The 71,740-nt window shown below is 43.5% G+C and overlaps 2 protein-coding genes across 3 annotated transcripts in view; both read left to right on the forward strand.

Annotated features, from left to right (window-relative positions):
- Positions 1 to 11,619: 11,619 nt before the first annotated feature.
- PGM2 (phosphoglucomutase 2) lies at positions 11,620 to 43,074 on the forward strand. 2 transcript variants are annotated; one of them, XM_032400173.1, is made up of 14 exons: positions 11,620 to 11,757; positions 17,019 to 17,186; positions 21,939 to 22,045; positions 26,107 to 26,191; positions 28,247 to 28,330; positions 28,455 to 28,648; positions 30,400 to 30,589; positions 31,326 to 31,423; positions 32,658 to 32,838; positions 32,927 to 33,020; positions 34,722 to 34,851; positions 35,715 to 35,904; positions 36,332 to 36,465; positions 42,132 to 43,074. In XM_032400173.1, exons 1-14 carry the CDS (start codon positions 11,668 to 11,670, stop codon positions 42,232 to 42,234), a joined length of 1,848 nt encoding a protein of 615 aa, XP_032256064.1. In that variant the 5' UTR covers positions 11,620 to 11,667; the 3' UTR covers positions 42,235 to 43,074. The 2 variants fall into 2 exon arrangements, with proteins under 2 accessions (XP_032256064.1, XP_032256065.1); XM_032400174.1 differs by lacking the exon at positions 11,620 to 11,757 and adding an exon at positions 17,791 to 18,014 and having other exon boundaries at positions 17,107 to 17,186.
- A 26,176-nt stretch (positions 43,075 to 69,250) lies between these two features.
- TBC1D1 (TBC1 domain family member 1) overlaps positions 69,251 to 71,740 on the forward strand; it is a 225,756-nt gene continuing 223,266 nt past the window's right edge. The window contains exon 1 of the mRNA XM_032400177.1: positions 69,251 to 69,335. The gene's annotated coding sequence lies outside the window, so the exon portion shown is untranslated. The remainder of the gene's footprint in view (positions 69,336 to 71,740) is intronic.

The raw sequence follows: 71,740 nt of genomic DNA on the forward strand, positions 1-71,740 counted from the left end.
AACTTCTGAACTTTCCTTCTTTCCTCGCAGCTGCATTTCAGCGTTTCCCCACCTGAAACTCTTCCCTCACTCACCTTCATGGACGGCGCGCGCCCTGGCGTTCCAGCTGCATCTTCTGAGGATTGGGGAGCCCAGAGCTTACTCCTCAAAAGAAAACCAAGTGGGCCAAATTCACACACAGCCTGTTTGGTTTCACCTCAAAGCCTCTTCTCTGATGCGGATTTTTTGGTTTATTTAATATTTTTCATTTATTTTTTTAAGTAGGCTCCATGCCTCACGACCCTGAGATCAAGAGTTGCATGCTCTGCCAGGTGCCACCAGTATATTTTTTAAAGTTTATTTATTTATTTATTATTTATTTATTTATTTATTTATGGAGCTGGAGGGGGAGGGAGGGACAGAGGGAGAGGGAGCGAATCCTCAAGCAGACTCCCTGCTAAGCACAGAGCTCCATCCCAGGACCCTGAGATCACGACCTGAGCCGAAATCAAGAGTGAGGCGCCCAACCGCTTGAACCACCCAGGCACCTTAGTGCCCCCAGTATTTTTTATCAACGTTACATAGGCCTATAGTTTAAAGACTTGTCCATAATTCTAAAAGGCATGTTAGGAAAAACAGCAGTCTCTACAACCACCACCATTTCCAAAATGCAACTTTATCTAACTCTTTAACCAGTTGTTTTGTATTTTCCTCCATAATTCTATATAACGCGCTAATCTAAATACACCTTGGTGTTTTTTGGGGGGTTTTTTGGGGTTTTTTTTTTTTACTTTAAACATTACTTACTGATTTTTCCACATAGGAGATGAAGATTTTACATTTTCGGCCACACAGGCACACTGCTCTCAGTATCTCACCCTCCCAGTGTGTTGTAAGTTCCGTTAAATCAATGTCAGTTTCCATTTTATGGTCGTGTAAAATGTAAACGCTGTTTACAGCTAATTCATGTTATTAATTTTTCTTTCCTGCCCAACTTATCTCTCGAGAGTTTTAAGTGTTTTTTTAACATTTGTTTAAATTTTTAATACCACAAATTTATCCCTAATCACTCCTCCCGTTGAGTAAATCTCTCGACACTTCCAAATATATCAGGTACTTTATCACTTCCCATTTTTTTTACTTTAGTTTTTTAGAGCAGTTTTAGGTTTTAGGTTTACAACAACATGGGGGGGGGCAGTACAGGGATTTCCCATATACCCCCGGCCCCATATATTTGCATCCTTTGGAAGCCATCTCTCTTGCCGCATTCTGACCTGCTCTAGATTGTATGGATTGACATCTAGACCAGCTGCACGGACATTCAGACAGTTCCCTTCAACATCACCTCGGAGACACCTTTCATCTTATTCTTATAGATACCTTTTTCTCAGATCTCATGTCTTCCTTTCATTTTGGTTCACTCCCCGACTTGGGCAGAGTGTTCTGAAATTTCACTATCCTGTGTCTCAATGTGGGTCTTTCTAGATGTACTTTATCAGGCATTCAGTGGGCCCTTCAGTCTGGAACCTCATTTTTGGGAAATTTTCTTGAGTTATTTCTTTGATGATTTCCTTCCCTCCATTTTCTCTACTCTCCTTTTCTGGAATTCCTAAAATACTCTAATTTCTTACTTTACATTTTTCCCCTTCTCTTTGTTCTACCTTTTGGAAGATTTCCTTAACTTTTCTTCCAATATTTTTGTGGATTTTTTACTTCTACTATTATGTTTTTAATTTCCATGATCTGTTTTCTAGTCCCTAAATCCTTTTATTTTTAATCATTCTGTTATTATTTAATCATTCTGCTATCTTCTCATTCTTAAAAGTAGAGCACAGCGGCACCTGGCTGGCTTAGTCAGTGGGATGTGCAACTCTTGATCTTGGGGTTGTGAATTCAAGCAGCATGTTGGCTATAGAGATTACTTAAAAATAAAATCTTAAAAAATAAAATAATAATAATATTTTTAAAAAAGAGTAGAACACAAAAGTATTGATTAGAAGTCTGATGTGCTACATGGCTTCAGTGTAAGGTAACTTACCCGCCCATTCCATTGGGCTTCTTTCTTCTTGGGCTGGTTATACTCTCTAGACAAGGCTCCACCCCATGCTGGGAAGATAGATAGGCAAGAAGCCTGGGGTGGTATCAACATTCAGCATATAAAGTTTTACTTATTCCTCCTATCGTCACTTTGGTAACCTGATCTTAACCCATATCTGGGGTTCCTCAGTCATGATTCCCTCATTTTAAACACCAGAATATAAACCTGCAGTCCCCTGCTGGTGTGTTCAGCTAAGGAGCAATCGTCATTGGCCTGGAAGGCAAGAAGTCTAGAGATCTGCCTTTTTTAAAATTTTTTTTTAAAGTAGTCCTCACACCCAGCCCAATGCGGGGCTTGAACTCATGACCCTGAGATCAACACCTGAGCTGAGATAAAGAATCAGACTTTTAACTGACTGAACCACCCAGGTGTCCCAATCTAACTACTACTTTTTTTTTTTTTTTAAGATTTTATTTATTTATTTGACAGAGAGAGACAGAGCACAAGCAGGGACAGCGGCAGGCAGAGGGAGAAGCAGGCTCCTGGCCTAGCAGGGAGCCCAATGTGAGGCTCGATCCCAGGACCCTGGGATCATGACGTGAGCCAGAGGCAGATGCTTCACTAACTGAACCACCCAGGCGCCCCTCTAACTGCTTCTTAAACAGACTTTCTTTCTTTTTTTTTTTTTAAGATTTTATTTATTTATTTGAGAGAGAGAGAGAATGAGAGAGAGAGAGAGCATGAAGGGGGGAGGGTCAGAGGGAGAAGCAGACTCCTTGCTGAGCAAGGAGCCCGACGCGGGACTCGATCCCGGGACTCCAGGATCATGACCTGAGCCGAAGGCAGTCGCCCAACCAACTGAGCCACCCAGGCGCCCTTAAACAGACTTTCGACCAATCTTTCTGATCTTACTTTTACTTCCAGAAGTATCTAGGTCTACCAGTTCCCAAGTTTTGGGGAGGGGGGGGGGATCTGCCTTTGAACCGCATTGTTCCTGGTTTTCTCCACCCGTTTAGGATTCAATGCTCTCAAGGTTGCTATGTCAGTTACATTCTTCCAGTTGCTTCCCAGCCTCCAAAACTTGCTGCTGTCTCCCACCTCTTCCCATTCTCTTTGTTCACGTGGATTTATGTCTTCCTAAAATGTCCCTTCATTTCCCTCCTACTGTGGTTTTAGAAGAAGCAAAAGCAAATATATGTGGCCAACCTGCTATTTTTGGTGTAAAGTCTCAATGCAGGTCTTGCCATTAATAAAACTAATATTTTAATGTTTATCAGATTGATTCTGTGGTTTGAGGTTGTTTATTTACCATTATGAGCCTTTATTTTAAATCCTGTTTTTCTTGTTCACCATAATAGCTCCTGCATCTAGTCTTCCGTGTAGTAGATATCTGTCATCAATGTCACATAAAAATTAAACCACTCAATGTTTTAGCACATTCTTGTGAAAAATAGTAACATTTTTAAATGTAATTTTAAAGTTGAGCATGGAACTTTTCCTCCATTACTAAAACAAAACATTATACACACATCCATACATACATAAAATGTAAGTGAATATTAAGACATAAAGCTAAGCAATGGGCCTTGGACATTCAGAAAAGATAAAATTCACTGAAAACCTTTAACTATTTAGATGTCCAACTATATAATTATCTAAGCCTTTAATTTGAGAAGGAGCCTGTTTAGAGCAAATTACAGTTGTCAAACCACACTTTAATAAGATTTCATCAAGTCAAACTATGACACAGTATTTTTCAGAATGTGATAATTACCAGTATTCAAGAACTGTGGAAAATTTTCATTTGTGCTTTTTGCAGAAGTCTCTCTGTATGCTAGTCAGAGGCCATTTGGAAAAGCAAAACATGAAAAATTTAACAGTAAAAACTTTTCAATTATTTAAGATACATGGTGCCTGGAGTTGGTTGAGAAACAATTGGGTTTTGTTTTTTTTATTATTGCGTTTTTTTGTTTGTTTCTGCCATTGAGAGGAGGCTGAAATCCCTGACTGTCCCTCATCAAGCAGGTGACCCAGAGGGAAAGGTCAAATATGATCTGGAAACTTGTACTGAATTCTTTTATCTTCATATGCTATGGGAAAACTTAGAAGGGCTGACTTTTAAAATCCAACATTCCTTTATTCCATCAGGTAAAGGCCATTCCAGGATAGGTCAATCAGGTTTGCTGCAATCACGAACGATCCCATAAACCCTCGTGTTTTATGATAGCAAATATGTCTCTCTTGACCCCATTAAATGGCTGTGGCTCTGGGTCGAAGGCAGACAACTCACTGCTTGTGACTTCTCATGCCCAGATGGAAGCTGAAGGAGAAGCACCATCTGGGACGTGTTGTTCGGTGACAGAGGCAAGAAGCCCCTGAAAATGTGGAGCCTCTTCAAATTTCTGTTCACATGTGACCCTTGTCTCATGTCCTCACATTCCACTGAGCAAAGCAGGTCACACAGCCAAAGCCAGCACTGATGGGGAGGGGAAGTTTCTCCTCCAACAGGAAGTCCCTGTGTGTTGCCTGGAAAAGGGTAGATGTATAATCCTCTAATAAGGAAGGGGATGATGGAAGAGTCATCGAAAACGATAATATAATCTCTACAGGTAGAAAGGGCAAAGGGGGGGGGGCCTTAAATCATTTAAGAAAGAAAATGGGGGGGCACCTGGGTGGCTCAGATGGTTAAGCGTCTGCTTTCAGCTCAAGTCCTGATCCCAGGGTCCTGGGATCAAGCCCCACATCAGGCTCCTGGCTCAGCGAGAAGCCTGCTTCTCCCTCTCCCTCTGCCTCTCCCTCTGCTCATGCTCTCTCTCTCTCTCTCTCTCTCTCTCTCTGTATCTCTGTGTCTCAAATGAATAAATAAAATCTTTAGAAAAAAAAAAGAAAGTAAGAAAATGGGATTTGAGAAAAGTTGAATAGTGATGAGTATGGGAAAGTTTATAGGTTTAAAATGTTTTTTCTTGAGTTAAACACAATGGTACTTTAAAGAATTTAAGCCTGGATTATCCACCTTAAATAATGATTTGTCAGTTATCCTTGCAACGTAATTTTATTGGAGACCAGTATTTCTTTTAGCAGTATGCTTTTGGACTCCTTTCTAATACTGTTCACTTCAAGAAGTACCAACTAAATTCCACTTTAATGCAGGTAGGGTTAACAGACTGAGTTGAGAAGATAGTAGATCAAAATAGTTTGGATGAAAACGCAAAATGCAACCAGTTTCATCTAGAGCATAATCATTTACCTAGTGGCTACCCAAACAAGAAACTGTAGGTCCTCTGGGTTCTGGCTTAAAAAGTAAGGCTCATTATTCATTTGACAAAACAGTGATGTCTCAGAAACACCAAGAATTATGTGGTGCTCAGAAAAAAAGAAAAAAAATTCCTTTCCTCCTAAGTTTCTTAAATTCAACCCTGTGTAGGAATGCATTTTTTAGTGTAAGGCCTAGTCCTCAGCTGAGATGAGTATACTAACGCTTTAGTGTTCATGTTTAAAGGGTGTTGAGTTTTCAAACATGAACCTCCTAGAGAGTATTACCCTCACATACTCTGACAATTGATCAGGGCATATCTTTATCTGACCAAAGCAGAAACCAAGATGCACAGCAGTTCAGAGAATGAATGACTCTTTCCCTGAGATCTATCTAGTTGTGACAGGTTGGGGGTGATGTGTAGGGGAAGGTGTGCTAGACTGGGCACCATGAGAAGGAAAAAGAGATGTGGAAATTTTAAAAGCAGGAGCCGGGGTAAGGGACCATAAACCAGGCCTGGTGTTAAATTTCTAATGATCAGAAGGCCTAGTAGGAATTCAAACTCAAAGAATTATTAAAATAAGAAATGAGAGAAAACTAAGCAATTTCATGAATTTACTTAATGAAAATAGGCATAAATAATAGATATTTAAATCTTTTCACAGAGAAAGACCATCAAACTCCAGCCGGTCTGCAGAAACGATTGTTGTTGGTGTACTTTGGGTTTATGGCCAGTAATGAATATACTGATAAAGTCTACCGACACTTTTTTTTTTTTTTTTTAAGATCTTATTTGACAGAGAGCAAGAAAGCACAAGCAGGGGAACCGCAGAGGGAGAAGGAGAAACAGGTTTCCTGCTGAGCAGGGACCCAGATGCAGGGCTGGATCCCAGGACCCTGGGATCATGACCTGAGCTGAAGGCAGATGCTTAACTGACTGAGCCACCCTATTACTCATTCTTTCATCGACCTTGAAGTTGGGGCACTAGAGAATAGTGACAAGCATTTCATTTTTCTTGGTTAAATTCAGAAGCGCTAGCTTACTTTAGAGAAAAGGTTTGTATAGGTGTATCTTATATTATTATTATATTCCACCTTTCTTTTTTCTTCATGAATATAAAGAGACCTAGTGATTCATTTTTCAAGAAATATTTATTGGACATTTACTATGAACCAAGCACTGTTCTAGGTGCTGGGGACTCGACAAAAAAGGATTTACATTATAGCAGGGTAGACAGACAATATTAAAATCCAATTTATAATATCATGGCAGGTACTGATAAACACTTTGAAGAAAAATCAAGTAGGGTAAGAGGGTGGTGGTGAAGTTCCCATTTAAGGAGAGGCGATGGTGTGTTGGTGACAGCTCACGCCACTTTCATCAGAGCTGGCCACTACATTTTTAGGAATTTTGCTAGTCAGATATTAAACAGCCATTATTATAAATTAAATTATATAACCTAACGAGTAAACATTATAATAAAAGCAAAGGTAATAAACATGCAAAACATGTCACCATTTATATTTATTTTTCTACTTGTTACTACCATCTCTGCTTTTTATTTACATCTATTATATCTGCATGTTGAAAATTTCACATAACGGTGTACTGCCATGTCTTCCCGACTCCATGTTGAATGAGGTCACGTTGATAGCTTGCAATCAGCCATGGTGGTTGTATTTACACCATAGAAATTGGCAAATAATGCAAACCAGGTTTTTGTTTTTGTTTTGTTTTTTATTTTATTCCAGAGAGCTCATTAATCATTTACCAGCACTTTCTAGAGAAGAGTCTTTCTGATGAGGAGATACTTGAGCAGAGGCCTGAAGTAGATGTGGGCATTGTCATCAGGATATCTGGGGGAAAACAATACAAACACAGGCCTCAGACCAGCCCCTGCTTGACATGGTCGAGGATCAGCCCAGAGAACAGAATGGCTGTTGATTGCAGTCAGTGAAACGCGGCAGGAAATCAGGGCAAGGGGCAGATTCAGTAGAACTTTGAAGCCCATGGTAAAAGTTATTTTTTTTATAAGTACCTTGTGAAGTCATGGAAGGATTGAAAACAGGAGAGGGTCATGATCTGATCTCTATCACAAAGCATCACTCTATCGCACGGAGGAAAATAGATTGTTCCATCAAGTGATTTGTTCTAAATTTCAACTGAGTGGTATCTAAGAATTACCCCTTGCTTGTTGGAAATGTACCAGAAGTGCTGACATGTGCGATCATCCTGACAGTGAATCCCAGGCAACACAGGGTTGCCTATCCACTTCTCTTCTCCTTCCTGGGCACCTGGGTGGTCTACACTTCCCAACATTCCTGGAATTACTTGGGTTCATGTGATGAGTTTTAGCTAATGAAATGTGAGTGGGAGTGACATGGGCCACGACCAGGCAGAAGCATTTAAAAGCCACTGGGTAACCTCTATACTTTCCTCTTGTCTTCCATGGCGACTGCAGAGGCCACATATTAAGATGGAAGAACCACAGATGAAAGCCTCCTGGTCCCCGAGTGACTGTGTGGAGTATACCAGTCACATACTTACCCTGGACATGTAACACGAGCAAGGGAAAAAAAAACAACAACTTTGTTTCACTAAGTCCTGAGATTTCAGGATTAATTTCTTACTTCAGCTTGACCTAGCCTATCATGACTAATACAGAATTTCAAGCTAGCAGTATTTTCATAACAACAGCTAACATTTATTGAGTGCTTTTCCTAGGCTGGGCCCTACGCCAAGCATTTTACACATATTTCCTCATTTAAGACCCACATCACCCCAGTGAGGTGGACACTATTATTGCTTCATTTTAGAAATGACGAGCGAGGCTAAGAGGGGCTAAGTGGCTTGTCCAGGGTCCCCCACAGAACAAAGGGTAGAAGCAAGATCCAGTCCTGACTCTAGTACCTTCCCTTTTCCTAATCAAGAAAGAACACACAGCCTCCTGACTTCATTCATTCCTTCACCTGTTTATCAGGCACTTACAGTGGTAGGCTCTTGGTAGGCAAAGATACATAAAACACCTCAAGGAGCTCACACAGTCAGGTGAGGGAGAGATTGTGGAGAGTCGATTATAGGGAAATGAATTTACAGGAAATACAGCAGACAGAGGAACTGCACAGAGACTCCAGTCAGCAAAAGCCAGATTGTAGGAAATCCAACAGGACAGATAACCTGGTTTCTTCCACAAATAAATTGCAAGGAAGTTGAGGCAGAACCTAGAGATTAAGAGAGATATAAAAGACTTATCAACCAATGGTAAGATATTCTGGCTCCTGGTTCAAGCAAACTGTGAACAAACAAACAAACAAAAAATGAAGACTCTTACTAGATATTTGAAAATTTGAACACTAAGTAGACATTTAATGATATTAAGAAATTTTTAACTTTAAAAAGTTTGGATGAGATAATGGTTTTGAAGTTATTTTGAATGTGTCCTTACCTTTCAGAGATATATGCTAAAATATTTATAGATGAAAGGACATGATGTCTGGAACCTTCTTCAATGTATACAGGAGGCAGAAGTGGATAGACGGAACAAGACAGGCCAAGGATGATCATTGTTGGCCTGGGTGATAGTTCCATGGGGATCAATTTTAGTAAATATTCAGAACTTCCCAAAATAAAAAGTTTTAGAATAACTATTCCTGGGCTGGATACAAAGGAACTGGTAGAATCGCTGACAAGTTGTTTGGGGAAGTTGGGAAACCTTCCAAGGAAAATGGGACCTCCGTGTGAGAAACAGTTCTTAAGCAGCAAAGGAGCACGCACAAATGAAATTATTTTGAGCATCACTCAACATTATCGACATCAGAGATGGTTAATATTTGTTTTTCAACCACAGCTGGCTGCTATCACATGGAAACAGGTTACCAGAGTTCATGAAGCTTCCTTCTATGGGCATGCGTAGAAATGGGCTGAGAGAACAGGAGACTGAACATTGGATTAGAAAGTCAGGAGACCAGGCAGGAGAAGCCTGGTTCCGTCACTGACCAGCTGTGTGTCTTGGAGAAGGACTCTTAATTTTGTGTTGCAGTTCCCTCATCTGCAAAACAAGGAGGTCCGAAACTGTTCCCGAAGAACCCTTCCTGCTCCCATTATTCTACAAAGGCTTCCACAGACATGAGATGTGATTTGGGGTCATGTGTGGGAATCAGCAGCTTCAGATCACTATAGCATCATTATCAGAACCAGAGAGACGCCCAGGGCAGGCATCTTCGTTACAAGAGACCCTGGGAAAATTCCCCGCACAGAGAGACCCCCCCAATGCAACCTTGGACTGTTTTTTACTTCACATGGGAAGCAGATGGGAGTATTGCCATGAGAGTCTTGTTCATCATCTTCAGCACAGTACCCCAGGCCTTGGTGCCCTTTGCAGGTGAAGGGAGGAGAATTTACTTACAATTTGGCTACTTCCTTGTTAAAAATTCCTCTCAGCTTAAAAATCCGATTGCTTTCTTTCCTTGAATGTTGAATATTGAGAAACCTGCCCCCTTGGTGTCCCAAATAGAGGTTAAAATAGCACTGACTGAATCATACGATGGACCTGTAATTCCGTGCTGAGGAAAATAACGAGAAGTGTCAATGAATCCCCTGACCACCCCGCTCCCCGCACCTTCTGAACTGCAACAGAGACTCACCTGCAGTCATTATCATGGAGGAAGTGATAGGACCTGGGGTCCAGAACCCTGCCACCTTCCCATCCCATCCACCCCTACCTGGCAGGAGCTGGAAGCCACACAGACTGGTCTGGGAGAGTGCTGGCATGTGAGAGGGAAACAAAGGGCAAGCGAGACCTGCCTGGTCTCTGACTTTATGGGTCCTGCAATTTCTGTCCTAGTATGATTGCAAAGAAAGTTGGTCTGGTTGACAGAACGAGACAGCCCCAAGTGGGGCTGATCTGCAGACAACCTGACAGAACAGTTCCCTCACCCCCAAAATTCCCTTGAATCCTTTGTAATCAATCCCTCACTCCCAAAATTCCCTTGAATCCTTTGTAATCAGAACAGCTCCCTCACCCCCCAAACTCCCTTGAATCCTTTGTAATCAATCCATCTCCCCATCCCCAGGTCTTGGGACCCACTGATCTGTTTTCCTTCCCTATAATTTTACCTATTGTAGAATGTCATATGTATGGAATGGTCCAATATTTGGGGTGTAGGGGGGTGGGAGAGTTTGGCTTCTTTCACTCAATCTAATGTTTGTAAGATTTATCAATGATGTGTATAACAATCATTTTCATTGCTATATGAATATACCATAATTTATTTACCTCATTGTATGAACATACCACAGTATTAGCCATTGTATTGTTGATGGACATAAAGTTGTTTCCAATTTGGGGCTCTTACAGACAGTGCTGCTAGAAATATTCTTGCACACACCCTTTTATGCTCACTGCATGCATCTTCTTTATGGTTTAACGATCCCAAGGTCATCAAGACGTACTCCTACCTTAGTTTCTAGAATTTTCATTCTACCTTTCACACTTGATCTGCAATTGACCTGGAATGTTTATTTGTATGTGATATGAGGTGGGGGCTCAAGTTTCTTTCCCCTTTTTGCTACTTGGATATCCAGTTGACCCACCACCATTAATCCAAAAAAAAAGTCCTTTCAACCTGCTCTACAGTGTCTCCTCTGAAATAAGCTGTCCATACACCTATAATTGTTTCCAGGATCTCCATTCTATTCCACCGTGTATTTATCTTAATCCTCCCATTTTGTTCTTTTTCAAGATTTTTCTCAGTTATTCATGACCCTCAGGATTTCTACATAGAGTGCCTGGGTGGCTCAGTTGTTAAGCGTCTGCCTTGGGCTCAGGTCATGATCCCAGGGTCCTGGGATCGAGCCCCGCATCGGGCTCCTTGCTCCTCAGGAAGCCTGCTTCTCCCTCTCCCACTCCCCCTGCCTGTGTTCCCTCTCTTGCTGTGTCTCTCTCTGTCAAATAAACAAATAAAATTAAAAAAATAATTTCTACATAATTTTCAGGCTCCTACCTGAGTTTACTCATCATTGGCCCCAGCACTGACAAGGTGCCTGGCACAATGAATAGCTGTTGTGTAGGTGGATGTGACCTGGGACCTTTCAGAGATGATGGTAAGGACTTTCTCAGCAACAACCTCCCCACCTCCACTACCCCGGCCCGCCTCCCGCCCCGGCTCCCCTGCCCCGTCCCCTTCCCCCTTCCCCCTTCCCCTCCACTGACCCAGGCCTCGGTCCCCCGAGAGGCGTTCGGGTGAACTGCAAGGAGGCGGAGCTTTCCTCCGGGACGCGGCCTTCCGCGTGGCCGGTTCTCCCCGCCCCCGCCTCTCCATGCCCCGCCCCCCCCTCCCGGCCCGGCCGGAAGGGCAGTCCCCGGGCCTCCCCAGCTTGGCTGCAGGCAGCGCGGGGATGGCAGCGGCGGCGACCGCGGCTCCGGGAGCCCCAGGCATGGACACCCGGCTGGACCAGGAGACGGCGCGATGGCTGCGATGGGACAGGGTGAGGGGCGCCAGGGGGTGGGAGCGTCCGGGGGAGGCGTGGGATCCTCTGCACCCCGCGGGCGCCCCCCTGACTTTCCTGCGGGGAGTGCGGGTGCCTGCGCTTCCTTCCCTCCCGCCGCTCGCAGCCGCCGGCCGCACGGCCCGAGGAATACCGGAGCTGCTGTACTGAATTTACGAATATGCAGATTACGAGCTGCTGGATGGGGAGACGCAAGCCGCCCCCGCGAGGCCACAGCTCGCGCCCTCAGCAGCCGGGCTCCCGCTGTGGGGAAGTGGGACCCACCCGGGCAGTTTGATGCTAGGCGCGGTCTCAGCGCATCCACACGGAGGAAGTAGAGTCACAAGCTGTATTACGGATCCAAGAGTGGGGAGTGGGTGCAGAGAGCCGGGGCAAGGTCAGCCCTCCGTCCCAGGTCACCGGGGAGCCGCAGAGAGAGCCGGGTAGCAAGCACCCGGAGTAAGGTGGTTGGGGCGCGGTCGCTAACTTTTTCTCCGGGCTGAGCTTTAAGTGGTTATTTAAAAGGTGCCCCGGGGAAAGCAAAGCGAGAGCTTAGGGCGGGAATCCCTCTGGATGTGAGCAGGGTTGTAAGATTGTAAAGTGGCTTGGGAGCAACTCAGAAAAACAAAGTTGTTTTTCTCATCAAACTCGGGAAGGCGGCGGAGGAGGAAGCAGGGGCGGCCAGGCCTCCTTGCACTTGGCCCTGCCTGTGGCAGATCCGAAGTTTGCCCGGGGAAAAGGTGTCCCGGGACAAAACCAGGCATCTGGCCGTCTGGGGCTGCAAGTGGGGGAGTGGGAGAGCGAGCCGGAGCTGATCTCGACTTGGCCGGGCCCAAGGGTCATGTCCAGTTGGGGCGTGCGCGCGTTCGTGTCACTCAGACCGCTGGCTCAGCCGTCCTTCCGCAGGCCGCCGTGCGTCCCCAGAGACCCAGAATCCTTCCGTCCATCCTGTGCCTTTTGCTCCTGGGAACTTTGCAGAGCAGTATTCCCATCCACCTCTCCCAGGTGCTCGGTTGTGAACACGGGTACTCCTGATGGGGCCCGCCTGGCTTCAGGCATCTTCCTCCCGTCTCTGGCTTTGCTGGAAAGATAGAAGGGGACTCCTTCACAGCACCGCTAGCTTTTCCCCTGTTCACTCTCTTAGGTGCTAGAGCAGAGAGAGAGAATCAGGGACCCAACTCCAGACAGTACCCCCTCTCTTGTCTGACTCTCCTACTTGCTCCTTGCGCATGCACTTTGTTTTCCCAGAATGTTCCTTGGCTCCTCTGCTGAACTTGTTGCTCGTGCTGTCATTCCTGTTTTAGGTCTGCACTTAAACGTGTTTTATGTAGACAGGCCTTCCCTGACAACCAGTGGTAAATTATGTCTCCCTAATACTATCTCTAGATTGGTCAAAAAACAAAACAAAACAGAACAGAACAGAACAGAACAGAACAAAACCTTGTTTGTAGGTGTATTTGTTTAATGTCTGGCCCCAGGGCTGACTTGAAAGGCAGGACTCGTGTTGGTAGCACAGCCCCTGTTCCAGGAGGGCCCAGTACTTGGTTTAATCCTTGGCTGTCCTGTCTTGAAATTCTTAAAACGTGTCAAACAAGGAGTCCCACGCTGTCATTTTGCCCTGGGCCCCGACAAGTTAAACAGCAGTTCCTGTCCACTTGCTCATTAATTTCCATGGTCACTAGGGCCTGATATGGTGCATGGCTCATACTTGCAGGGTGAAGGAAGGGAGGTGCGAGCTCTGGCGCCGGGGGCCAGGTCTTCCTCTTCACTTCCTGCCCCTGAATGAGAAATGAGAGCACATCCCCCACAGGATGCTATTGGCAACTTCTTGGGTGGTTTTTCTTTTTCTGGAAAGACAGTCTTGTAATTCTGTAGAGAAGGAAAATGTTTCCATTTCTGATAACTTAGTAACTTGAGGTGGGTAGAATCCTTTTTTTTTAGAGGAGGGGAGGGGCAGAGGGAGAGGGAGAGAGAGAATCTTAAGCAGGCTCCATGCTGAGCATGGAGCCCAATGCAGGGCTCGACCTCACAACCCTGAGATCATGACCTGAGCTGAAATCAAGAGTCAGGCGCTTAACCGACTGAACCACACAGGGGCCCCTAGAATCCTTTTAAAGTCATAATTGATAATGTGTTTTTCAATGAGCCTTTCCCTTTGAAGAAATAGAAACCTAATTTCCACAAAATGTTGTATCTGTATATGGAGAGAGAGTACCTCCCTGGGTAGAGGTAAAGGGATATTATTCTTTTTATTTATTTTTTTAAAGATTTTATTTATTTATTTTAGAGAGAGATAGCACAAGCAGGGGGAGAGACAGAGGGAGAGGGAGAGAGAGAATCCCAAGCAGACTCTGCACTGAACACAGAGCCTGTCGTGGGACCCAATCCCAGGACCCCGAGATCATGAACTGAGCGGAAATCAAGTGGACACTCAACTGACTGAACCACCCAGGCACCCCTCCTTTTTATTGTTAATTTCTACCACTCCTCTTGTTCTTTCCTCTCTTTCTTCCTCGGTTTGAGACAGATGCCAAGTGGGGAGCATCCTGCCAACCAAAAGCATTGCAGCGGTCTGCTCTGATTTCCCCCAGGGCCGCAAGGCAGGTGCCCTCTGCATTCCCACTCCGCCTTATCCCCACCTTCATCCCTGGTGTCTCTGCTATCAGCTTCGGTTACTCTCCTGGCTGATTCTGATCTCTGCCGCCCTCCTGACTTTGCAGTTCTAATCTCTCTGTCTCCTTTGGTTTCTCTCAGGCTATTTGGTCTTTAATGGCTATCAAAGGCCAGTTGGCATTTTCCACATCTACCCCGTGTACAGGAAACTCACCAGATATTGGGTGTGGCCTTGAAGTCTGTGTTTCCTCTTTCACTCAGCAAATATTTATTAAACCTCTTTTGTGTTCCAGATCTAAACCCTTCCTTGAGGGCACCTGCTCTGTGATCAGTGGCTATTGCTTTTAACCCAAAAGGTGGGGTTTTACCTGACCCCAAGGTGGAACAATCTGGAAATGCGGGATTACTTCCTCTTCACTTTTTATTGCAATGTTTTATTGCAATAGCATTTCAAAGTTTAATTACGTGGCATATCTTGGCTGCATGTTCAGTAGTTGGATGACGACTGTAAGAAAAAGTACTTGCTCTCTGGTTCCTCTGAACTCTTTTTTTTTTTTTAAAGATTTTATTTATTTATTTGAGAGAGAGAATGAGAGAGAGCACAGGAGAGCGGGGAAGGTCAGAGGGAGAAGCAGACTCCCTGCCGAGCAGGGAGCCCGATGTGGGACTCGATCCAGGGACTCCAGGATCATGACCTGAGCCAAAGGCAGTCGCTTAACCAACTGAGCCACCCAGGCGCCCTGGTTCCTCTGAACTCTTAATTTAAAAGCCTGATGTGGCATTAATGTGATTGTCATTTTCCTCCATTCTTAACATTTTCTGCAACTCTTGTACAAAGAAAATCAGGCAATGTAAAATGAACTTAAATGATTCATAGGAGTGTCTATTTGAAACAGCTAATATAATAGAGAAAGCACTAGATTAATGTTTAAGCAAGTCACTTAATCTCTGAGGCTTCTCCTCTGTAAATTGGGGTTTTTGTTATTTGTCTGCTTCTTGTGGTCATTGCAAGCTTCACATTTGACCAGGTATGTGAAAGAATTGTACAAATTAGAAGACACTACAATAGTAAGGTTTTGATTTAAACTGTATAATCTCGTAACTCTGTGGGAAAATTTGAAGATACTAGAGAAGAAAATGAACATTTGATTACAACTAAGTGCCAGGCAGAGAAAGATGTTTTACATTAATTTAATGCAAACCACCTCAGAACCACCTTGTAAAGGAGGTTCTAGACTGTTCCCATTTTACAGATGAAGAAACTGAGAATTCAAGAAGCAAAATAGTCGGGGCGCCTGGGTGGCTCAGATGGTTAAGCGTCTGCCTTCGGCTCAGGTCATGATCCCGGGGTCCTGGGATCGAGCCCCACATTGGGCTCCCTGCTCCGCGGGAAGCCTGCTTCTCCCTCTCCCACTCCCCCTGCTTGTGTTCCCTCTCTCGCTGTGTCTCTCTCTGTCAAATAAACAAATAAAATCTTTAAAAAAAAAAAAAAAAGAAGCAAAATAATCTACCCAAGTGCATCTAGTCAGTAGGTGACGGTATGGCTGGCATCCCATTCTGGATGTTAGACCCCAGAACCTAGGTGTTCATTCCATTTCTCCAAAAGCACTTGCCTTGGTGGGAAAGAAAATAACACAATATAAAGGAGAAAACTACTTCCTTCTAGTCACAACACTCCTGACACCAAATGTACAGGTTTTCCACACCGAGTTATTTTCTATGGATACCGACTGGGCATCCCACAATTTCACTCAATTCCGACACTCACCACCCGGACCCAGCACAGATCCCGCCCTCAGCTTAGGGGCTCAGCCCCACAAAACTACCCCCACCTCAGATGCCAGTCAAAAGCCCCAGGTTGTCACCTGTGTTTCTGACCAGCCAGTGATACATCAGGGGTACCCGTGGCCCCCTTCTCAGGCTTGATAATTTGCTAGAACGGCTCACTGAGCTCAGGGAAGCATTTTACTAATGATTACCAGTTTTCTTGGAAAGGATACAGCTCAGGAACAGCCAAATGAAAGAGCTGCATAGAACAAGGTGTGTGGGAAGGGGTGCCGAGCTTCCATGCTCTCCCAGCACCCCAGGTGTTCACCAGCTCCGAAGGTCTCTGACACCAGTTGTTGAGGGTTTTGGGGGGAGGTTCTGTTACCCTGGGCGGGATCAAATCTTTGGCCACTGGTGAGGGAACCCAGCCTCCAGCCCTCTAATCACTAGTTGGTTTCCCTGGCAACCAGGCCACTCCCTGGGCATAAACTCAGGTTTGGCGAATGGGGTTTATTATGAATAATAATAATAAAAGTTGTTCTCACCCCTACCACTCTGGAAATTCCAGCGGTTTTAGTTAGAAGCTCTATTCCAGGAGCCAGGGACAAAACGAAATGTATATTTCATATTGTATCACAGTATCACAGATTATAATTAAAAAATTGAATCACCTGAAACTAATGTAATGTGCAATTAAAAAAAAAACCACCTTACCTCCTATTTCAGATTTCAACATCATCGGAAACTGAGAAGCCATATGTGTAGGGCTTTTCAAATATATACCCCCTCTAGGTTAAGTTATTGTGAGTCTTTTTTTATATTTCAGATGTTTTATTCTGTTCTTCAGCTGGCTGTATGTCGTATACGTTTCTGTTCCGCAGAATCCTTTAACTTTGGAGTCAGCGAAACAACTAATGGCGGACGGTGATAAAGAAGAACTACAGAAATGTTTTGGGGCTCGAATGGAGTTTGGGACAGCCGGCCTTCGAGCTGCTATGGGAACGGGAATTTCTCATATGAATGACCTGACCATCATCCAGACTACACAGGTACCACGTGTTTATATTTCTTGGTTATTCTTAACATGTTCCCAGCGGTAAAGGATAAACTCAGGCATGTTAACAATTTTAAGCAAAAACCTGTTTGAATCGGGCCGTACCAAACTGGAAGTCATTACGAGCACCCCACTGGCAGGAGCTGGGAGAAAGACAGAGAAGAAGCAGAAGCAGAGCGAGGAAATTAATAGATTGGCTATAGCTCATGCGGTTGCCTGTTTTGGGAAAGTCTCTCTGGCTGTTAGTAATTGGCCGCCCTTAGGTTTTAATTTCTTAACCTTCAGGCATTTACAGGCTTGGGTTTGGGTTTGCTTCTATAGGCAATCAAGACATTAAAGCCTCCTCAGTCTAATGGCCTCCTTGTCTAATTAATATAACCCCGGGCTCCTGTTGTATTTGAGGGACCTATATTGTTTTAATTATGGCCAGGTCTTATGGGTTTGCCAAGGCCCAGGGAGTCACACATTTACTCTGTACAGTAGGCTTATGCAATTGGTGAAAGGGTACTTGTTTCAAAATTCATACAGCCTGCTTTTCTTTCTTTCTGTTTTTCTTTCTTCCTCCCTCCCTTTCTTCCTTTCTTCCTTTCTTTCTACAGAAATTTATTGAATGCCTACCAAGTGCCAGGCTTTGAAGATACAACAATGACTAAAACAGACAGATTCCCTCATGGAACTTTCATTCCAGTGCAAATCCACCAGCTAAGCTGACGACTTTTATGGTCTTGTACTTCTGCAATGGTGGTAGCGATGCACGCATTGAGAAGTTTCTCTAACGGCCAGAATAACCAGAAGCTGATTCTATTTCATGTTAATTGATAGTGTAGGTGGAAATTATTGCTGAGTTCCTTTGCCTTCATTTGTAAATTTTACTGTCAGAGTCTACACCCAACTTTTAGGAATAGAGATGAAACCTTTCTGTCATGAGGTATCTGGAGTTTTGTTTATGAAGGAAATGAGGAATAGATTATTCTGTTTCTTTCTATTTTTTTTTTTAAGATTTTATTTATTTATTTGACAGAGAGAGACACAGCGACAGAGGGAACACAAGCAGGGGGAGTGGGAGAGGGAGAAGCAGGCTTCTCGCTGAGCAGGGAGCCCGATGCGGGGCTCGATCCCAGGACCCTGGGATCATGACCTGAGCTGAAGGCAGACGCTTAACAACTGAGCCACCCAGGCGCCCCGATTATTCTGTTTCTTCAACTACTTAGACTTGTTAAAAATGAAGGCGACTTTAATTCTGAGGGGAAAAAAAGTCTAGAAAATTTGACTAATGATGATTATGTGTACCTTACATGTAGCTCCCAGCAGAAAAGGCAGACTTGGGCATGTTCTAGTGAAACCCTAATAAGAAGTCTTACATAAGGGTATGGGGTTGCCATGGAAACCCTGGCTCCAGCTTCCTGTTCAGCAATAGGGCTCCCTGAGATCTTTTTGGAGGGAAGGCTCAGAGTGGAGTGAGCCTGGGAATCCTGTTCTAGTTTATGGATAGCATGGAATTGTGCCACTGGGTAAGGTCGCCCTCTGCTCTAGGCTATATAACATACCACCCAAAACATAGTGGTTTTATACAACCACGTTTGTTTCGTTCACAAATCTATAGGTGGAGTTCAGTGGGGACAGCTCCCTTCTGCGGGACTTGGCACCACCTGAGCCCGCTCAGAAGCTGGAATCACTGAAAGCTCGTTCCCACTCATGTCTGCAGTCACTGCTGACTTTTGGCTGAGGTCTTAGCTGGGGCTGGAGGCCTCCGTGTGGCCTGGGCTTCGTACAGCGTGGCTCGGGGAGCGGCCGGTGAGAGCATCCAGAGACACTGTGCACAGGCGGCAGCTATGTTGATTTTGATGACCTAGCCTTGAAAGTCACACAAATTCACCTACTTCCATCATATTCTGTTTGTCAGTAGCGACTCAAGGAGGTTGTCCGTGTTCAAGGAGAGGGCACATAGACACTCACCTCTCAATGGAGGAATGTCGGTCCCATTAGAGGGGCACAGGAAATGGGATATATGCGCATGGCTGACACTGGAAAGTCTAGTTGGTTCCATCCCCTATTAGGCTTAATTGTTAGGGGATTCTGAGGGATTCTAGATGAACCCAGAGCCTATTCTCCTGTACTCATCTACATCTAATTTGTAAGTATGATGAAATCTATCCACAGAAAGGTCTTAGGCCCTATCTCATACATCTTCTGCCCTAGGGGAATTGGCCTCTTCTGGGAGTAGACCTTGTGATAGGTAAGAATCCTACAGAACTAAAATGAGTAGATCCTTTAAAGGTCAGCTGATTCAACCAGCCACTCCTTGTGATAATTTCCTCTATAGCCCCCACCACTTTCAAGTGATTATCCAGCCTACACTGGACCACTTACAGTAGGAGACAAGGATGTTCAGAGTTATGACAGTTTTATGAGATCGGCAGGTACATTTTTAAAGTCTTAGGAGTGGCTAATAATCAGCAAAAGAGGTTCCCAGAACAAACCGCCCAGGCTTCCATCCCCAGCCTGGGGTGGTGTCACCTGGCAGAAGGCGCTGGCTTTCTCTATGGTCTAGGCACTCTTGCTGCTGGTCTCCAGTGTGGACTCCTACCCTAATGGTGCCCCAAAATTCATCTGGGTGGATTTAAGAGGCAGATGTATGTGAGCCATAAACATCCCAGTGGAAACAGGGTAGAGAGTAGAGGGAAAGTTTTGTACTGTTTGCCTCATTGATAGAGGTTGTAATTTCCTCTAAGTTTACTTCACCAGGCCACCTCACATCGATGATGGAGTACTCACTGTCTTCTGGAATAGCCAATCTGTCTTTGGGTTGTTCTCATTAAAGAATGGTTTCGGGGCGCCTGGGTGGCTCAGTCGGTTAAGTGGCTGACTCTTGATTTCTACTCAGGTCATGATCTCAGGGTTGTGAGATCGAGCCTCACATCAGGCTCTGCGCTGGGTGTGGAACCTGCTTAAGATTCTCTCTCTCCCTCTGCCCCTCCCCCCTGCTCTAAACAAAAGACAAAAAAAATGGTTTTGTGATTTTGAGCTCAAATGTGTCTTCAGTTTTTACATATTGGTCATAGTTTGAGCTTTCGAAGCCATACAAAGTTCATTTTATGTCTCCTGTAGTAACATTTCAATTCCATAAACCTCCCTCAGCACACACTGAGTCTTTTCTCTAGAATAAACATCCCCTCTTCTCTTAGCCATTTTCTCAGGCCCTTAGTCTCAGCTGGCCCCAGTTATTGAGAGCAGTTTGGTGGTGTGAGGATTCTGGGCTCAGACTGAGTGCTTTTCGTGCCTTCGGACACTGGGGCCACAGCACGGGGATCGGCTGGGGCTGGGCAGAGGGTGCTGTCGCTGGTGTAAGCCTTCGAGGCATCTGGGTGCCTTCTGGAAAACCCACAAAACCAATGCACACGTGTCCTTCTTTGTATCACTCGACCTCAGAATATTTTTTTTTTAAGATTTTATTTATTTATTTGACAGAGAGAGACACAGCGAGCGAGGGAACACAAGCAGAGGGAGAGGGAGAGGGAGAAGCAGGCTTCCCGCTGAGCAAGGAGCCCAATGCGGGGCTCGATCCCAGGACCCTGGGATCATGACCTGAGCCGAAGGCAGACGCTCCACAACTGAGCCACCCAGGAGCCCCCAACGTAATATTTTTGTCTAAGAAAAATGAAAAGCATTCTCAGTTGGCACCGCTTTGGCAACAAAGCTGTGAAGGATCTCTCTTACCAAAAATAAAGAGTTATTATTTATTTTTTAAAAGACTTCCTTTAAGGGCGGGGACAAAAAAAAAAAAAAGACTTTCTTCAGTCCAGGTGAAATAAGTAATATTAGTCAGCCGCATTCTCTTTGTTCAAAATAAAAACCTATTTTGTCCAGTGATATAAACCTGTTGAATTCAAAGTTTACTGTTTTTCTAATCTTCCATATTTCCAATTGATGTGAGGTTATTTACTGCATCCACTGAGATTCAGGAATTGTGCATTCCATCAGCAGGTGGCAATAGCCCAAATTCTGCACAATTTTTATATGTATAATTGGCTGCGCCATGTAATTGGACTGATAAGGCCTCCATAAAAGCTCACCTGCTAGAAAACAAGACCACAAGTAGAACAGGTTTAGATCAGATAATTGTCAAAAACTTATAAAACATACTAAGTTTCTTTGACTTACTGATGTTACTGAGCAGGCAGAAATGTCTGAAACACCTCCTTTTCCTCAGACATTTTAGAACTTGTGTGAAGGGAGGAACATAGACCTTGAAGGAAAGTGATAAAAATAATGCTCATAACAGCAAACAAATAGTTCTTAGTGGGTGTTGGATTGTCAGCACTCAGCAGGTTTTAATTAATTTAATCCTAAAAACAGCCCTTTGAGGTAGGTACTGTTGTTTTGCTGTTTTACAGAACAGGAAACTGAGCCACCAAGTGACTAAGGGATTTGTCATTTGCTCTCGTAGGTGGCAGAGTAGAATATGAGCCCACAGATTCTGTGTGCTTTTAAACCCTTGCCCTGTACCACCTCTAACCGGACCCAGACAGAAATCCAGGCTCTGCTCTTCATGTGTCTGGGCAAGCCCCTCTGAGCCTTAGCTTTCCCATCTATACAATGGGATTCCTTAGCAAAGTTGATCTGGGGGGTTACCAATAATAGACACGAAGTGTCTAGCACAGTGCCTCATACATATAGCTAGACAATAAATAAAACTGTTATTTTCTTATTGTTCAGTTTGTTTAATTATCCATGGGATATTTTTTAGGGATTTTGCAGATACCTGGAAAAGCAATTCAGTGACCTGAAGCAAAGAGGTGTTGTGATCAGCTTTGACGCTCGAGCTCATCCACCAAGTGGAGGCAACAGCAAAAGGTATTGAAAGATACGTAAGAAACCATTTTTTGTAGTGTATTTTGTGGTTTTATTTTTAATCACTTCGCATACATTTGTCAGCCACATTGCTTATCTATAGAAATGATGAGTACATTCCGTTTGCAACGTTTCCGAATTCTGGTTTTACGTTTGGGTTTAAAAGAATGAAAGTATTCATACAAAAGAGAATTTAAGATCTGTCTAAAAGACAGACATTTTTTAAAGGGGCAACATTATTTCTCCCTCTCGCCTTCTTCCAGTTGTCATTTTTCTTCTTCCCCCACTATGCATAAGCCGCCTGAGCTCCTTCCCATTTCTTGAGCACCTGTTTTCAGCTGCTTTCTTGTATCATTCCCAAACCACCGGGACTCTCATGTAACCACAGGCAGGTGATGATGCAGATGCAGATGACGATGATGTTGATGATGATAGTAAGAGCTGCAATTACTTGAGTGCTGGGTGTGAATGAGGCCCTTAGGTATTTACTCATTCAATTCTCACAACAACCTATAAAGTGCGTACTTTTATCTCCATGCTCTAAGATCGTGAAACAGGCGAAGGAGCCACAATTTCAGCATCAAGAAGCTGACACCAGAAGTAATCATCTTACACGTCATGAGCTGTGCAGTCTGTCACAACTACTCAACTCCGGCACAGAGCACAAGCGCAGCCCTAGGTCATACGCACGGAATGGGCATGGTGGTGTCCCAATAAAGCTTTATTTACAAACGGGCCGTAGGTCGCCACCGCCCGCTCTTAATCATGTTACATGACCCTCTTTTTCACTTGAACACGTCCCCTATTATGATGAATTTTTACTCCAGAGTATATGTATTAGTAGTTTCTTAGGTTGGAAGAACATACAAATATTTAATATTAATGAAAAGTCTCATTACCTTTACAGCGCAGAATGAGTTCATAGAGTCCTTTTTTTTTTTTCAAGATTTTTATTTATTTATTTGACAGAGACATAGAGAGTGAGCACAGATAGGCAGAGCGGCAGGCAGAGGGAGAGGGAGAAGCAGGCTCCCCGCTGAGCAGGGAGCCCGACTCGGGACTCGATCCCAGGACCCTGAGGTCATAACCTGAGCCGAAGGCAGATGCTTAACCCACTGAGCCACCCAGGTGCCCCTCCTTTTTTTTTTTTTAAGATTTTATTTATTTACTTGAGAGAGTGTGAGAGACAGAGCATGAGCAGGGGGAAGCGCTAGAGGCAGAGGGAGAAGCAGGCTCCCCACTGAGCAGGGAGCCCGATGTGGGACTCGATCCCAGGACCCTGGAATCATGACCTGAGCCCAAGGCAGATGCCCAACCAACTGAGCTACCCAGGCGCCCCGAGTTCATAGAGTCCTAATCTTTGCCCATGAGGAGCTTCTAATCTAAGAGAGAAGCATTGATGGGAACAAATGTGCAGCTCTGAGGAAGGGAGTATGGCCAGGGCATAAGATTAGATGCTGTCAGCTCCCAGACTGAACTCAGAATGACGTAAGATTTTTGCCTTTTTTTTTTAAGATTTTATTTATTTATTTATTTACTTACTTACTTACTGAGAAAGCACAAGCGAGGGGGAGAAGGACAGAGAGGGAGAGAGAGAACCTCAAGCAGACTCTGTGCTGAGCCTGAAGCCCCACAGGGGCTCGATCTCAGGACCCTAAGATCATGACCTGAGCCAAAATCAAGATTTGGATGCTAAACCAACCCAGCCATCTAGACACCCTGTTAAGATTTTTGCTCTTAAGCTGCAGGCTCAAAAATGTGGTTTTAGTCAACAAAGCAAGAGAGAAGCCGTAGCTCGACGTTTATGAGAGAGACATAGTATAAGCCAGAATATCAGTTTGTCAGTTTTTAGTTAGTGAGCTTACAGTTAGAATTAGGTCATACGCGGGGTGCCTGGGTGGCTCAGTCGGTTAAGCATCTGCCTTCGGCTCAGGTCATGATCCCGGGGTCCTGGGATCGAGCCCTGTGTCCGGCTCCCTGCTCAGTGGGGAGCCTGCTTCTCCCTCTCCCTCTGCTGCTCCCCCTGCTGTGCTCTCTAACTCTCTGTCAAATAAATAAATAAAACCTTTAAAAAAAAAAATTAAGTCATAAGCGTGCTTTCCTGGCCCCGGGGTTGGGCCACTTCCTGCAGCCAGAGCATGTGCGGTGCACAGATGTGGCTAATTGTACCTGTGGAGCTTCTGAAGTTGCTTCTTTGTAGGCTGACTCTCCTGCTTCTGGTTGATGCATCCTTCAGATGTGTTCACGTTGTTGACTAAGGCATGGATATTTCTTACTCTGGCCTCGGAGCCATATCATTTCCGGAAAGTGACTGCTCTGTGAGTTTATGGCTCAAGTCTCCGGGTTTGATGGGATGGAGTGGAGCTCAGGGTCGCTCTCTATCCCCTACAACATGCAAGACATTCAGCGATAGTAGCATAAATATTAAACCAGTACACGGTCAAACATTCACAGTAAGCAAATGGAATCTTATTAAAGAGTCAGAAATGATTGCAGGCACAGAATTTTACGTAGGAACTGTTTGTTAGTCCTCTAATCTTCCAATTTTAAATATCTGGTGGGGAACATAAACACATAAACAGTAACTGTCAAGCATATGCAGAGAGCACATTAATTGAATCTTTCCTGTGCAGATTTGTAACTTAGTTTGTATATATAATGTATACGTTGAGTGTCTCCCTTGCTTCTTTCAAGAAAGCGACTTTAAAGTCAGCCAGAACACAAGAGAAACATTTCATGAGGGTGAAAGTGACATCAGTTTGAAGTCACTTCAGTTCGAATGAATACAGTTTAGACCTACTTCAGATTTTTATTAAAATTGTTTTTGCTGTATTTTATTATTTTTATGAGTTTCCCTTATGTGGATGTTTTTTTTTTTTTCCACTGTCAAAATCATGTTTGTATTACTGTGGATCCTAGGAATTTTAACGCTCAAGTTGTGAAAACACAGAGATCTCTTTGTGCCCAGCCAGCTCCCAGAAAGTGTTGACTAAAGCTGGTGCTCAAGAAATATTTGGGAAGAGAATGAATACATATCTGCTTGTTTAATCCTGTAATGGTATAATGTGGTTCAATGGAAGTAAACTGCTCAGTTTTTGTGATAAAATATCTTACCCCAAGGCTGAAGAAAGATTTGATGCCCAGTTCTGTGTCCTGTCCTAAGAAAAATATCAGCATCAAAGATTTAAGTCTTGTTTTATCTATTTTTTTTTTTAAAGATTTTATTTATTTATTTGACAAGAGAGAGACAGAGAAGGAACACAAGCAGGGGGAGTGGAAGAGGGAGAAGCAGGCTTCCCGCTGAGCAGGGAGCCCGATGCGGGGCTCGATCCCAGGACCCTGGGATCATGACCTGAGCTGAAGGCAGATGCTCAACGACTGAGCCACCCAGGCGCCCCTTAAGTCTTGTTTTAAAGGGCCGAATGGAGCCACGATGTGTCTGTGCCCTGTGTATATATCACATGCACACTCACATACATATGCCAATATACCTCATATTTCATGAGACGACATCTCATCAGATGCTAGTCTGTGTGGCTTATATTGGGCTGTGAGAACTTTAGACGAGCGTTTCTCAGCCTCTGCCCTGTTGACATGTGACGTCATACTGGGCTGGATACTTCTTTGTTGGGGCCTGCTGTGTGCATTGTAGGATGTTTGGCAGCATCCCTGGCCTCTAGCCTGCTAGTAGCACCCTACCCTGCTCCCCAGTGACAATCAAAAACATCTTGGACATTTCAGATGTCCCACAGGGGCAGAATTGTCCTTGGCTGAGAACCACCGAGATGGAATTGAAAACCTTGGGTGCGGGCCTCGCTCAGCTGCTGTGTGACTAATTGACATGGGACAACTTGTCTGGCTTTTCTTGGCTTTAGTCCCATTTCTGTAAAACAAAGGGGTAGAGCAAGATGACTTCTAAGATTCCTCCAACTTGAGTGTCCTATGCCAATGGAAATAGAATGAATGAACCTGAAGAAGGGGTCGAGCATTCATTTCCTTCTTCACCGTCATCCACAGTCCTGACACCCTACTCTCCTTTCTCCCCCATCACGCTGCATTTCCAGATTTGCCCGACTAGCTGCAACCACATTTATCACTCAAGGGATTCCTGTGTACCTCTTTTCTGGTATAACCCCAACCCCCTTTGTGGTAAGTAACCCTTTCTTTTTATAATTTTCTGTCACGGGATCAGGGATGGGATGTGGCTGCATTTTATGGTCTTTAAGCTATTAGGATTTGGGTATTTATATGACGGAAGAGCCCCTTAGCATTTCTCAGGCATTCTCTCACCCCTCTGGGTATGTTCTCCCCACATTCTAATAATATTTCTCTGGTGTTCAACTCCTGATGCATCAGAGTTTATTTTTTTCTCAGTGCTATTTTCCTTTTTAACATTCAAAGGATATTTTAACTAGTTAGCGAAATGTCTTTTGTTTGTTGTCTCTGTTTTCATTTGGTTTGTATTTCTTTTTCTCACTGGCACAATTAGGAAACTTCTTGGGTCGAAATCTGAATTCACCTCAAACCATGCCTCACCCTGAATATTTTTGACAGGTCAACGCACCAGCTTTTTATACACGTTTTGTTCTAAGTACTATTCATGACCAGAACATGAAGAATGCTTGGCATATTTTAGTAAGATTTTTTCAATCAGATCCTTCACGTAGCAAAACCTAAAGAAAAAGACAATAGGGACTATGACAGCTGTTGTTTTTAAGCATGGGGCCGGATGCTGAGAATATATGTTTTTAAAGATTTTATTTATTTATTTATTTGACAGAGAGAGACAGCGAGAGAGGGAACACAAGCAGGGGGAGCGGGAGAGGGAGAAGCAGAGAGCCTGAAGCGGGGCTCGATCCCAGGACCCTGAGATCATGACCTGAGCCGAAGGCAGACGCTTAACGACTGAGCCACCCAGGTGCCCCTGAGAATATATGTTTTTAGAAATTAAGCCAAAAACATGAGTAGAGTGCAGTTCCTCCCATCGGGTGGAGAAGAGAGTGAGTCAGTACAGAAGCCGGCTCTGCAGTTTGACGTTCACTGGTTCTGGTGCACTGACAGGTAGATGCAGCATCTCCCAGACTGTAAATAACTCAGTAGACACGCAATGTCATGTCCAAACGTAGCTAGGATTTCATTGTTTTATGGAAAAACTGCAATGTGTTCAAGCATCCTTGGTCTTCTGTACAATGTCAGTGTTGACTGCTATTATTTTTCTATCAGACATGAATTATATGAGTGTCGCATGACCGTTTTCCTGTGCTGTGGAGTGGTTCTCCCCTCTTCTTTGCTTGGGGGATATAAAATAACTCCTAAAGGGACAAATGACCACAGAGATTCTTGGTGGGAGGCTGGAGGGGGCCAGATGGCTAGAACCTCAGGCTCCCTGTGTGTAGTAAATCTCACATGCGGCCGTAGGGAGAAGCTCGCCACTCCCCCCATCTGGGGAGGGGAAGTCTTGTAAAGATGAGAGCTGAGTATTTACAAGAAAGGGATTTCTAACCTTGGGGCGGGAGATGAGTGAGCAGGCTGTAGGAGCAACCCATCATTTCTTCAACATTACCCTGCCCTGTTCCCTAAAAGCAAATGGGAAAGAAGAGAAAGCAGTTGGAGGGAAGAAACAGAATCCATAAGCTTCTGTCCCAAGCAGAAGGCGGAAAAGAGTGTGAGATGAAGGATTAGACCTTCTTTTTGTTTGAACAGATTGCTGGTTCTACCAAGTGGAAGACAGAATGAGAAGAAAGTACCTGGGGGGGCACCTCGGTGGCTCAGTCGTTGAGCGTCTGCCTTTGGCTCAGGTCATGATCTCAGGATCCTGGGATCGAGCCCCGCATTGGGCTCCCTGCTCAGCGGGAAGCCGGCTTCTCCCTCTCCCACTCCCCCTGCTTGTGTTCCTTCTCTTGCTGTGTCTCTCTCTGTCAAATAAATAAATAAAATCTTTAAAAAAAAAAAAAAGAAGAAGAAGACACCTAGGAAAATACTCAGCTGTCTTATTGGGGTGTATGTTCCACAATTTTGAGCAGTCACCTAAGGATCATACAGATATACTCGAGTGTGGCACAAAAATATGGAATGACACCTTTTTATGATGTTTCTCTATTACGTGTATTAAAAGAGAACTAGTTGATACAAACAGTATACAATACCCAGACTAAGGATATCTGATTTTTTGCTTAAAACTGTTGTTGTTTCTTGTCTTTACAGCCCTACACGGTATTGCATTTGAAACTTTGTGCTGGAATCATGATAACTGCCTCCCACAATCCAAAGCAGGATAACGGGTACAAGGTATTCTGCTTTTTCGCTCCATCCCTACGTCTTTCTGTATGCATCCCGTACCTTTACGGTGTAGGTACAGAGGCTTTATTTCCATTAACCCTAAGCCATCTGGCTATGTGCCTGCCTTCTCCAGGTCTACTGGGACAACGGAGCTCAGATCACTTCTCCTCATGATAAAGGGATTTCTCAAGCTATTGAAGAAAATCTGGAGCCATGGCCTCAAGCTTGGGACGATTCGTTAATTAATGGCAGTCCACTGCTTCGTGACCCAAGTGCTTCCATTAACAAGAGCTACTTTGAAGACCTTAAAAAATACTGTTTTCACAGGTAAATGGATTGTAAACTCATCTCACGTGAGTTAAAATAATGTGATTCAGCCAAAGTCTTTCAGTTTTCATTCAGTTTTTCTCTCCAGTTGGTACATATAATGTAGCTGCATCTGATTTTAGAGGCCGTATGTCAGGGGTCAGCGATTTTTCTTGAAAGGACAGATAATACATAGTTTTGGCTTTGTGAGCCACTATATTACAACTCTCCAAATCCGCTGTGGTGGGAGGAAGGCAGCTGTGGGTGGTACATGAATGAATGAGCACAAACATAGCGAGGTTCCTAAAAAATTTTATTTACAAAAGCAGGTGGCTGGCTTTTCGGCCATAGTTTGCTGACCTTGGTTGTAGAATCACACACACACACGTATGTGAGTGTGTGTTTGCATATATGTATATTAAAAAAAGCTTTGCTGAGAGGTGGCAAAAGGAAACACTGATGTTTTTTCTCTTTCCAAAAATTTTTTGTGCATATGCTAGCATATTCTATGTGTAATATGTTTCAAGACCATAGATAGGAATATAGCATGCATGGAGTTTGTTCTGTGCCTTTTTCCCCCAGTTAATTTGTCATGGGCACCTTCTGTGTTAGCCCCTATTAGTCCTGACTCTTTCGTTGTAACGGCTGATGTACCCACGTATGTAACCCTGGGACGCAGACTCAGGACGTACAGTTAGGTAAGTGGCAGTGACCGTGTGTGTAACCCAGGGACACAGACTCAGGACGTGCAGTTAGGTAAGTGGCAGTGAGCGTGTATGTAACCCAGGGACACAGACTCAGGACGTACAGTTAGGTAAGTGGCAGTGACCGTGTGTGTAACCCAGGGACGCAGACTCAGGACGTGCAGTTAGGTAAGTGGCAGTGACCGTGTGTGTAACCCAGGGACGCAGACTCAGGACGTACAGTTAGGTAAGTGGCAGTGAGCGTGTGTGTAACCCAGGGACGCAGACTCAGGACGTGCAGTTAGGTAAGAGGCAGGGACCGTGTATGTAACCGAGGGACACAGACTCAGGACATACAGTTAGGTTAATGGCAGTGACCGTGTATGTAACCCAGGGACGCATCTATGTTTAAGGTGTTCCATCCCGTTTTGTAAAAAGGGACATTTTGAAAATCATTTTGAAGCTAGTAGAGAGTATTAGGAGCCGGGGTGCTGCCATTGCCATGGGCCGGCACCCTCGGGCAGCCGTGAGTCTCTTCTGGAACCTGAGCCCCGAGTTCTTTCTTGAGTCCCACTCTAGGTGTGAAAGCTGTCTAGTAAAACAAACTCTGAAAGTCATCAGATTTACTGAAAATAACTAGAGAGTAAAATTTAAAACTTGAATATGTTGGGGGTAGAGTATATATTTGGGAAAGAGTGGATAAGTTTTGCTTCTTTTTTTTTTAAAGATTTTATTTATTTATTTATTTGACAGAGAGAGACACAGTGAGAGAGGGAACACAAGCAGGGGGAGTGGGAGACGGAGAAGCAGGCTTCCTGCAGAGCAGGGAGCCTGATGCGGGGCTCGATCCCAGGACCCTGGGGTCATGACCTGAGCCAAAGGCAGACGCTTAACAACTGAGCCACCCAGGCGCCCCGCTTTTTTAAAATGGAATTAGAAAGATAGTCGGTTGTCTTGTACCTTCTTAATACATTGATTTCTTACTTTCTTAGGAATCTGGTTCCTTGATAACAGAGCTTCTAGTTTTGCAAGCCATACTTGCATCTTTCATCTATATTTTATCCTTTTCCATGGCATGTTTAATCCCAGGAGTGTGAACAGAGAGACGAAGGTGAAGTTTGTGCACACCTCTGTCCATGGCGTGGGTCATGAGTTTGTGCAGTCGGCTTTCAAGGCTTTTGGCTTTGCTCCTCCTGAGGCTGTTCCCGAACAGAAAGATCCCGATCCTGAGTTCCCAACAGTGAAATACCCGAATCCTGAGGAGGGTAAAGGTGTCTTGGTAACCTAATCTTTTTTGTTCTAAAACTTACCTGTTATATCCAAAATTCTTACTATCAAGTAAAATAACTTTTTATGTGTTTTCATTGTGCTGAACAAAAAACCCAGCTTCATCATGAGAAATATTTATATGTGTTAGTCATCCATTTCTGACAGGAACCTTCAAAATACATATCTTAGCATCAGGATGTGAGAGCTGAAATCAACATCATATTTTAAATTGAATTAAATTTAAATTGAGTTTACTGTGCTTTCTAAATGTGAAAAGGGAACAGTAATAGAATAGATATTCATCACATGATTTTTATTCCTTAATTTTTTTATTCCTTAATTTTTATTCCTTAATTTTTCTAATATGAAGTAATGCTATTTAAATTATAGTTCCTTCAACCTTTTTAAAGGTTAGGGTAGCAACCATATTCAGAAAGTCCATTTATTTTGGTTTGTTTTTGAGGTTGATCACTTGGCAAGGCCTAGAAATACCGGTCCAGCCACATACACGCTCTCGGATGGGGGGTGAATCCCACGGGCAGGTGTGGGTCATGTGTTGATGTTCCCATTACCTGACCTCTGGCTTAGGAAGTAATAGGTGACCAGCCAAGACCAGCTCCAGAAATAAAATTCTGCCTTCGTTTGGGGAAAGTTCTTTTAGTTCTTAAAGAACTGAATGTTTTTAAAGACTGCAATATGCCCGATTCTTGATTGAAGTAATCTTTTATTTTCCTACTCTTTTTCAGACTTTATCTTTTGCCTTGGCTGACAAAACCAAGGCCAAAATCGTTTTAGCAAATGATCCGGATGCTGATAGACTTGCTGTGGCAGAAAAGCAAGACAGGTACAATTGATTTTGGTGACCTATCTAATAGAAAACATAACGGGGTGACATCTTCGGCAGTAAAATGTTCTTGGGGAGACTGGACCTATTGGGAAATATTTACCATTTATTATACAAATTGTCACTGAACCTCTAACATACAGCAAAATGCTGTTCTGGGGGCCAGCATCATGCCGAGTAAACCAGCCCAGGATGTACTTGGAATTGAAAGTACTATTTATCTTCTCTCATTTCATCATTGATTTTATTATAATTAATGATTCAGTCCCTAATGCCAGCAAGTCCTTTGTTTGGAGTTGGCTTTACAGTGTAGTATTTGCTAAAGGGTTTGGCAAAGGAGCTGGACCTTCAAGGAAATGTTGAATTTAGGTTGAGCAGACCGGAGAGGAATAGCAGTTGGATACCCAGTGTTTAAGACAAGTTTGACCATAGAGTTTGTCCAGAATTAATAGGACATAAGTGGAGAGAAAAGATGAAAGGCAGGCAGGGTCCAAGCAGTTTTGGGTGTCAAACAGCACATGTGATGTTTGGGGAGTAGTGGGGTGCTGCCAAAGGGTTGGGGTTTTTATTTATTTATTTAAACTTTTTTTAGAGAGAATGAGGGAGAGGTCATGATCTGAGCCTAGATCAAGAGTCGAAAGCTTAACCTACTGAGTTACCCAGGCGTCCCAAAGGATTAGGGTTTCAGATTGTGATCAAACAGATTCAATTCTAATCACTTTCTAGAAAGTTCACCCAGGATGATACCTGTTGAAACACGAAATGTACTTCTAGCTATGCGGACTATGGAAAAGAGAATAAGTCCCACATCTGTTTTCTGGTGTCCTGATCATTTTAGTATGAACTTGTTCTTGAGGCATGCTAGGCTATTGCCCTCCCAGAATCCTCAATACTGACCAGACCAAAAATTGAGATACACAGACTATTATCCTGAGGTGGGATCTTGCCGGCATATTTCTATCATCTTTAAAACCAAAGCTTTTGCCAAAGACAAATAAAAGCGTTGTATACCCTCCCTCCAGAGATGGGAGGTTTGAGCAAACCAGTTGAGACAGAGTAGCTGCTTAGATGTTTGTGAAGTGACAGTCACGTTTCCAACCAGTTCTTTAAACAAGAAAGATAAGAGCACTTGCAGAAACCACTCTGAGCCTTGTTTGGCTTAATTGTCCTGTCCCAGTGACTTCCAGCATCTCTCTTAAGATCACAGCAAAGCATTGGTTGTTTTTTCTTTCAGTGGTGAATGGAGAGTGTTTTCAGGCAACGAGTTGGGGGCCCTCTTGGGCTGGTGGCTTTTTACTTCTTGGAAAGAAAAGAACCAAGATCACAGTGCCCTCAAAGACTTATACATGTTGTCGAGCACCGTATCCTCCAAAATCTTGCGAGCCATTGCCTTAAAGGAGGGCTTTCACTTTGAGGTAACGTGTTTCTGGGACTTCCTCTCAAATTTCTTTGGCTCTGTACAAGGTCTCAGGCATTTCTTTCTCTTCTGGGTTACCCCTTTAGGAAACACTAACTGGCTTTAAGTGGATGGGAAACCGAGCCAAACAGCTAATAGACCAGGGGAAGAATGTCTTATTTGCATTCGAAGAAGCTATCGGTAAGAAGTGATAATGGTGATTGTAGCATTAGCTAATATATAGAGTGCAAATAAATGGAATTTGGATTGGGGTTCAGAAAACTAACAGAAGACCAGGAGTACACTGGCGCTCAAAGAGTGTTGGACCGTCCTACCCTAAAATTGGCTTCTCAAATTTTCTTTCAGCTAAAAAGAATATCTCACAAATAACCAAGCCATTAATGTAAGAAAGTGAGTCCTTTCCCTGCATGAAAACAGTGATGTTCTGCACTTGGGTGGTTGGAGCTCAGGACCCCACATATTTTGGGGAGTGGTGGTATTCCCTCAACTGCGGTGTTGATCTCCGCATCTGATATGGTTCACTCCTCTTCCGAAAGTGCTGGGCGGAAGTCTGTCCAGAGGAAAGGAGAGGACTTGGTTGTGGGGCTTTCATCAAAGTGACTGTCACCTGAAAGGACAGCTCCAAGTCCAGCCAGAATGACTGAGAAACATTTGTCTTAAATTGTCAGCATAGGTGAGGAGAAAGGGGAGCTAGGTAGAAAAACTTGAAATTCAGATGTTTGTGTGGGGGATTTTTTAGCTGTTTGGTTCGTAAAAGCTATTATACCTTATACTTATATAAGAAGACTCATCTGGGGGTGCCTGGGTGGCTCAGTCAGTTAAGTGTCTGACTCTTGGTTTCAGCTCAGGTCATGATCTTAGGGTCCTGGGATAGAGCCCCAAGTTGGGCTCCCTGCTCAGTGGGGAGTCTGCTTGAGATTCTTTCCCTCTGCCCCTCCCCCCACTCTCTTTCTCTCTGTCTCTGTCTCTCTCCCTCTTTCAAATAAATAAATCTTTTTTTATTTTTATTTTTAAAGATTTTATTTATTTATTTGACAGAGAGAGACAGCGAGAGAGGGAACACAAGCAGGGGGAGTGGGAGAGGGAGAAGCAGGCTTCCTGCGGAGCAGGGAGCCTGATGCGGGGCTCGATCCCAGGACCCCGGGACCATGACCTGAGCTGAAGGCAGACGCTTAACGACTGAGCCACCCAGGCACCCCTAAATCTTTTTTTAAAAAAAAAGAAGATTCAAAAAAAAAAGAAGATTCATCTGTATTTCCTGCAGTAGAGATGCTCCCGCATATCATTTAACTAATTAATCAAAGGAAGTGTATAATAGCTCAGCTTTTTCCTTTTCATTACAATTGGCAGTCTTATCTTTCTATAGCTTTTGTTAAAATTTTTTCCTTACATTTGTTTATCAACTATTTATTGCATATCAATCACATAGTGACTCTGAAACAGATGACACTGACCTTAGCCTAGGGCAGTTTGCGTAGATCCTGTTAGTAACCACACAAAAGAGTACGGGCTGGGTGTCAAGGTGAAGGACAGAACTCACCAGAACTGTTGGAATTCGGAGAAGACAGAATAAGCATTGATGAGAACATCTGGAAACCATTCTGTGTGAGCGGGAGGGGTTTTGGCTGGACGTAGGGAATGAACAGTTTGTCCAGGAGGGACAGTCTCCTTCTAGGTTATTCAACCAGGACATCTTGAAGGCCCGCCTTGCGCTTGGGCATTGGGCTGGATTCTTGAATATAAAGGTGGTAGATGAGAAGCATTCACATATTCATACCGTACAGCCTCTTAGGCGGTGGGCAAGTTGCGTGGAGACAATGTGCGTGTATGGCATACAGGAGCCCATTCCTAAGGGTGTATGCGTGACACGTGTTTCTGCAGGGTACATGTGCTGCCCTTTCGTCCTGGACAAGGACGGAGTCAGCGCCGCGGTCATCAGCGCAGAGCTGGCTAGCTTCCTAGCCACCAAGAATCTGTCTTTGTCTCAGCAGCTAAAGGCCATCTATGTTGAGTAAGTTTCTATTCTATTAACTCTGTTTAATTGAAGTAATAGTTTTCAATGTTATTATGTTTTTATGTGTCAGACATTAGTGTTCTTTCTAACGCTCTTTGGTTGTGGATTCTCTTTCTTCTGGAAACTAAGGAAAGGATCCCATTTTCTTTTGATGCTTAGCCATTTGATACTAATTATCACTCATGACTGCGTTAATCCCTAACAAATGAGAACATCAGCTGCAGAAATAGCTAATTGAAGAAGGTGATTTTAAGTGTCTGATATCGGAAAAGATCAAAGGTGTTCATGAACCATCTATTGAGTTTTTAGAGGCATTAGTCAAGTCTGCCTTTAGAGTGAGAAGCAGCCAGGGGCATATATGGGAATGGGTGGGGTGTGGCTGCCGTGCAATGAAACTTTCACCCCCAGATACAGGCTGAAGGCCGGGCAGCAGTTTGGCAATCCCTGGGGTCAATTGCTGTACCTCTTTTTTATGCGAAATTATTCGTTTGTAGCTAGTCATGGTTACTTGTTTCATTTAGTTTAAAACTGGTTGATACATGTTCTGTGTATGTTCTGTGTACATCCTGTGGGATTATTTGTTCCTTATTTTGCATATTTGTATTTTTTCTATTGAGATGTAATTGACATTAGCTTTAGGTATTCAATGCAATGATTCGATATTTGTATATATTACAAATCGATCATCGCAGTAAGTCAAGTTAACATCCACACCACACATAATTACAAATATTTCTTCCTGTGATGAGAACTTTTAAGATCTATGCTCTTAGCAACTTGCAAATATATAGTACAATATTATTACATAGAGTCCTCATGCTGTATATTACTTATTTAATTATTTATATTTGTTTTGATAGATATGGTTACCATATTACCAAAGCTTCATATTTTATCTGCCACGATCAAGGCACCATTAAGAAATTATTTGAAAACCTTAGAAACTACGATGGGAAGAATAATTATCCAAAAACTTGTGGCAGATTTGAAATTGCTGGCATTAGGGATCTTACAACTGGCTATGACGATAGCCAACCTGATAAAAAAGCTGTAAGTAATACTATCTTTTATCAACTAAACTCTTCTGTATTTACCTTCTATTATACTTTGAATAGATTAACTTATTTAATCATGGAATTAACTGAAGCTGATTTTAGGCATTCCGGCATTACTATAAATATGCTATCGAAATAAGTCTGAAAATGTCTCACTGTACACTCACACTTGATTGACTCGCAGTTTTGAAAGCAGTGCTCCGTTATCGCTTAGTTTCCAGGACTGCTGTTGAGGGTCTGATCTTTCCTTCTGTCAGGAACTGGCTGAGTCCTACTGTGTGCCGCATAAAGGGATGTTGATGCCACTTATTCAGTCCTTTCCATGCAGCTTGTTTTTTTCTCTACGGGAAGATTTCAGGAATTTTCTGCTAAACTTTTCTTCTAAAATTTTAGTGATATGCTTTGATGTGGGTCTTTTTCAGGTTCTCCCAACTAGCAAAAGCAGCCAAATGATCACCTTTACCTTTGCTAACGGGGGCGTGGCCACCATGCGGACCAGTGGGACCGAGCCCAAAATCAAGTACTATTCAGAACTGTGTGCCCCCCCTGGAAATAGGTATGATGTGGATGGCAGCACCTGTGATTATTATTCCCTAAAATTCCTAATCGGTCTGTGCAAATGCTAAGTAAAACATTTTGTTTTTCCAGTATGTACTTTAATTAGGAATGTTATTTCAGAACCTGCAGCAATTTTGTGACATTAACAGCTGCTTGAAGCATCCAGGGACAGGAGAGCTGATTTCTACGTACTTATTTCTGTCCCACCTCTCTTTGTAGGGAGAAATTTCATTCTGAATTTCAGTAATAGTAATACAGTTTCCTTTTTCTAGTACCTTTATTTGAGACTAGCACCAATGAGTTTTCCTTTCCAGAGTCACCTGTCTCTGATACAATAAATTAAAATCCATTGCACATGCACTGAACAGATATCTTTGAGCACCTATTTTACATAGGTCTGTGCTGGGTTCTGGAGAGGAGAAAGTGCCATAGCAGAAAGGGTCCTTGCCACCAAAGAGCTGATGGTCTGATAGCTTCAGGGTCGTGTTGTTGTGACCTGGGCAAAGGGTTTGAGTTCACTTTGCAGTACTATAACATCTTAAACTTTATTTTTTTTTTATTTTTTAAAGGTTTTATTTATTCATTTGAGAGAGAGACAGAGCACAAGCTGGGGGGAGAGGCAGAGGGAGGGAGAGGGAGATGCAGACTCCCCGCTGAGCTGGGAGCCCAACATGGGGCTCCATCCCAGGACCCTGAGATCATGACCCGAGCCAAAGGCACTTAACTGACTGAGCCACCCGGCATCCTGTCAATTGACTATTTATGTTTCGGTAGGGTTTCTGGTCAACAGAAGGATATTAATAGCTAACTTTTTGGGAGTCAAGAGTTCTACATAGATTTTTGACTGCATGGGGGTTGCTAACTCCTGAACCCCCATGCTGTCGAAAGGTCAAATGGATTACCGTTTCATAAAATTTACAGTTGAAAAAGTAGATTTTGATACCTAAATTGTTCAAACATACTTAAGTTTTCCAATAAAAGTGAAATGTCAGTTCTTAATTTTGAATTTCAATTAATTAAGCTTAAATGACATTAACAACTCAGTTCCTGCGTCGGGTCGCACTAACCACATTTCCAGCATTCAATACTGTAGTGGGGAAGATGGGTCTAAGCGGTTGTTAGGACATTTACACATCAAAGCTTTGCGCGTTGAAGAGTTGTTTTGGTCTTGGGAATCAAATTTGCACTATGTGGAAATAAAAGCAGAGGAAATTTTCTGAGCATCTTCAATTGGCCAGACAGTAGCAGATTAAATGTAGCAAATTAGAGAGGCTGGGACAGAATTGTGACTGTTAGACATTCCTTGGGCAGGAAGAAAGGACTGCTGATAGCAAGGGAAAAAAATACTAAAACAAAACTGGGAAACATGGACACAGGAACTCAGAATGTTCACTGCTTTATCGTAAGGGAGATAGAGTACCACATCCACATGGGCCCTGATACTTCTGAATAAGAGCTCCAGTCCAACAGTCAAAGTCATGTTTATGGCTTTTAAATATCACAACAGTCAAATATATCTAAGAAGCCATAGACTGTGTCCTATATTTTGCTACAGAGTCCCATTCAAAACCTTTTTGTGCTGCAAGGGCAAAAACTCAGCTGGTAAGCAACTTGAACAAACACATAAAACAGCTCATTTTCTAAGCATTCTGGATTACCAGGATTTTATTGTAATATTTGCAAGTATCAGTGTTTCTGTGTATCTTACATATTAAGCTATTTGCTACTCTTGAGAATGGGGTTTTCCATAGATGTTTCTTTGTAACTCATTCTCACTTAATGTTTTCATATATCCCTCTTTCTTTTGAAAACAAAGGAACATTAAAAAAAAAAAAAAAAAAAAAAAGAAAACAAAGGAACAGGGTGCCTGGGTGGCTCAGTTGTTAAGCGTCTGCCTTTGGTTCAGGTCAGGATCCCAGGGTCCTGGGATCGAGCCCTGCATCAAGCCCTGCATCGGGCTCCCTGCTCGGTGGGAAGCCTGCTTCTCCCTCTCCCACTCCTCCGCTTGTGTTCCTGCTCTCGCTAACTCTCTGTCAAATAAATAAAATCTTAAAAAAAGAAAACAAAGGAACAATAGTCCAACTTAAAGATCCATTTTCTCTCTATATTTGTCCCTTCCTTGTCGTTACTCTGTGCAAATATAATAATTCAGAAACTTTATAATAACAATACTATTTAATGTTTGAGGATCTGGTATTTTATAGTATTCACATGGATTATTGGGTGGCTTTAACTTCAAATATTAGTTTACAAAGTCCTGAAAATGTTTTGAAAAATTGTCCTTTTATTATATTCGTCAAAATGCTGCTCCAGTTTATTAATTGGGACATTGGGCACTAGGCCAGTCCACAGATATGCTGTCAGGTCACCAGCATACCTAACGTAAAACAGCAATAAAGCCATGGCTAAGTTTCCTTATTTTCTGATCACTTTAATATTAGTATATTTTATATCATCAATTTCATTTTTTCATAGAATTCCATGACCCACTTATCCCTTAGAACGGAAAATCCTTTTCTAATTTAAGTCCTGCTTATAAAAAGATGGGAATCAAATCAGTAGATGTCTTTTGTCTAACTTTGTATTTTAGAAAATTTCAATGAATACCCACATACCTTTCACTTAGACCAAGGGTTGGCGAACTTTTCTTTTTTTTAAAAGATTTTATTTATTTATTTGACAGAGAGAGAGAGCAGGAACACAAGCGGGGGGAGTGGGAGGAGAAGCAGGCTTCCCATGGAGCAGGGAGCCCGATGTGGGGCTCGATGCAGGGCTCGATGTGGGGCTCGATCCCAGGACCCTGGGATCATGACCTGAGCCGAAGGCAGACGCTTAACCGACTGAGCCACCCAGGTGCCCCACAAACTTATTCTGTAAAGAGCCAGATAGTAAACATTTTAGAATTTGCAAGCCATATGGTCGCACTACTCCCCTCTGCTGTTGCTCAAAAGCAGAAAGAAATCTTATACATAAAGGAATAGGTGTGACTATGTTCCAATAAATCTTTATTTACAAAAATGGGCTGTCAGCAGGCTGCCAGCCATAGTTAGCCCACTTTAAGCTAGACTCAGCAATTGCTAACATTTTGCAATATTTTCTGTCTCTCACCATGTATTGTATATGCAGGTTTGATTTTGTTTGTTTTTTTCCCTGAGCCATCTGAAAATAAGTTGCAAACCTCAATACACAATTCCCAAGAACAAGGACACTCTGTTACTATCTCAGGGTTTAGATACTAATTATATCAAGCAAGGTTCTAACTAACAAAACCAGTAGGAGGTATATATATTTAAATGTTTATATTTGTATATTCACTGGTGAGTTTAATTTTAGGCATATTGTTAAAAAAAACACAACAGTAAGTATTAGGTATGTGCCTTCCTGAGAAGTATTGTCTTCAAAACACACTTAGGGAAAAGGAAACGACGACCTATGTGATTCATATGTATTTATGAAGCATACTTTATATGTCACCAGTGGGGGTAAACATAATTTTAATGATAGCTACATTTATTGAGGTTTTGGGGCCAGGTTCTGTGCTAATTGCTTTATATAATTTATCTCAATCTACACAGCAACTCTCTTGAGAAAATAAAAGTCTTTATCCCAATTTTACAAATGAGAAATCTGGGCCTTGGAGAGGCGAGGCCACTTACCTGAGGGCATAGGGCTGGTAGTAGAGCCAGAATTAATGTCTGCAATAAAATGGATTGTCTTAGTTGTACTGGGGAGCGATTACAATGTAAAAATGATCTTAACTCATTACAAGAATTTCGTTTTCCATTAAAATAAAGTTACATATATTGAAGACAGTCAATATGAAGTCATGCAAGTTGGAACTGAAGGATTTAGCTTTTTAAATTCAGCTTTTTGGTTTCAAGTACTTAAACACCCAGCGCTAGTAACCTGACACTAACATGAGCTGCTAGTCTAAACACAAATTCATTTTATCTTTTCCTACCTTCCAGTTGTTTGCATTTAAATAAATGTTTTTCATATGCTTGAAAACTTGATTTCCTTAGAGGGAACTAGCTCCCTAGATTGTTTTGTGTACTTTAGTCAGGACCCTTTTGTTCTGGAGTTAGAATAAAAAAGATTAAAAAAAGTGGGGAGGAGGTGGGGGGAACTCTGAGTTCCTGGTGTGTGATTAGCAGGCCCACTAGGAGGCTCCCATTCTCTGTACCTACTAGGAAGGCCTTGCAGACCGGCTGCTGCTTAGCTTCCAGTAGTTTGAAGGCAAACGGGATCAGGAACATTCCTATCCTGGGAGACCGAGAACTTAACAGAGATGTCATTTGTAAAAGTTTAGCAGGATCGAATGACAACTGAAGTCATCAAAGTTTTCTTTGCTCTGTTAGGTACAAATATTGCAGATCTTTTAAGGGATGCTAGAGCAAAAAACTGTGTTTCTTAAAAATTCTTATTTGTTTAGCTCAGCATCAGGGAAATCCAAATCAAAACCTCAATGAGATATCCCCTCACACCAGTCAGAATGGCTAAAATTAACAAGTCAGGAAATGACAGATGTTGGTGGAGATGCGGAGAAAGGGGAACCCTCCTACACTGTTGGTGGGAATGCAAACTGGTGCAGCCACTCTGGAAAACAGTATGGAGGTTCCTCAAAAAGTTGAAAATAGAGCTACCCTACAACCCAGCAATTGCACTACTGGGTATTTACCCCAAAGATACAAACGTAGGGATCCGAAGGGGTACGTGCACCCCGATGTTTATAGCAGCAATGTCCACAATAGCCAAACTGTGGAAAGAGCCAAGATGTCCATTGACAGATGAATGGATAAAGAAGATGTGGTATATATATATAATGGAATATTATGCAGCCATCAAAAGGAATGAAATCTTGCCATTTGCAACAACGTGGATGGAACTGGAGGGTATTACACTGAGTGAAATAAGTCAATCAGAGAAAGACATGTATCAAATGACCTCACTGATATGAGGAATTCTTAATCTCAGGAAACAAACTGAGGGTTGCTGGAGTGGTGGGGGGTGGGAAGGATGGGGTGGCTGGGTGATAGATATTGGGAAGGGTATGTGCTATGGTGAGCGCTGTGAATTGTGCAAGACTGTTGAATCACAGATCTGTACCTCTGAAACAAATAATACATTATATGTTTAAAAAGAAGAAGAAGAAGAAGATAGCAGGAGGGGAAGAATGAAGGGGGGTGGAAATCGGAGGGGGAGACGAACCATGAGAGACTATGGACTATGAGAAACAAACTGAGGATTCTAGAGGGGAGGGGGGGTGGGGGGATGGGTTAGCCTGGTGATGGGTATTAAAGAGGGCACATTCTGCATGGAGCACTGGGTGTTATACGCAGACAATGAATCATGGAACACTACATCAAAAACTAATGATGTAATGTATGGTGATTAACATAACATAATCATTTTTTAAAAAATTCTTATTTGTTTATAGTAGAGATCCTAGTAAAACCTTGGGTGAAAGAACGGATATTGTCTCATGGGGTTTTTTTTGTCCAAGTCAACAGATGCGTTCCCATGCTTCAGTCACTGGGGTTCTGTTTTGTCTGATTTAGTCCTCTCTTAAGGGTACATTTCAATGTTACTTGACCAATGTGGGGAGAACTTCAAATATGCTTTGGAATAATCCACTGATCTGGAATTTTCCCCCTTATTTTCCAGTGATCCCGAGCAGCTGAAGAAGGAACTAAATGAACTAGTCAGTGCTATTGAAGAACATTTTTTCCAGCCACAAAAGTACAACCTGCAACCAAAGGCAGAGTAAAATATTCCAGCCTTGGGCATAATTACAATTAAGCAGTGTTTTTGAGGACCAAATGACTTAAACAATTGCTACAAGTATTTATATATTTTTAATAGACCTACATTCCTCATTGTTCTATTTTTGACCTTTAAGATGAATAAAGAAAAGATGGCCAAACCTAACAAACCAACATTCCTATTAAAGGGTTGAACCTGGGCATTATCTGAATTCAAAAATGAAGATTTTAAAAATAGCTAACTTTCTTTACAATAACATATTGTAATTAATATGCTTTAATTAGAATAAATAACAAGTGTGTCTCCTCTATAATTCTTTTTATGCATAATTGAAATCGCCAGAAAGCCTATACAGTTTCTAAATTCTGGGCTGTCATGTTATAGGATAGCCACTTTTTAGGTATATGTATATTTACATTTCTATCAGTTGCTTATAAGGTAAAATATATAAACAAATCAAATGCCGTGTTCATGTTTAGGGAACCTAAAGTGGAGGAATTTACAAGAATCTATAAAGTGGCCCCAAAGATACTTTAAAAAGACATTTTTTACCTAAAACTTTTTAGTTCTAATAATACATCGTTATACATTGTATATGTGCTAGGAAAAAACAGCCTAACCATCTTTGTTCAGTGCATTAACATTTATCTTTTTAAAGCTTGAATTAAAAAATTGGCTACTTGAAACTGCAAAGTACTTTATTGTACAGTTGTTTGCTTTGGTACAAGTTCATGTAATCTTTGGAACAGAAGCAGCAAGGACTGTAAACATTAACTATATACCTGATTTGGGTTTTTTGCCTTGTTCATATGTGATTATAATCTACAACCATTAGATTGGGACGCCTGGGTGGCTCAGTTATTTGGGCGTCTGCCTTCGGCTCAGGTCGTGATCCCAGAATCCTGGGATCGAGTCCCGCATCGGGCTCCTTGCTCAGCGGAAAACCTGTTTCTCCCTCTCCCTCTGCTGCTCCCCCTGCTTGTGTTCCCTCTCTGTCTCTGACAAATAAATAAATAAAATCTTTAAAATAAAATAAAATAAAACCATTAGATTTCCTTTCCCAGGTTTGTCTTTAACCTGTGCCTCCTCACCTCCTCATAACCAGTGGCCTTAAAACCATCCAAAATGACTCCCTTTGAGTACCCATGAGTCAGGACCACACTGTTCTTTATGTGCTTTCTGTATTTTATGTGGTTTTTCTATTTTTCAAGCAAATGATTGCCTGTTGTTATTATTATTAACCTAGATGGTTACTAGCAGTTTCAGAACAATGAAAAATTACAATCTCATTGGCAATCATTTTTCTAAAGTAAAGGGAAAAAGTGTTTTTATATCTTAGTGATATATAGCTTGTGCCTTTCAGAGAACCTTCCAAAGTGTTATGCTTTCTTTTTTTTTTTTTTTAAGATTTTATTTGAGAGAGGGAGAGCGAGAGCGAGCACAAGAGTGAGGGTGGGCAGAGGGAGAAGCAGGCTCCCTGCTGAGCCAGGAGCCCGATGTGGGGCTCGATCCCAGGACGCTGGGATCATGACCTGAGCTGAAGGCAGATGCTTAACCGACTGAGCCACCCAGGCGCCCCCCTTTCAGAGAACTTAAATCTATAATATTCGATATATTCTGTCAGCTGTTTCATTGGAAAAGCTGTATGTATTTTTGTTTTATGATGTTTTCTAGTCTCAAAGTGTACTCTAGAAATAAGAAATGTCAGATCTGTATCCTCTCTGCAGATTTTGGAGCATATAAACTATGCCCCAGTTTGTTACTGGAAATACAAAGGTGGTGGTGACCCACCATGCTGTGATGATGCTCACAGTCTAATTGGAGGGCTAGGGAGTAACTGGAATGCTTACAAATTCTCTAATGGACTTATCTGCAAAGTACTGAGGTTCAGAAGTATGAGAGACGGATCCATCCTACCCAGAGAAAACCTCACGGAAGAGAGATGAATGACTGCTTCGCCTTTGGGGGTGAGTAGCAGCTGAAGATGAAGGAGAAGGGCTCCCAAGCATAGAGCACAACACCAACTAAAGTATAGAGGTGCTGGGGGATGTGTGTGGTTTTTTTCTTTTTTTTTTTGGAGGGGGTGCTAAAAACATAACCCAGATACAAACTTCAGGACATACCCGCACTTTTCTGCCATTCATGTGAGCAGGTGATTCAGTTGGACCTGGAGGAGATCCCCTAACTCTATTTATCACTTGTAGTTCTAAGAAATAGCACACCATGTATGCTCACTGAATATTTTTTGTGTGTTTTTATGGGATGGCAGGTAGCATAATGTGTGGTGCATAAAGCTTGCAACATAAGACCCCTGGGTTCTAATCATGGTCTGCTGTGAACCATCTTTGTGACCTTGGTCAAGTCACTTAACCTCTCAAAGTCTCAATTTTGTTATTCTTGTAAAAGACTTTTTTTAAGAACAGTTCTAGGCTCACAGCAAAAATGAGAGGAAGGTGTAGAAATATCCTATATCTTCCTTGCTCCCCCATAGTAGTAGCCTCTCCCATGATCAACATCCCCACCAGAAGTGGTACCTTTGTTACAACTGATGAACCTACATGGGCAGGGCGGGGAGCTGTGAATAGGTGGAGCACAGAGGATTTTTAGGAAAGTGAAAATACTCTATAGGATCCTATAATGGTGAATACATGTCAGTATACATTTGTCCAAATCCACAGAATATACAACACCAAGAGTGACCCCTCATGTAGACCATGAGCTTTGGGTGATAATCTCAGTGGAGATTTTGCTAAATGATCTCTGAGGTCATTTCATTCTTATGTGGAAAATACATAAAGGACATTATCAGCAACAATAAATCATTGGCGATTCTCTTTGGCAGAATGCTTAACTAGTCCTATCACAAGACCTAACATTGGAGATCAGGGGGAAAACACTTGGTACCGAAGAGGGGGTAGGCAGCCTGGTGTTCATATCCGGCCTGTCCTTGCAGCCTGAAGGGTGTGAGCTGAAACCAGGGACAAGCAAGGTGGAACCACACGGTCTGCAGTACTGGAAAATATTTTGCTGGGGAGTAAGGGGATGATCAGGACTGAGCACCCGCACAGCCACGCCCTCTGTTTCTAAGAGCTACCCCTGCTTGGGGAAGGTGGTCCTACTTGAGTGGAAGAGCTGGAACCGTTTTCTTTTGGTGTTCCAAAAGAACAGATCCCTTTTAGTCTGAAAGACTGTCTTGCAGGAGAAAATGCAGGCCAACTTTGTATTTTCTTTGTGGTCTACGAAATAACAGCTGTTACTCTTTAAGAAAAAATGGGAGTACCTTTCGTTTATCTCATCAATGTACCTCAATCATCATGCTATCATGGGAAAGTGGTGTTATTTCATGACATTGGAAACTCTTGGCTTTAAAAATAACTGCTTTGGGGCACCCGGCTGGCTTAGTCAGAAAAGCAGGCGACTCTTGATCTTGATGTCTTGGGTTCGAGCCCACCATTGGGTGTAGAGATTACTAAAAAATAATAATAAATGAACCTTTAAAAAGTAAATAAATAAAAATAAATGCTTTAAGTGATGGAACAAACACATATGTCCTACTTTGGAGGGATTTTGAAAGGATGGCATCTAAATCATACTTATAATTTCTTCATTCTAAAAGACCAAATCCAGGGCGCCTGGGTGGCTCAGTCATTAAGCGTCTGCCTTCGACTTGGGTCATGATCCCAGGGTCCTGGGATCAAGTCCCAAATTGGGTTCCCTGCTCAGCGGAGAGCCTGCTTCTCCCTCTCCCACTCCCCCTGCTTGTGTTCCCTCTCTCGCTGTGTCTCTCTCTGTCAAATAAATAAATAAAATCTTCGGAAAAAAAAAAAAAAGACCAAATCCTATTTGTGCATTCATTCGTATGTTCACTGAGTCCTGTTGGAATCCTGCTATGACGAGCCAGCCACTTCTCTAGATGCTGGTAATAACCTGCTGTCCTGCTCTCAGAGTCAGCCTAGCAGGGGAAATACACACGCACAGCGCACGGTGGTACAGCGTGGTCCTGCTATCCTGGACTGCTCCAACTGTGGGCAAGCACACGTTGTTCCAAATGTGATGCCCCCTTTTGGACTCGTCTTTTTTGAGACGACCAAATTCAAATCCCTAACTTGTTTTTTTTAAAGATTTTATTTATTTATTTTTGATGGAGGGGAGCAGGAGCTGGGGGGGGTTGCGGGTGCAGAGGGAGAGGCAGACTCCCCGCCGAGCAGGGAGCCCAATGTGGGGCTCGATCCCAGGACCCTGGGATCATGACCTGAGCTGAAATCAAGAGTCAGCCGCTCAACCGACTGAGACACCCAGGCGCCCAAATCCCTAACATTTTTGTTCAAAACAATTTGACTCTGGGAGGCTCTCTGCAGGTCCTTTCTGTGCATCGTCCCTTCGTTCCGTCCTTGCTCCAAGCAGATTTGTGTACAACAACCATTGAAAGCAAGATGTCACACTCCAAGGCAGGGGACAGAAAGTGGAAGATACCATCACTCCCCTCGACTTCTCCATGTAAGCAGAGTGCAGTAACTACTGGGATTCACTGGAGGAAAAAGGCAGCTGTCTGGAGAGGTGAGAGCCTCTGGCTGCCCCACCAGCACGAGCGCGTGGGCACCAGGATGGAGAGCAGTGTTGGGGGGCCAGGTTCCTTTCTCCCTGGCTCCCCTCTGTCAGTCCTTGAAAATACACAGGGAAGAACAGAGCTGTTTGGGTCCAGTTAAAGTGGCACCAGTGTTTGGTACAGAAGGCAGTTGGGCACTTGGACCAAAGAGCCAGTTCCAGGTCTAAGTAGCTCTTGAAACCATTTCGAAATAGTACTGTGAAACTGCTAGAAGGAAGTTTGGGTTGCAGTTCAGAGATGATGAGCCTGATTGGGTCCTTAAAATACATTGTTCGGAATTACTTCATTGTAATGGGAAAAAAAACTATTTTAAGGGGCACCTGGGTGGCTCAGTCGGTTAAGCGTCTGCCTTCAGCTCGGGTCATGATCCCAGGGTCCTGGGACTGAGTCCCGCTTTGGGCTCCCTGCTCAGCCGGGAGTCTGCTTTTCCCTCTGCCTGCCACTCCCCCTGCTTGTGCTCGCTCTCTGTCAGATAAATAAAATCTTTAAAAAAAAAACTATTTTAAAAAGAGTGAAATGCAGCTCATCTGTCTGATAAGTACTCCTATCGTGGAGTAAAACGAATGTAAACTTTAGGTGGAGGCTGGGGCTAATTATCTGCTTTGCTGGTTCAGCAGGTTTCCTTTTTTTTTTTTTTTTCCTTCTGAACCCTAAGGTGGTTCATTCCCTAAGGTGTAATTATTTACTCTGTGCATTCTGAAAACTTCTCTCTGCTCACAGCTGTAATTGTCCTAAGTATAGGACTCCAGACCTCTTCCAAGTTCCGACCCTAGGTTACCACCTGCCTACTGAGACTTTCCTACTCGGATGTCTCAAATTGTATTCAGTGCAGCTCAGCCCCAAATCCATTTTCCCCACTCAGTTCACCAGCTGTGCTCCCTCCAGTCCACTCTGTGCACCTTCACTTCAAACATCTGCCCAGAATCTTCGGTGACTTTAATGTCTGACTGTAACCTAATCTTTTTTCTAAAAACTTATTATGGAGAATTCCAACACATATCAAGCCAGGGGTGTCTGGGTGACTCAGTCGTTAAGATTCTGCCTGCAGCTCAGGTCATGATGCCAGGATCCTGGGACTGAGCCCCGCATCAGGCTCCTTGCTTGGCAAGGAGTCTGCTTCTCCCTCTCCCTCTGCCCCTCCTCCCAGCTCGTGCTCTCTCTGGTGCTGCTCTCTCCCTCTCTCAAATAAATAAAATCTTTAAAATACTTAAAAAAAAAAAAGAATAGTACAGTGGATCTCTGAGTATCCATCACCCAGCTCCACTCATAGCCAGTCCTCCTTTCGTAGCCAATTGGTTTACATCCATTTCCCCTCATGTCCCATCTTGCTACGCAACAATTCTGAAGCAAATCCCAGACCTGTCCTTGCATCTGTAAATATTTCAGTATGTATCCATAAAAGATGGGATTTATTTACACCCATTGCTATATTATTGTCATACCTACAAATGCTTACAGTTCCTTAATATCCTCAATTATCCAGTCAGTTTGCCAATTTCTCTACACTTTGCTTGAACCAGGGTTCCAGTAGTCATTCATTGAATTCGGTTGATGGGTCTCTTCAATCTTTTAATCTATAAATTCTTCATCTCTTTTTTCTCCCTTTTTATAGTTTGTTTCCAACGACCCAATCATCTGTTCTGTAGGGTTTCCCACACTTTGGATTTTACTAATTGCCTCCTCATGGTATATTATCATATTTCTCTGTGCCTTCCATTTTCTGTGAAGTGGTACAGAAGATGGAGAGACATGATCTGATTCAGATTTGATTTTTTGGCAAGAATACTTGATAGAAGTGGAGGAGGGGTGCCATCTTGGTCTTCCAAGTGCCATGGATTGGTTATCACCGGCCACTTTACCTACTCCTGCTCTGCCCTGCATAACACAAGTAATCAGGTAAATGGCAAAGGGTTCAGTTAAGAGGGATGAGTTAATGTATCCAGTGTCACACAGAATGCCACAAGACTGGTGGAGGCCAGCCTCCCACGGAAGAAGCAGGAGAAGCTGATAAGCAATTTCAGGTGGGATTTGTAGCTTATGTCACTCTTAATGAGAGAGTGCTGCTCTCAGTTCTCTTGGGCTCCACTGGCACAAAGAAAGTGATTTGTCATACCTTCAGGGATTTAGTAATTTCTTTTCTTTTCTTTCTTTTTTTTTTTTTTTTAAGTAAACTCTGTGCCCAATGCAGGGCTCAAACTCAAGGGTTGCATGCTCTACCAGCTGAGCCAGCCAGGTGCCCTTTAGTGATTTCTCTTAATAGATTACTTGCCTGTTATAAAACAAAATTACATTTTTGTACTGAGTTATGAAGACCAACAAAGAAAGGGAGCAATGTGAATGGAGTGTAGGAATCCAAGAAGAGATCTGATGACGGCTTTCCTTGAGTCGACCAGCCACATGGTGGATGGAACCACAAATGAGGAAATATGATAATCTTCCTTCAGATGGTGTATACTCTGCTGTGCAACCAAAACTGCAACCACGATCTTTGTGAATAAGATAGCAAGAGATTTAAATGAGCATGGTCTCATTTGGGATCTATGTCCTATGTCTGTTCAGAGAGTCTATGTTTAGCAGCTTCTGTGGAAAGGATGCTGGACCGAAAGCTATTAAATTGTACAATGCCATATGAAATCTGCCCGGGAGTATGCATCTGTGTAGCAAGCAACAAAAATCAATCTCACAAAGTAAGACAAAAAAAAAAATCCTGAAGAAAGTCTGTGAAGTCACAGAGTTTGGCCAATGTTGCGCTCTATCATCAATAACACAAATAAGATTGAAGGGTTGTTCTGCTTTGAGAATTGCCAGTTACCACGCAAGCTAGAGGAGGGCTAATGAGTGGACACCTAAAAGAAGAAAGAAATATAGTTGCAGTTGAATGGACTGACCTTGTGGATGAAACAGACCCTGAGCTTGCGGCCAAAGTATACGTCTTATGTGGGAGAATGTTGACTATCACAATGATGAAAGAAATATTGAACAGACTATTTCTGAATTTAGAAACTCAAAAGGATAAAGTTGAAATATGCGTTTGCTGACAAACGGTAGAATAAGAGACACATTGTTCTGCCTCTTCTTTTCAGTCTCTCTGAAGGACATTTAAGTTGTTTCCAATTCTTTGCTCATATAACAGCAATGAATAACATTGTCTACATGCTATTTTCCCCTCTCATTCTACTATAGGACAAATGCTATTTTAACAGCTAAAACATCTCCCTGTTGAAAGAGTGACATGAGGGGCGCTTGGGTGGTTCAGTCGGTTAAGTGTCTGGCTCTTGATTTCGGCTCAGGTCATGATCTCAGTGTCCTGAGATTGAGCCCTGTGTTGGACTCCAAGCTGGGTGTGGAGCCTGCTTAAGATTCTCTCCCTGTGCCCCTCCACCCCCAGCCCCACATGCATGTGTGCTCTCTCTTTCTCTCTAATAGGAAGGAAGGAAGGAAGGAAGGAAGGAAGGAAGGAAGGAAGGAAGAAAGGAAGGAAAGAAGGAAGAGAGAGAGAGAGAAAGGAAGGAAGGGAGAGAGAGAGGAAGTAAGGAAGGAAGAGTGACATGATCTGATCTTTGTGAGAACACTTTATAAACTGCAAAGTATTAAGTATTACTGTCATTGGATAAATGAACATATGAGATTTATAAACTACCTTTCATAATTCCCCCATTTAGTGTTTGTAGGTCTGTTTTAGAAAATCACTTATCTTTTTGCTGCCTTCATTTCCCCAGATATCACCAGTAATTTTTAAAGAGAAAAAAAATCAATATATCTTACACTCACTACAACCTACTGGGGTTAAGGTTGTGGACTCCGTAGCAACAACCTGAGTTTCGATCCCAACCCCACTGCTTCCTAACTGTGAGATGCTTCTTCACTAACCTCAATTCCCTTATCTATAAGGGGGATGAAACCAAATTATTTTTCAAAGTCACTGTTGACATTTTTCAATTGTCTAGGTCATACAGGACACTCCTGGGTGATTAGGGAGAAACTGAAGTTTTCAGTAGAAATGTATTAACTACTGGAGAAATCCCACAAAAGACATTAGGCCCTATGGATTGACAAGCAGATGTACCCACTACTGCTCTTGCCTAGAAAAGTTCGCCTGGGGAAATGAGACCACAGGACCTAGGGAAGTGTTGGAAGAAAATATGGGATTAATTCTTTTTCAACCTCAGAGTGAGAAAGGCCTTTCTAACTAAGACTCATGTTAAAAGAAAGGATTGAAAGCTGCCCACATGAAATAAAATCTGTGACAAACTGAGCAAAAATGTTTGCGATTTCTATCACAAAGGGCTTCTCTCCCTCATGTACAAAGAGTCCCCAGATATCAGTAACAAAAAAGATCAACAATCTAATAGAGACGAGAGCAAATGATGTGGAAAGACAGTTCACAGAAAAGGAAACATGGCTCTTAAGTTTATTTTTTAAAAAGGCTCAAGATAGTTTGTCTTACCCTCTTTGTTTCCTGTGCCATTTTAGTTGTATATTCAATTCCTTCTGTGTGTGTGTGTGTGTGTGTGTGTGTGTGTGTGTGTGTGGTTACTCTTAAAATCTTAACATGTATATTTCTTTAAACATGTCTGAAGTTACTATCTCTAGTCACCACCCAAATGATACAGGGAATTTAATTTTTGCTTAGGTAATATATTCCAATGGAAGAAAATTCAAAGGTATAAAAGGGTATACAGAGAGTGAAATGTCTTGTCTACCAGTACTCCTGGTCAGTCAATTCCTATGCATGAAGGCAATCACCTTTGCCAGTTTCAAGTTTATTCTTCTAGAGATCTTGTATATAAAACAATTATGTGATGGATTCTTTTGTTTTGACTTACTTTATCCAAATGGTAAGACACTGCACACTCTGTTCTGCATTTTTTTTTTTTTACTGAGCAATTGTGAAAGTGTTTTTTTTTTTTTTTAAGTAGGCTCTACACCCAATATGGGGCATGAACTCACAACCCCAAATTCAAGAGTAGTATGCTCTACCAACGGAGCCAGGTGCCCCTGTGAACGTGTTTTAATGTTTGCAATTATTCATTCTTCCCCTGTAGATGGAATGTATGAGAAATCCATGTTCATTGTTATAACCAACTGACATGTTGTAGTTGTTAATGCAGAAAAATCTGACTCATACAGAAATATATTTATTCTATACGGTATTCAAAAATGTATTTCATTCATCTTAATGGCCAAATAGTATTTCAATGTATGGATGAATACTGAAGTTGTTTCTAATTTGTGCTGTTTCAAACAATGCAGTGGTGAATAACCTTGTCATGTAACATTTTGTGTGTGTGTCTATAGTAGAACCCACCTAATTTTCAAAACCTATCAAAATAATTATTGAAAATTAATGCTTACATAGATTCACTAACCTGTTTGCTATTATGATTCATGCATCCCACCCCTTCTTGCTGAAGCACATATTTTACTTTATTTTTTTTTGTAAAGATTTATTTATTTATTTGAGGGTGGGAGGGGCAGAGGGAGAGAGAGAGAGAAACTTAAGGAGACTCCATGCCGAGCGCAGAGCCTGCGAGGCGGGGTTCAATGTGGGGCTGGATCCCATGACCCCAAGATCACTACCTGAGCCGAAACTGAAAGTGGAGAGTTGGACGACCCACTGACTGCGCCACCCAGGTGACCTGAAGCACATATTTTAGAGGTTGTTTTAGTCTTGACCTGGAAATGTCTTTAGTCAGCCTTATTTGTTAATAATAATTCTGCAAGGTACAGAACTCTAAGTTGATATATATTTTCCCTGGCACTTCGAAGTCACTGTTGAATTATATTTTGGCCCTTTTTGTTTGTTAATTTAGCTGTAATCCCTTTGTAGATAACTTTTCCCCCTTTTCTCTGATGGCTTTTTTTAAAGTATTTTTATTAAAGTGTAATATACATACAAGAAAATGCACAAAATCTGAAGTGTACAGTTCAGTGACCTCTTACATATGTACACAACAATGCAACCATGAAGGTATAAAACATATCTGGTATCTCAAAGGGTACGTGAGTGCCCTTTTCAGCTGGAACCTTCCCTCACCCTCCAGAGATAACTGCTGTTCTAACAGCTAACATCACAGATTAGTTTTGCCTGTTCTTGAACTTCATGGAGGTGAGGTGGTACCTTTCACTCACTATTGATTGCTTGCAAGACTTTGTTTTGTGCTTGGTGATTTGTAGTTTCATTATTTTAGAAACACATGTATTGTTTTCCATTTCTTTATGTCTGTGTTGCTGCCTCAGCCATTTTCTCAGAGCTATCTTCCAGATCACTAACCTGTTAGTTTTCTCTAATTGGACATTTAACCTTTCTTTGGAGTTTTAGTTTTCAGTTGTTTTTTTCCCTAGAAGTTCAGTTTGATCTAGTTTTCAAAACCTTCCTTTTCTTTATTATTCCGTTCTATACCATTCCATTCTCTTGGTTCCCATTTTTGCTTTTTGAGTTTTTGAAAATAAATTTTAATATGCTTGTTTCAGCTTATACTATAACCTAAAATTCTAATGATATTTCTTCAGTTTGCTGTATGTATTGACTGTCTCTTGCAGTGGATGTTTTCCTAGTGGTTTGTGAATGTGCTTGTTGTTATTTTCAACAAAAGTTTATTTTTTGTTTTTTGTTTTGTTTTGTCCCTTGTGCCCTACTTTGTAGAAATGTGATCACAAGGCTATTCTGTATTTACTTCTGCAAGATCCCAGGGGGTTCTCTGTTTTGTTGCTATTGTCGCTGCTGTTATTTTGTTTGCTTTTTAACTTGTTGTTGATTTCCAGTTTCTCTTTTTTATTCTTTTTAAAGATTTTATTTATTTGACAGAGAGAGACACAGCGAGAGAGGGAACACAAGCAGGGGGAGTGGGAGAGGGAGAAGCAGGCTTCCCGCAGAGCAGGGAGCCCGATGCGGGGCTCGATCCCAGGACCCTGGGATCATGTGAAGGCAGATGTTTAACGACTGAGCCACCCAGGCGTCCCTATTTTTTTATTCTTATGAGATTTTATTTTTAAGTAATCTTTACACCCAATGTGGGGCTCGATCCTACAACCCTGAGATCAACAGTCACATGCTCCACCGACTGAGCAAGTCAGGCGCCCCCGTGCTTTCTCTTTAAACTGTAAATGGCTGGGGCGCCTGGGTGGCTTAGTCATTAAGCGTCTGCCTTCAGCTCAGGTCATGATCCCAGGGTCCTGGGATCAAGCCCCACATTGGGCTCCCTGCTCCGCGGGAAGCCTGCTTCTCCCTCTCCCACTCCCCCTGCTTGTGTTCCCTCTCTTGCTGTGTCTCTCTGTCAAATAAATAAAATCTTTAAAAAAAAAAAAACTGTAAATTGCTGGGCACCTGGGTGGCTCAGTAGGTTAAGCATCTGCCTTCAGCTCAGGTCATGATGCTGGAGTCCCAGAATCGAGCGACACATCGGGCTCCCTGCTCAGCAGGGGGTCTGCTTCTCCCTCTGCCCCTCACCCTGCTCATGCTCTCTCTCTCAAATAAAAAATAAATAAAATAAAATTAACTTTTAATTGCTTTGCACGCCTACAATTACAGTTACTAATTAGTTATATTGTTTATATGTGGTTGTAAAGAGTATTTTTTTGTTGTTTGTTTTTAAGAGTACGTTTTTTGTTTTTTGTTTTTTTTAAAGATTTTATTTATTTGAGAGACAGAGCATGAGCCAGGGGGGTGGGGCAAGGGAGAGAGAGAAGCAGACTCCCCAGGTAGCAGGGAGCCTGATGTAGGACTCGATCCCAGGACTCTGGGATCATGACCTGAGCTGAAGGCAGACACTTAACCTACTGAGCCACCCAGGCGCCCTAAGAGTATGTTTTTAAATGATTTGGATAAATTTATATCTAGCAGCAGTCTATCCAAACAACTATACAAATTGATTTTAAAATTCATATGGAAGAATAAAGGGCCACAAGAAGCAAAGTAATACTGAAGAAGCATAGATATTGGGGGACAATGCTGCATTGGTCTCTTGCATGTCTGCACATCGAAGCACAGGCACTGATTTTTTTTTTTTTTGGACTGTCTTCAAGGGTGTTTGTATAGCAAATAGCTTAGGAAGATAGAGATAATATCTCCCTCCAGGGCAGAGGGCAGATTCGTTGGATGTACAGGATATTTAAGAAATGTCTCTCTCTGGGTTAAGGGAAGGGCAGGTTTGCTAGCACCCCCTTCAAAAGTCTGCGGTTTCCTTTTTTTTTTAAGATTTTACTTTTAAGTAATCTCTACACCTAATGTGGGGCTCGAACTTACAATGCTGAGAACAAGAGTTGCATTCTCCACTGAGCCCACCAGATGCCCCAAGTTTGGGGTCTCCTAATCTTGGGTTCCTCAGTGTGATGTGTGCAGCCTTGATTTCAGCTCTTCTGTGTCCCACGTGGGACTTGGAAACAAGGGTAGCTGAGGGGAATGTGAAACTTCCACAGTCCGCTGCACTGTAAGCATGAAATAAAGTCCTTTGCTCCTGACACAACAGCCTCTCAAGTCTTCTGCTCGCATCCATGGAACAGCGACCGGCTAACTTGTTCGCTTGCAAATGAGATAAATTCTCAGACTCTTCAGTTCTTAACAACAAGAAGAGAGGAATGGTACTACCAAATGTTAAAATTTATTATAAAGATATATTAAATAAATCTGGCAGAGAGATAGACAAACAAACCAATGGAAGAAAATAACAAATAAGCACATGTATGTAGAAGAAATTGGTATATGACCAACATGGCATCCTAAGTCTGTAGGGAAAGAACTTTTGGGTAAAAAATTCTGGAACAATTAGCTATCCAAATGGAAAAGCTAAAATGGGATCTTCACCTCAAACCATATCCAAAACCATATCAAAAAGTAAATTGCAGTTGGACTTAAAATCTAATTGTGAACACTTTAAGCACTTTAGAAGAAAGTGTAGGAGATTGTCTCTATGATATCAGGGTAGAGGAGGATTTCTTAACCCAGCTGGAGCCATTAAGCAAAAGAGCCAACCACATGAGAATTTAAAACTTTGGTATAGGGGTGCCTGGGTGGCTTAGGTTATGATCCTGGAGTCCTGGGATTAAGTCCCGCATCGGGCTCCCTAATCAGCAGGGAGTCTGCTTCTCCCTCTGCCCCTCCCCCTGCTCGTGCTCACTCTCTCTCTCAGATAAATAAATAAAATCTTTAAAAAAATAGAGTTAAAAGACAACATACAATCTGGGAGAAGTTATTCGCAACTCTTCTAACAATATTATTGATGAATTTTTATGTGACTTTTATTAGCTTTGGATTCCTATACCAATTTGCAATTTCCTATACAAATTCACACTTCTGCTGTGGGACTCAGGCTTGGAGTTGTGATTTCTGGTCATGAACTCACTCTCCTCACCTCTGCCCCTGCCTGTCCCCTCAGCCCCCACCTCCATCCAGCATGTCAAGCAGACTACAAGCTTCCCTGATCCTGGACCAGGAGTACCTTTGTTTCTAATTCCCTTTCACAGAGGTGCAGTCCTTTCAGGTTTCTTGGACACTATGGGATAAGCTAGGACACCATGAATAAGAATAGGAATTTTGAAAAAAGAATCCAATAGAACTTTCTTGGCGTGCCTGCCTGGCTCAGTCCATAGAACATGCGACTCTTGATCTCAGGGTCATGAGTTTGAGCCCCATGTTGGGTGTAGAGATTACTTAAATAAAAAGTTTTTAAAAAATAGAAATTTTTGGGGGGGGGTGAGGGGGACAAAAACAATGGAGTCAGTTCTAACTCCCTGCCTTCTATCACCCCGGGGCCATATTTCCAGTGTGTACGCGTTTGCGTGTGTGTGTGTGTGTGTGTGAGAGAGAGAGAGAGAGAGAGAGAGAGAGGTCTTGAACTCCTAGCTCTTGAGGCCCTAATTCGTCTCATACCTCCCCTGAGGCCATGGATGCTCCAGACACTGCTTTTCTGCTCTTCCCAGTTCACCTAGGAAACTTTTTTCAACATCTAGGCAGCTTTTTTTCCTTTCTTTGGAGTTCAACTCTACATTTTAAAACTTATTTAAAAAATATTTTATCTAGCATTCATATCCATTTCAATTGTGAGCCTTCTCCACACCTGCACAGCCCACGTGTGGCCAGGACCGCCTCACTCCCAATGTCCGTTCCCACACACCCTCCGGCTCGGGGCAAAATGCCATCTGGGGGGCACAGGGCTTGAAAGAATTTTGGAAAGATTGTTAAATCGTTGTTGTTCAATTTTAACTTGAAAAAAAAAATGTTGTTGGCTTTGGAGAAGCTTGCCTGGCAAAATCTTGGCCATTTAGAAGAGAAAATAATGTCAAACTTTTTTTTTTTCCAGCGATCACTATATTGTTTCTGAAGCAGCAAAACAGCTGAATTCCTGAAGAATCCCTGAATTCCTGAGGAACTCCGAAAAGATTGGTGTTTGCTTAATCCTCACCTGAAAGAAATAGTCTAAGATTCGCATCCCGTTCTCCCTAGAGAGATAGAAGACTGATATGATCCAGAGAAGAAGGAAAAGAAGAGAAATTGCAACCCTGAGTAATAATGATCATCACATGCTTTACTACATACTAGATTCTGGTCTAAGTATTTTTACCTTTACTAATTTGTTTATCCCACTGACAACATCATAAGGTCAGTACTATTATTTGTATCCCTGTCTTATGGGTGAGGACACCGAGAAGCAACAGAAGTCAGTGAAGTAATTTGCCTACATTTACAAAGCTAGGAAGTGATCCTTGGCCATCTAATGCTGGTCGGTGTGACGGGTATGGGGTCTTCCTTCAAAGGAGCATCCAAACCTAAAGGAGCTTCTGGGGTTCTGGAGCAGTAAAGAGGAATTTAACACAGATTTGTGGAGGGAGTCTTGTCACGAGTTATAGGAAGATGTGAACTGTGATGATTGGTTGGTGAGGTTGAGTCCAGGTGTGATTTGGCAGCATGCCCAATATAACTAGAATTTCGAAGCCCTAGATGGGTAATGAGACACTAAGAAAATACTGGCCACTCAGAAGAACCTCTCTGGATTCTGACAGCATCTATAGGTGTTATCCTAACACACAGTGTGTTAATCTTGGAGAACTTGTGGAATATGGGACATTGCCAGGAAACGTACATTTGGAAAACATTACTCACTTGTATAAATTAGCTTTTGCTGCCTAAGAACCAACCCCTCTCCCCCCAATATGAGTGACTTAAGGCAATAGACATTTAATTAGCACAGCCAGTGGGATTGGCCATGTGGGCTGGGCTCAGATAAGGCAACCCCTTAGGCAGGGTTGGCTGGACTTGGTTGAGGCTCACTCCTGTGTTTGCAGGGCGAGTGGATAAGAGATGAATTAAAGGATTACCAAAAGGTACTGGGGCCTGGTTAAGGTTGAGTAACTTGGAATGGTATGGAAACCTAATAGTTTTTTCACTTTTCCTTCTTTCCTTTCTTTTTTTTTTTTTTTAAAGAGCAAGAGAGGGAACACAAGCAGGGGGAGAGGGAGAGGGAGAAACAGGCTTCCCACTGAGCAGGGAGCCCATGCGGGGCTCGATCCCAGGACCCTGGGATCATGACCTGAGCCGAAGGCAGACACTTAACAACTGAGCCACCCAGGCACCCCTCTTCTTTCCTTTCTTCCTTCCCTCTTTCCTTCCATCTTCTCCTCTTTTCTTCCTTTCTGTTTTCATCAAATTCTAATTTAATATTCAGGAACAAGGCTGACTTGCTCCTACAGATGAGATAGCCCAAAATAAAGAGTAGAGATAAAACTTAGGCTTTTCCCATTACAAAATAATACACATTTATTGTAGATAATTAGAAAAATATAAAAATATAATAGTTCAACAAAAAGAATCACACCCTTGTTCCCACCAGTAGAGTTGATATTAAAGAAGTAGCAAGTGCTTCTGACAAGCTGGGGTATCTTCTTAGGGGAGAATAAGTCTGTTCCAAACCACTCTTCCAAAATAATGCTTTAGTAAGAACTCTTGAAAAGTCCAGTTGACAGGCAACATTCTATCTAAACACTTTTAGTTTGCCTGGTTCCCACGACGCAGCAGCTACTGTATCATAAAAACTCCACTGCAGAGCTCCTGACACCAGTCTAGCCTTCTCTCTCTCTCTAAGATTTTATTTATTTATTTATTTGAGAGAGAAAGAGGGCATGAGTGGGGGAGAGGGCAGAGGGAGAGGGATAAGCAGACTCTCCACTGAACAGAGAGCCTGATGCGGGGCTCCATCCCAGGGTCCTGAGATCATGACCTGAGCCGAAGGCAGACACTTAACTGACTGAGCCCCCCAGGCGCCCCTCTAGCCTTCTCTTAAAGGAGTAGCAGAACAGGCCACATGGATAGGGACAGACTTGCATATGGCACTTAGAATTCCTCTCTCCTAACTGAGTCACTTCACTTCAATTTAGCCTCTGTCTTCTCATCTCTATTACAATTGTGTTCTCAGGGTGCCTGGCTGGCTTAGTCAGTGGAGTGCACGACTCTTGGTCTCAGGGTTGTGAATTTGAGCCCCACACTGGGTGTAGAGATTACTTAGAGATTTACAAATCTTAAAAAAAAAAATGTGCTCTCAAAGATGAGGGTCTTCTCATTGTCCGATTTCCCCAGCCCACAATTGACTTCTCAGGACCTCTTAACCTGAGATCAAAGATTCTCCAGTGGCTCTATGCATAGAATCCAGAGATTTTTTAGAAAGTAACTTCTAGCAGTTCTAATCAAAATTTAGATTTTCCTTCAATTATAAATGCAGTCAACACAACCACAAAAGTTGATCAGTTCTCATGAATTTGTCATCAGTAGAAGTCACAGATTTTCACGTCACATTTCCGTTGTCACAGGTATCTCAGAATATCATATATACTTATCACGACCTCAAATCATGGTTGTTATTAGAACTATGGCCAGATCTTGTTACTTCATGTTATTAACGAAGCATCTATTAACCCTTATGGGATATGTGGTTTGCAAATGTTTTCTCCCATGACTTTTCATTTTGTTGCTGGTTCCCTTTGCTGTTCAGAAGCTTTTGAGTTTGATGAAGTCGTTTTTATGTTTTAAGTGATTGGAAAAAAAAATTTAAAAATAAAACTATTTCATGACATGCCAAAATTTGTGAAAGTCACGTTTCAGCACCCATCGTCACTAAAACACAGTTGTACTCGTTTGTGTATGTGCTGTTTATGGTGACTTTTGCACTATAGTGACAGAACTCAAAGTCGAAACAGAGACCGAATGGCCTGCAAAGGCTGAAATATTTACTAAATGGGCCAAAGTTTGTTGATCCTGAATTAGAAGTGCGTTAACAGTGTTGAGGGCAGGGACAATGTCTCATCTGTCTTTCCATCACTTCCATGCCTAGCTCAAGCCCATAGAGAGAATTGCTGATCAACAAAGCTCTACTGATCCAAAGATTCTACTAAGCCACTTGCAGTACATACCTGCCAGTTTAGGAAGCTGGGTATTTTAAATCTTAATTTTTTCTTAATCTTTTCATCTTTTTTTTTTTAAGATTTTATTTTATTTATTTGAGAAAGAGAGAGAGAGTGAGAGAGAGCACAAGAGGGGGTAGGGTCAGACGGAGAAGCAGACTCCCTGCTTAGCAGGGAGCCCGATGCGGAACTCGAATCCAGGATCCTGGGATCATGACCCGAGCCGAAGGCAGATGCTTAACCAACTGAGCCACCCAGGCGCCCCTTAATCTTTTCATCTTAATTTTTCTCTAAGCTTCAAATTCAAAGACTCACGTTCCTTTCCCTTGAATAATAGGAGAACTTCAGCTTACGTTTTATATTTAGCAACAGGAAAATGAGAAGAGGGCCGAATGTCTCTAGCTCAGCTTTACTGTTAAAGGAAATTACTAAGTAATGAAGCGAGCTCTCACTCTATGCTGTTGCACAATGTGAATTATTATGCAATAGAAATAGTGACCAAAAGGAGACTACCCTGCAGCCCATTTCTTCAATATGTGCTGATCAGGGAAACTTGATTCTGTTCAGTGGATGCTCCCTCAAGCTAAAGGGCCAGAGCAGCCTCGTGGAAGCATAGCCCTCCCATAGAACACCTTGCAACAAGGAAGGTTATTCTGAAAGCCAAGAAAGTAACCAGACTCTCCTGATGTCTCCTTAAAAACAAAAGCAAAAACAAAACCTCTGCATGATACCATCCTCAAAAACAGTAGTTTTAAAAGGTGGTAATACAGTATAGAGGAAAAGAATTAGGCTTGGAGGGAGAATATTTAGGTTAAAATTCCAACCCCTTCCCCTCCCCCCCCCAAAGTTTTCTGCCAATGAGGGAAAGGTAGAAAATAACACCCCTGAGTGCTACTGAGAGGATTAAGTAAAATGAGACATGTCAATTACAAAGCACTGTAAACTTGCAGATAACATTCAGGGTGGTGATGAATGAGAGCATTTGGTGCAATGTGGAGCTGGGATGCTAAGCAGGTGCAGGTTGATTTGTTCTTTGCTTTGTATAAGCCCCTTCCTTCCTTCCTTCCTTCCTTCCTTCCTTCCTTCCTGTCTGCCCCATCCAAGAAATGATTGAAGGTGTCTTTTTTTTTTCTACATTCGTAAAACCCTTGGGATTTTAAAAAAAGTTTTTTTTTATTTGAGAAAGTGAGAGAGAGCATGACGGGGGTGGGGGTGGGGGAGGGACAGAGGGAGAAGAAGAAGCAGGCTCCCCACTGAGCAGGGAGCCCAATGCAGGGACTCAATCCTAGGACCCCGGGATCATGACCTGAGCTGAAGGCAGATGTTTAACCGACTGAGCCACCCAGGCACCCCAAACCCTTGGGATTTTTATTTATTTTTTAAGTAATCTCTACACTCAATGTGGGGCTGGAACTCATGACCCTGAAATCAAGAGTCGCATGCTCTATCGACTGAGCCAGCCAGGCGCCCCTTAAAGGCGTCTTCAATGCATACAAGGCAACAAAAAAAACTTAAAAACAAGTGAACAAGAAAATAGGACTAAAGGATGAGAAAATAGGTGAGGCTGAATGAAGCTAGGAGTAAGGGAGAAAACCAGTGTTTCTTAGACTTTGGATTTTCTGAACCAGTAAAATTTTCCAAAACACTAGGAAATGACAGAAGTGAGCCAGCATATTCTTTTTGCCAGGTAAAGGCATTCACAAACAAAAATAAAATAAGCTGACAAAGACTCCTACCACTCTCACCATCATTTCATAAAAGAAAGACTCTTTTGTTAATACCTACAAAGTGGGAATAACGTGATTCCAGAATACAAGATAGTCTAATTCAGTTTTGTGAGATTATACCTTACATTGTTATTTATATTTTTGTCTTGGATGGATGAAAACACACAAGCTGGCAAAGGCTTAGAAAGGGCATCTGTGAATCAATGACTTCATATACAAAATGAACTCGATACTTGTCAAGAAATGGATCCTAAATCCCACCCATGAACCCATTAATTAGTGCAAGGAGGAAGATAAATCCAGTTGCCAAAGAAAAGTTATTCCTTGTAGAACCCTAAAAGAATTGTTTTCTCCTTAAAAGGACATTGTGTTAGGTATTAAACAGTATCCCAGACTGAATAGGGCATTTTTATAAAATATATTCCCTTGATATGGGCAAATAGGATAATGTCAAAATGCAATTCAATAAAAGGAATTTTTTTTTTAGATACAGTCCAGGCAAACTGCTCTTCACTTGGGTTGACCTGATATGGAAACTGATTTTAGGGGATCCAGATTCTAGAGGGCCAATCAGACTGTGTATCTTTCAGACAGTTCTCCAAAATGGTATTTTTCTTAGCCACACTTGAAACAAAGTGTGGATGAATTCTCAGTTGTTCCATGATTTTACAACCCTTTTATAGGCTATCTGGAAATCAGGTCCTACGTTGATTGTGAAACAACCATTCAGCTCACCTGAAGGGGAGGACTGAACTCTTAGGACAGTTGAAAAACTGGATGAGAGCACAAAGGGGTAAATAGAGAGAAACCTCGAAAAGTTTCTGATCTAAGGGAAGTACTATATAGACAATCAATGAACTCACAAATGTCATGTGTTACAAATTATATTCATTCATTCATTCACTCAGCACCTATTTATTGAATGTCCACTACATGCTAGGTTCTATTGTATACATTGGAGATACAGCAGACAGCAGTGAGCATAGCAGAAAAAATTCTCTGCCCTCATCGGGTTTGGTGGTGGGAGAGCGAACCATGACAAGATACATAAGTAACAACAACAACAAAAGATATACTAGTAACATATTAGAGAGCAATAAAAGCTGTGGAGAAATATAGATCCGGAAAAGGGGATAAGAAGTGTGTGGAGGGGCGTGTAGCAGTGGTTTCCATTTTCAAAAAGCTGGTGAGAGAAGGCCTCATGGAGAAGATAATATTTTAAACAATGACTTAAGAAGGTAAATTAAGTAGGGCTAATGTGGATATCTGAAGAAAGAGCACCCGTGGCAGAGAGAATAGAGTCAAAGGCCCTGGGGCAAGTGTATGCCTGGAAGGAAGAGCAAGTCTGTGTGCAGTGTGACCCCGGACTGGTAGCAGGCAATGAAGAACAGAGATAGTGGTGTGGGGGTGGGAAAGGGGGAAGGTCCCATAGGGCTTTACAACCATTACAATGACTGACTTTTACTCTGGGATATCTGGGAAGCCATGTTCTAAGTTCTAAGTAGAGCAGTGATATTGCTCAACTAATATTTCAGCACATTCACTTTGTTGCTGTATTAAACATAGACTGCAGGGTGGTGAGGACAAAAGCAGGGAAACCAGTTAGCCGGCGATTGCATTTTTTTTTTTTTTCTACGTGAGATTACACCTTATGTACCAGCAAAGTCATAATAGCCTTTGGGATTAAATGAAGTGGGAATCTTGCAGTGTTGGAAGCTTGGTCATTTTGCCCATTCGGGTCTGGGTAAAATCCCCGAGATCGAGAACTCTTAGAATTTATACAAAGAAATTCTCACTGACTTTAGATAAATTCGGGTGCCATGACAAAAGGTGACATGCTATCTAACACTTGCTTAGCCTGGTGCTTGATGCTCAAACCCACAAAACCAGCTCAGGTGGGCCATGGGAACCCCAAGTAAAGGCTGGATACTGTCAGAGGGCTGCATGGAACCGTTGCTTGTGTAGAGAGAGCAATGATTTAACAAACAGGAGAGGAAGCTGAAAAGGGAAATGGAACCAGTGCCCAGAGTTTTATCTGCTTTGTCCATAAAAGGAAATCAGACACTTCATAGAAGCTTACTCTATAGAGTTCACTTGTTCTCACTGCACATAGATTTATGTTGTCTCATCCATGGTAAGCATGAGTCTCCCATGCAGTGCAATTTTTGTTTATTTAAACTGCTGAAATTCCAAGATCCACATTGGTTATCTGCTCATTTTATTTTTTTACTGTACTATGTTTTATCATTCTTGTGCCTTTCAGAAAGTAATCTCAAGGCCCTAGTACTGTAGGCTAAATAATGTAATGTATTCTCTCATTTGATTTCAATCCATTTCCTTATCAATGAGGAATATTTCTTTTTTTTTTTTTTTAAGATTTGTTCACTTATTGAGAGAAAGAGAATGCACACGAGTGCACAGGGGGCAGGGGCAGGGAGAGAGGGAGAGAGAGAACCCCAAGCAGACCCCCCACTGAGTGTGGAGCCTGATGTGGGGCTCGATCTAAGGACCCTGAGATCAGGACCTGAGCCAAAACCAAGATTCGATGCTTAACCGCCGGAGCCACCCAGAATGCCCCCAAGGAGGAATATTCCTTAAAGCTAATGACTTAACATGCGGTTTACACGCTACCAGTCATGCCTTCGGTTGGCAGGACTGGGGAGTCACCCAGCATTGTCCTGTTTCTGCAGTGCTGCCTTTTTCCATGCTTTCCATGCTGCTTCTCCATCTCGCTCCCTCTCCCACTGAGCTTAGGCTTGCCTCAGAAACCTTCTCCACCTCGGGCTCCAGAAATTCACCCCCAATCCATGGGAGCAAGCATCCCCAGTGAACCACCTTACTGTCTCAGGGTTCTATCCTGTGTAATCTTAATTTCTGGCCTTTATTGATGCCAATTTTGGAAATAGGCCCACTAGTTAAGAACGCTTACCTTATTATGCGTATTTGGAAATTAGGTGAAAACTTATCATAGCAATAAGAGTTTGGGTTCCAAACAACTATGAACATTTAAACAACTGACAGATTTAATAATAATGAGTAATTTTATGAAAGGTCTCTTTTCTACATTAACCAAAGACTTTTCATTCTAGATTTATATGTGGTTCCCTTAGCCTTTTAAAAGTAAAGTGGCCTCTGTTGTTTCTTTCAGTCCCTGAGCTTCCCAATTGTTTTAATGGCAGCAATGGCTCACAATTTTCTAGAGCTCCATGGCCATCTTTAAGTTGATATTAATGCTCCTGACCTTTGACAATGTACAATTAAATATGCTGCAAAGGACTTAGTTAGGAAAGAATCTATAAGGGAAGCCTCCAAAAGAATGATTCATGGCAGGATCTCAGGAGGAGCTGGGGGTGTAGAGGTTGTCCACACAAGGAGGTGGCGGCAGCCATGACTGTGGATGCCTTCCCATCCGGGGCTTTCACTCACTGAGCCAAAAGCTCAGTAAATGCCCCGTGTGGGGAAGAGCTCTATGCTCCTTGTGTTCCTGGGAGTCACATTAGTCAAGAGAATCAAGGGTCTGAAGCAGAGTCACAGCAGTGTTTAGCCCCACTCCCTACTCAGTTTTGTTATTGGTGACTTAGAGAACTATGCACAGAATACCTTCCTGGGCAGCCAGGGAGCTCTCTGCAGCCATCACCAAGGCCCCGCTGCTCCGCCTCACACAGTGGTATACCTGCACAACAGGGGCAAGGAGCGACTTTCCTCTGAGAGCAATGGCACTTGGCAGATACCGGCTGGACGGTTAGCTCTCACCTGTCCACTCTACCATGGGACAACATGGATGTCCCTTCCTGGTTTGCCAGTCTTCAACCTGCTCTCCCAGGTATCACCATTGGTTCCAAAGCCCCCTCAACAATGAGCGCAAAAGAGATTGATGACAGGCTATCCCCTACTCTCTGAGACAATGCTTTATGGCAAAAAGGTTTGGAAATCTTTATCACATCTTATAAAGGAAGTTCTGTATCCAGGAAGCTAAGAGTATTATAAAATCCCTTTTTATCGTTCCAAGGGCACCAACTGGCCCTGGAAATTGGAAAAGTAATGCAGAAATCACAGCTTCTCACAAGGCCATGGCCCTTCTCTAACCCAGGGTGGGGTCAGGGCAAAAGGTCATTTCCCACTAGGTTGTAACTCTGAGCTTCAGCTTGCAAGATTTTAGCAGTGGGGTGGGGAGAAGGAAGGTCCCCCTCCATACCACAATAATGTGAGGGACTCTGGGTCTAGGCCTATCTCTGTTCCCCGCCCCTTTCACTTTCTATCTTGGTGACCTGATGAGCACTCCATCTGGCTTCCTGCCTGTGCTAAGTTTTCCTGCACTCTGGAATTGGAGGTGTGGATGGAGTAGGGGTGGAGGGGGTTAGTGAGGAAGAGAAAAGGAAGTGGAGTGGCAGGTGGGAGGGGGTTTGAGCCAGGATCTGCATGCAGTGCCCAGCCTTGGCCCGACCCCATCTTCCAGGGGCAGTGACCGGCAGGCAGGGTTTTTAGGTCATAGTTTCAACCATCATCTGGCAGGATATGTGTGAAAGGCAGTTTGGGGGTGTCCGTGGAATGGATGACGATGTACTTGTCTTGACATCTTAGCTCTCTGCAGGTAGGTGTGTTCAGAAGGCTGCTGCAGAGAGGGAATGAGAACTGTTCGAGAGAATTGGAGATAAAGATGTGAAATAATCATGGTGTGATCCAAGAGACAGCGATATGGCTTAAATGGTTTACCTGGTCTTATAACCCAATGAAGAACAATTTCCATAACCCATAACCCATAACCATTTCCATAACAGCAAATGTTCTAACCATTAGAGTATTTATATCTGCATATATTTTTCCCTCTCTTAAAAAAAATTCAAGGCTAAGTACACAAATAATTATGCTATAACAAAGAATGAGCTGAGTGCTACAAGAGAGGTATACAGTGGCCGGAGAGAAAGTGTGTTACAAGCAGCTTTGGATCTTGGGGGTCCCAGCACCTACTAGCTCGTGGCCTCAAAGAGGCATTAACCTCTTATTTTCCTCATTAGTCAAGCAGGATTTAATAACCTCCGTACAGCAGAATTTTTGTTAGGATTAGAGACAATATATGTCAAGTACCTACCATAGTGCCCCAAATAGACTGGCTCCTCTACGAATAACAGCTACCACTTTTTTTTTAAAATTGTATTTATGTATTCGAGAGAGAGAGAGAGCCCTTGAGAGAGAGAGAGCATGAGCAGGGTGAGGGGCAGAGGGAGAGGGAGAAGCTGACTCCTGGCTGAGCAGGGAGCCGGATAGGGGACTCCATCCCAGAACTCCAGGATCATAATCTGAGCTGAAGGCAGATGCTTAACAGACTGAGCCACCCAGGCGCCCCAGAATAGCTACCACTTATATAAGTGTTTTAAATCAAACTGTGGATAAAACTTTTGTGTCCCACTGAAATACACCTTCCCTGGATGGGAGCATCCCATAGCGCAGGTCTAGTCAAAAAGGCTTCGAAGAGCTTCAATCAACTTTTAAGAACACACCGTTAGGATTGGGGGCGAGGGGAGAACCTCGGATTTCTATCTGCCTCCTGAGCCACGGTAATGATAGCAGCTGCTAGTAGTTGGGGTCTGCATTCGCGCCAGCGAGCTAAGCACTATACACGCACTTTCCCATTTTATCCTCCCACTGGGCCTCCAAAGCACGTATCCGTCCCATTTTACAGGGAAGAGAATGGAGGAGAATCGAGGTCTAACAGCTTGCCCAAGCCAACCCGGTGGTGGAGTTGGGAATTGGGTTTAAGTCCAACTCTGCTGCCCAAACTCTCAGCCACTTCCCCGAAGTCAACTTCCAGTTCTACTGAGCAAAAAAAAACCCTGCAAGAGGCCGCCTGGCTCCTCCACCGCCGCCTCCTTCTGCGGCTGCCTCCTCCCCAGTCCCCCGCGTCCCACTCTCTCTCCTCCCTGCTCTCCCTTCTCTGCTCACTCGTCTCCGGAGTTGGTGCTCCGTCCCCTACTTGCCTCAGATCCCCTTCGCTCCCACCCCACCCCTCCCCCCGGGAGTGAAACTGCCCCAATTTACCTGCTGGGGCAGGAGTGTGGCAGGTTGGCCGGTTTCCTGCACCCGGCCACCCCCTCAGCCTGGGAGCCAGCTCTCGCCGCCGGCTTCCGTCTCCCGGGGCTCTCTTCACACCCCAAGGCCGCCGGGAACTTCCCCGGACCCCACTCTAGGGTAGGCGCAGCTAGGGTAGGAGAGGTGAGGCGAGGGGGGTGTGTGCGCGGTGTGAGAGTGTGAGTGTGCGCGTGCGCGCGCTGGACCCGCGGGAGGGAAGAGGCGCCGGGCGGAGCGGCTGCGTCACCCGCGCGGTTCACAAATGGGGCTGACTGGGCTTTCATGGCGGGGGCGACACTTCAGCCTTGGCTGTTTGAGCCCCTGCCTTACCTGCCAGCGCCCCACAGAATGACCCTGCCTCAGTTCCCTCCTTGCCTTTGTGTCCAACCCTGGGACAGGACGAGGGGGCGATGCAGGGGAGGGCCAGGTGGCGAGGTCGCCTTCCCGCGTTTTCACTTTGTCCATTTCGCGAGGTGAAAGCGAGGGTGCAGATGAGGCGACACTGCCGCGGGGAAGCGAAGGGCGGGCGGGCGGTGCCACCTGCTGAGAGCACCGCGGGACGAGAGCGGCGGGCAGCGCCACCTGCTATAAATAGGCTGCCCGGGACAGGGCGTGCGACCGCACATCCCGCCGCGAGGGCCTTCATCACGCGCGGGGCCCCAAGTCCTCGGAGCCCAGGCGGACGGCGGGCCAGGACCCTGCGCCGGGGCTGGCTGGGGCGGCGCCAGGACACCCCATCGGTCCCCGCCCCCCTGGCCCCCGCCGCCGGGCCGGGCGCGCGGAGGATGGGCCGTCCGGCAGGGGAGAGGCAGGGAGAGGAGGGAGGCCGCGGCGGACCTGCACTGCAGCAGCTGTTACCCGCGTATGACTCGCCTGTCCCGGCCGTGCCGCTCGGGCAGAGTCACAAGGCGCAGAGGGGAGGGAGGGAGCACCGCGTTCCCCTCTTAGGTCCCTGGGGACCGAGTTGGGCGATCCCGGCTTCTGCCCTCCCCTCGCCTCCCCCCGCGCTCGCCCAGCCGGGGAGGAGGAAACGCGAGCCGCGCGCAGACACCTCCTCCTCTTTCGCCGCCGCCGCAGCCTCCGCGCCACCGTGCCTGTTGCTGCCGCCGCCGCGGGACCCGCCGTGTCCTCAGCCGGGCGTAGAAGAGGCGGGAGCCGAGCGGAGGGGATCCCTCCCGGCCCCCCCCCCACGCCCCGCGGAAGAGCGCAGCCAGCCCCGCACGATGGGCCCCCCGCCCGCCCAGGCCGTCCCCACGCCGCCCCCGAGCACCTGCGCGCCCCGGCCGGGCCCTGGGCTCTGAGCGCGCCGCGGTACAGGTAGGTGCTCTCCGGAGCTTTCACGCCTCCGGCGGCATCCCGGCCGCCACCCGGCACCAAGCGCACCCCTGTGCTCCCGGGCCCGCGAAGCTGGAATCCAGTAGCCCAAGGGCGTTCGTGCTGTGCTCGCCGCGCGGGGGGCTTCCGGGGTGGGCGGGTGGGGTTCATTGCCACCTCGTTGCCCCCCTACTTGAACGAAAGTGAAACCTTCAAGTTCATGACCGCGCAGGAGCTCCGACAGGCACCCTCCTCCAGCCCCCCTTCACTCCTGCTCGCTCGGCATCTACCCCCTCCCGCCAAGTATCTCTGGGGGCTGCTGTGTTTGTAGGGCGACCGGATTGGGGGGAGAGGGTGGTCATAGTGACCCCTTGCCATCCTTTAAAAGTTCACGGTACTTTGCAGTAGTGACTTGGGCAGCTCCAGCAGAGCGCACAACATTTCTTTCTATGGGCACATCCTGTACCAGTCATTTTGAAACCCTGCTTAATTGTTTCTAGCAGCTTCCTGATCGTTCTGTGATTAGGAGACCCCTCAAACTTCGCCACACACTGTTGTTGTTGTGTTTAAGAGACTGTTTTCTTTGAAATCCACCTAGAGGTGGCTTTACCTGTTATTTTGTTTAAAATAGATTATTCTCTGAAGATTGCTTAAAAAGGAAAAGAAATTGAAAGTGATGATTGTTCCTCCCACCCAACAGTTTAATTTTCAGAGTACCTTACATTAATGGATAGGTATAGATCTCTCATTCTTCCTTTTAGATGATTGGATGATTTCATTTATTAATATAATCAGACTTTGAAAGAGCATTTTTAAATGACCTGGTTTAAATGGGTCACACCCAAGAAATTCCGCTCTCTTTACAAGGCCAAACTTCAAAACTTTTCACACTGTACTTAAGCAGAACTACAGAGGCCTTGGTAGAGATCCCTTCTTTTGGAAAAGAGAAGTTCATTCTCTGCCTAGATTTGAAGGGATTGATAAGAGTTGGAGCATAGCCACATCTGGGTTTTGGGGTGTGTTGGGAGCCTGCTCTGTGTGGGAGGGGCTGGGGTGGAACACTGAATGGGGAGTTGTTCCAAGAGGCTGGGGATCCACCTTGCTAAATGACTCTCCCGTGTTTCTGAACACTTCATGTTCTAGTACTCTCTTGGGTTAGGGACCCCTGAAGCAGCTAGAGTTCAGATGGCTTCTCTTGCTTGGGGGGCAGTGTTCCTCATGATCAGCTCCTTCCTGAGAATCCTGAAGACTGTCTAAAGGAATAAGGACATTGCATGAAAAAGTCTGTATAAGAGAGGATTGACTGCTTTTGTAAACAGGTGTTTTAGAACTGTTTGAAATGGAATGCTTATCACGGTCTTGAATCTCCCTGCTTCTTTTTTTTTTTCTACCAAGTTATAGGGAAATCAGACCATAAAAAGGGCTTTCTCCTTAGTTTTATCCGTAAGTAACCACTGACATAATATGAGCTATGGGACAGTGGACACAGCTGTGAATTACCCGGTGCTGTGTGAAATGTTTAGGGGATACTTTCTGAAGTGAACGCAAGAGGAATATCCTGAGACTATTAACTGAGTGCAAGGAGATGTAAAAGGGACTAAGTGTGGCTCAAAGCAGTAAATAAAATTATCATATGTGAAAATAAATGTTTTTATGTTGATTTGTCTAGCCATTTGCAAACCAGCAAAATAGGGGGAAAATTCATCGGTGTAGTTGTAAATTATTGACATCAAATTTAAGTTTTGCAAATGTCTACCATAGTCTACCACTATCTTTCCTACTGGGAGGTCTGGGGATTTCCCTTTTCACTATGATAGCATTTCTGGTTGAGTATTGTTGTATCAGTATTGGGATGACTTCTCCCCCATTGATTGTTGCAGGAAGTACCAGAGGGTATGAGGAGGAAGTGAGTGCCTCTGAGGAAATGCAGCTTGCCTCTTCTTCCTCATTACCCAGCTGTTGACAGGCTTTGCCCTCCATTTCCGGAGAAGGCAGCCTCCACCAGAGAGGCTGCATCACAATCAAATAGACTCCTGTGCAGAGCCAGGTGTGGGTGGGCGGCTCCTTTCTGCCAGATCTTCTGGGATCTTCTGGGACAGACCACGGGTACCAGCAGGGAGTGGCACTTACCTGTTCCCCATTCACACCCAGCATGTTCCATCATTATGGTGCCCGGAGTAGGGATGCCTGCTTGAGAGGATTCTTCTGTCTTTGAAAAGGCTTTTAATTTTATCTTGTCAAAATGGCAACTCCCTCAGGCCCCTTTTCCACTCTTCATGGCATTTCTCTGACGATCCCCAGCCTCGGCTCCTTACATTCCCCAGATGACCTAAGTCTGCTTATGTGTTGGGGTAGCTTGCTTTGCCCTCCCCCCCGGCCCACTCCCCTTCTGCTGGGCTGTGCTTCTT

This window comes from Phoca vitulina, unplaced genomic scaffold (assembly GCF_004348235.1).
Source record: "Phoca vitulina isolate PV1807 unplaced genomic scaffold, GSC_HSeal_1.0 scaffold3, whole genome shotgun sequence".
NCBI lineage: Eukaryota > Metazoa > Chordata > Mammalia > Carnivora > Phocidae > Phoca > Phoca vitulina.

Coding starts and splice junctions, on each gene's coding strand:
- PGM2 (XM_032400173.1), top strand. CDS start 11,668: ATGGCAGCGGCGGCGACCGCGGCTCCGGGAGCCCCAGGCATGGACACC. Junction 26,192..28,246: donor TAACCCCAACCCCCTTTGTG/GTAAGTAACCCT, acceptor TTGTCTTTACAG/CCCTACACGGTATTGCATTT. Junction 35,905..36,331: donor GCCAACCTGATAAAAAAGCT/GTAAGTAATACT, acceptor GGTCTTTTTCAG/GTTCTCCCAACTAGCAAAAG.